This window comes from Vicia villosa, unplaced genomic scaffold, assembly GCF_029867415.1.
Source record: "Vicia villosa cultivar HV-30 ecotype Madison, WI unplaced genomic scaffold, Vvil1.0 ctg.000045F_1_1_1, whole genome shotgun sequence".
NCBI classification, from domain to species: domain Eukaryota; kingdom Viridiplantae; phylum Streptophyta; class Magnoliopsida; order Fabales; family Fabaceae; genus Vicia; species Vicia villosa.
In genome coordinates, this window is record NW_026704977.1 from 303,946 (window position 1) to 376,034 (window position 72,089).

At 32.0% G+C, this 72,089-nt stretch overlaps 6 protein-coding genes, 1 long non-coding RNA gene, 1 other non-coding gene and 1 pseudogene across 9 annotated transcripts in view; 4 read left to right on the forward strand and 5 right to left on the reverse strand.

Annotated features, from left to right (window-relative positions):
- The first annotated feature begins 4,068 nt into the window (after positions 1 to 4,068).
- Positions 4,069 to 4,150, forward strand: LOC131622941 (small nucleolar RNA R16). The gene has a single exon (XR_009290050.1). It is a non-coding gene; the product is annotated as a small nucleolar RNA R16 (small nucleolar RNA).
- An 11,392-nt stretch (positions 4,151 to 15,542) lies between these two features.
- LOC131622856 (uncharacterized) lies at positions 15,543 to 18,071 on the reverse strand. Its single transcript, XM_058893877.1, has 2 exons — positions 17,950 to 18,071; positions 15,543 to 17,763 (listed from the first exon to the last, which is right to left on the reverse strand). Exons 1-2 carry the CDS (start codon positions 18,069 to 18,071, stop codon positions 15,543 to 15,545), a joined length of 2,343 nt encoding a protein of 780 aa, XP_058749860.1.
- Positions 17,939 to 19,896, forward strand: LOC131622886 (polygalacturonase-like; annotated as a pseudogene).
- A 1,436-nt stretch (positions 19,897 to 21,332) lies between these two features.
- Positions 21,333 to 24,193, reverse strand: LOC131622887 (glutathione S-transferase L3-like). The gene is made up of 10 exons (XM_058893904.1): positions 24,038 to 24,193; positions 23,875 to 23,946; positions 23,725 to 23,785; positions 22,957 to 23,043; positions 22,766 to 22,864; positions 22,584 to 22,686; positions 22,419 to 22,495; positions 22,080 to 22,187; positions 21,758 to 21,838; positions 21,333 to 21,643 (listed from the first exon to the last, which is right to left on the reverse strand). Exons 1-10 carry the CDS (start codon positions 24,049 to 24,051, stop codon positions 21,632 to 21,634), a joined length of 714 nt encoding a protein of 237 aa, XP_058749887.1. The 5' UTR covers positions 24,052 to 24,193; the 3' UTR covers positions 21,333 to 21,631.
- An 8,292-nt stretch (positions 24,194 to 32,485) lies between these two features.
- On the reverse strand, positions 32,486 to 35,129 carry LOC131622888 (glutathione S-transferase L3-like). The gene is made up of 10 exons (XM_058893905.1): positions 35,086 to 35,129; positions 34,927 to 35,001; positions 34,767 to 34,827; positions 34,583 to 34,669; positions 33,601 to 33,699; positions 33,403 to 33,505; positions 33,235 to 33,308; positions 33,025 to 33,132; positions 32,853 to 32,936; positions 32,486 to 32,751 (listed from the first exon to the last, which is right to left on the reverse strand). Exons 1-10 carry the CDS (start codon positions 35,094 to 35,096, stop codon positions 32,740 to 32,742), a joined length of 714 nt encoding a protein of 237 aa, XP_058749888.1. The 5' UTR covers positions 35,097 to 35,129; the 3' UTR covers positions 32,486 to 32,739.
- Positions 35,130 to 40,303: 5,174 nt separating this feature from the next.
- Positions 40,304 to 42,929, forward strand: LOC131622890 (F-box/FBD/LRR-repeat protein At1g13570-like). Its single transcript, XM_058893906.1, has 4 exons — positions 40,304 to 40,491; positions 40,643 to 41,444; positions 41,662 to 41,823; positions 41,898 to 42,929. The coding sequence occupies exons 2-4, from the start codon at positions 40,653 to 40,655 to the stop codon at positions 42,186 to 42,188; spliced, it is 1,245 nt and encodes a 414-aa protein (XP_058749889.1). The 5' UTR covers positions 40,304 to 40,491; positions 40,643 to 40,652; the 3' UTR covers positions 42,189 to 42,929.
- Positions 42,930 to 46,314: 3,385 nt separating this feature from the next.
- On the reverse strand, positions 46,315 to 48,161 carry LOC131622891 (uncharacterized). Of its 2 annotated transcripts, XR_009290033.1 has the most exons (5): positions 47,779 to 48,161; positions 47,351 to 47,439; positions 46,934 to 47,224; positions 46,796 to 46,849; positions 46,315 to 46,695 (listed from the first exon to the last, which is right to left on the reverse strand). It is a non-coding gene; the product is annotated as an uncharacterized LOC131622891 (long non-coding RNA). The 2 variants fall into 2 exon arrangements; XR_009290032.1 differs by having other exon boundaries at positions 47,351 to 48,157.
- A 13,730-nt stretch (positions 48,162 to 61,891) lies between these two features.
- Positions 61,892 to 64,056, forward strand: LOC131622892 (F-box/FBD/LRR-repeat protein At1g13570-like). Its single transcript, XM_058893907.1, has 4 exons — positions 61,892 to 61,989; positions 62,360 to 63,218; positions 63,399 to 63,563; positions 63,636 to 64,056. The coding sequence occupies exons 2-4, from the start codon at positions 62,739 to 62,741 to the stop codon at positions 63,948 to 63,950; spliced, it is 960 nt and encodes a 319-aa protein (XP_058749890.1). The 5' UTR covers positions 61,892 to 61,989; positions 62,360 to 62,738; the 3' UTR covers positions 63,951 to 64,056.
- A 4,794-nt stretch (positions 64,057 to 68,850) lies between these two features.
- LOC131622924 (glycosyltransferase-like At2g41451) overlaps positions 68,851 to 72,089 on the reverse strand; it is a 6,115-nt gene continuing 2,876 nt past the window's right edge. The window contains exons 7-11 of the mRNA XM_058893937.1: positions 71,198 to 71,385; positions 70,590 to 70,731; positions 70,062 to 70,108; positions 69,604 to 69,691; positions 68,851 to 69,491 (exon numbers count right to left, since the gene is read on the reverse strand). Coding sequence (XP_058749920.1) covers positions 69,210 to 69,491; positions 69,604 to 69,691; positions 70,062 to 70,108; positions 70,590 to 70,731; positions 71,198 to 71,385 — 747 coding nt within the window. The 3' untranslated portion in view covers positions 68,851 to 69,209. The remainder of the gene's footprint in view (positions 69,492 to 69,603; positions 69,692 to 70,061; positions 70,109 to 70,589; positions 70,732 to 71,197; positions 71,386 to 72,089) is intronic.

Below are 72,089 nucleotides of genomic sequence, written 5' to 3' on the forward strand. Positions count from 1 at the left end.
GCCATTGAAACATTTTTATTAATAAGAAGTGCCATTTACAATGTAAACAAAGCCGTCTCAAATTTTTGAGAGGCCTTGTGTCATAAGTTGAAATTATCTTCAGTTGAATCGTGAAATTTTTTTAAGAGGCCCTATTTAAGCCTAAATTAGCAGTGGAATATATAATTAGAGGCCATTTTTTCCATAGCTTAAACATGAAAAAGTGTGAGGCCCTGTGCGGTAGGTTGTCTTGCACACTTTCAAAGACGGCTCTGAATGTAAACTCCAAAGCACCACCAATACAAATAGAATTAGTCTCACATATGAAAAATCTCCAAAACAAGTCATAAATGAACCTAATAGAGTCTGAAATTAAATAGACCACATCCTATTCCTACAAGCCTAACTTCCACACAAAAAAGTGCAACCCGCTCAAAATATAGCAGCCACGAGACTCTGCTATAACAGAAAGAAACACCAACAACTCAAATCCGTAGAACAACACACACCAGCATCTGAAATTAAATAGACCACATCCTATTCCTACAAGCCTAACTTCCACACAAAAAAAGTGCAACCCGCTCAAAATATAGCAGCCACGAGACTCTGCTATAACAGAAAGAAACACCAACAACTCAAATCCGTAGAACAACACACACCAGTAGCAGACAAACTAAAAGGCACTCTCCTTCAACTTGAGAAGGAACTCCAAATATTAACTGTTATCCAAAGAATCTCCCATTGTAGATAAATTACAAATAAATTACCAAACCAGACAATTCAATTAAAAGACACTCCATAGATAGTATGTGAATCACCAGATAAAATGATAAACAGAATTAGCAGCAACTTTTAACAGCGTAAGCAATCCCTTGGATTTGTAATCCATTGTTGAAGAGCGAATCTGAATTCACCCACCTTATTCTTGAGCCACTTCTAAGATGTCAACTGAACTTCGTTGATAAATGAAATTTCACCTCCTTCAAGTCTTCTAAAAAACATTCTCGTTTTGCCTCCTCTACAATGTTCAGATACACGCAATCCAAATGACACTACACCTCTCCTTAACAACCCTACCGCCACTAAACATATAGTGTGTTGTGTTTTTCCAACAATACTTTAAAATTGAGTGAGACTCAAGGAACCTTAGTCTAACATGTACTCCCTCTGCCCTTATTTATAAGCAAACGTGTTTTAATTTTTTTGGCGAAGTAAAAAAATTTAATTAAAGGTACATGCGTAATTGTGTTAGTTCTCTGAAATGAAATTCAAAATTTTAAATACACTTGACTATCTTTTTTTAATAAACATGAACATTGTCTTTTTTACTTATAAATCAGACTGAAATATTACAAAATTAATTTCTAGAGTTGCTTACTATATAAAACAATATTGTTTTTTATATTAAACAATATTATGTTTCATAAACTGCAGACAAATACGTAAAATTTTGTTACAAAAAATACATTAAAAACTCCACCTTGGTTCGAGATATATTTGTACAAAATCTCAGTTTAGTTTGGAGACTAATTGCTCGAAGTTTTGTTCGTGTTTGGAGTGAATACTAACCACTTAATTCCCCTGTTCGATGTTTGGTTGGAAGTAAACCTAAAATTTTATTTATCTTTATATAGGGAGTTTGTGAGGTTAACCTTCTTAAAGCTCTCAAGTATTATTGAAAACTCTCCAAACCAAATTCTTAAGGAGAAGGGTAAGTCACTTCATTTAGACCAAACCTCTATAAATCACTAGTGTCATCTCTTTGCCCTTATCTCTTTACTTTCAGCATATTTTCTTTACATTGCTATTCACTGCAATATTTAAACGTTTATTTGAAAATGTTTTTAAACTTTGATTTAGAAAATAAATTTATTTTAAACCAACGTTTTTAAATCCTTGCAATTCATCCCCTTTTTGTGTGTGGATTCACATGTTCTTAATCCTCTCCCAACCATTAATTCGTTTGTAGGACTTCCATTTATAAACATTAAGATTGCTGTTGTTCTCGACATTAAGAAATCCACCTTCTCCAGTTTTCATTAAATCATATTCTCTCCATCATGTAATCAAGAAATTTTCATTTGTCGAGTCATATGCCTTTTTCAAATTCAACTTTAAACAAAATTGCTTTTTTACCCTCCTATTGGCGTCGTATACTAACTCGTTCTCTATAAGAATGCAAATTGGGATTCTAATATTACCTTATGAGCTACGTTCTTTAATCTATTTTCAAGGAGCTTTGCTAACACTTTGTACATACAGCCGATTAGAGATATAGGTCAAAACTCATTTAACCTCATCGAATTCTCAATATTTGGGATTAAAGTTATTAATGAGATGTTGACTCCCCAAATCAGTTGGTCGTTCAGAAGAAATTCTGCAATGAACCTAACAAAATAATCTCTAATCACCTCCAAATATTATTTGATGAACCCAAAGCTTACCCGCTACAGACCATGGCTCTTTGAACTATTGCATTCCCAAACCACACATCTAATCTCTTCTTCTGAAAACTCAGTTGTAAGACCATTATTATCATCCAATCTGGTCTTTTACAAGTGTCTATTCACTTGGGTAAACTTGCGGTTTCCCCTGTCCAAATTTGAGGTGGAAGTGTTAAAGTTTCTGAAGGTTGCCCATTTCCAGCTTCATCTTGGTGCCTGTGATTTCATAGGTCTTAGAAACCTTCCTATTGTCTGTTCTTTCATCTGTTCACCGTAATATATACTTCCAAATATAATGTCCAAGATTAGGGATTTACCGTGTTGTCCCAACACGTTCCCTTGTTTAGCCCCTTTTGCAAAAGTTGAGGCAACTTTCGGGGAACATGTTCCCTTGTTTAGCCCTTTTTTCGAATGCCGAGGCGACTTTCGGGGACATTTTGTGCTGGTGAGGCCATGCACTCGAGAAGCTCACACTGAATTTTGTTCTAGCCTCATCGAATCTTCCCGCCCATGTATGGATAAGTTTTAGAAATAATGGGCTTGAGTCCACTTCCATCGTGAACCTCACTCGTATGTGTCCTACTGGGTTCTCTCACCCCTGGAGAAGTTATGATGAAGAAAGATTTGGAGGCTCGTTATTGGGGTCTCGACTATGAGGAGGGGTTTGGCCCTACCAAAATGAAGTCTTCCCTGCAGAGGAAACGGTTCACTGATACCCGCGCTATTGTGAGCGCAGTCTATCATCTAGAGAAAAAGGAGATTTCTGGTGAGATTGAATTCATACCATTTTTTTACTTGGGTGTTTATGTTTGTAGATAAAATGTATTCTTTGGAGAAGGTCTATGCTATTGATGCGGAGCGAGCGACTTGTGGCATTAAAATTGCTCCTCCAACCGTAGTTGTCACCCCTCCCACAAATCAGTCACATAAAGGCAAAGAGGCCCTCAAAGCCCGAAGAAATTAAAAAGATACATAAAAAACTTTTTTAAAAAAGAATCAACATAGCTTACATTGCATGGAACGAAAATAACACTAACTCCTCCGATAAATATGAAAAAGGAAAAGAAGTCAGAATATGTCTCATGACAAACCACAAAAATATTAAAACGTAAATAATATAATTTCTCTATTTACTTATTATGAACTTTTTCTTATTTATAAAAAACAAAAATATTAAATAAAATAAATTAAATATCGTTTCTATATCTAAAACAACCCTTCTTTAAAATGAAAATGAAAAACTAATAAAAAAATATTTCAAACATAGACACAACCGAATGAGATCTAAGTTTATTTATTTATTATGATTTTCCGTTTTATCCTTTTTATGTTTAATTTACATTTATAAAATTATAAAATTATTCAAGTTTCTTGTCATTTGGAATTAAAAGGAATTGGGCCCTAAAGCCCATTTAAATAGGATGCCGTTTCTCTTTTATGGGCCTTAGGGCAAGTTGAGCCTAAGAACTCTAGCTATAAATACAACGCATTGCTACTCAGGAATCACAATTAACAGTCACTACCGTTTCCGCCTAGGGTTTCAAGCTTTCTGATTACATAGAACATCAATCGATCTGTTCTTTTTTTTAATCGTTTTATTTGAAACTTTTTCGTTCGTTTGTTCTCTTCGTAGATTATTGTTTAATTTGGCATATGATGATGAAATCTTATCCTACACACCGAATTTCCAGTGGGGAATAAAATTCTCAATACTATCTGATGCCTTTTTCTTTTAGATTTAATTCATGACTGTTGATTTTGTTAGTATTTCATTTGATTTTGATGAAGTTATTTTGAGATGTGTGTATTCTGTTATGATGATTTGCATAATATGTCTGCAAATACGAGATTTATCGATGAGTTCCAAATTGTATGCTCTCGCTGAACAGAATTCACATCTTATTTTCCCTACTTTTTTTCTAAATTTATTGGTTGTGTATAATAATTTTTAACTATCAAATCCATTATGGTTCAATCTGTCTTTAGCGTTGCATTTAATAGATTCAAAACTCTGGATCAAAACTCTGCATCAACAGGTCAACATTGGACCCATATTACGGTTAGATTATTGTCGCATGAACAAATGTAGTTAAATCTTCATTATTTATTGAATCCATGTCTAATTTTAAGATTTTTAAATATGAAACAGTTTATATTATAATTACCATCTTCTTTTCTTGATTTCTGCCTGAGACTCATTTTGCTTTTCAGAAAACCTATACCTTTTCCTTATCTATATCAAACAATTTTTCAAAAAATTGTAAATTTTAGTAATTTCTTAATCATATCATAGTAAATAGTATTCATATTATGATATTGTATATATTTTTATATTTTCTATTAAATAACTTTCTAAATATAAATACATATAGCAAAGTTTATTTCAATTTTATGTTTTATTTTTAAATCTTTTAATATTTCAACCAATTTATCAGAACTAATTTAATAAAAAATGACATCTTTATAACAAATTATTTTTTGATTTTTATTTGTTGTTGTAGTAATATTTTAACCAATTTATCAATAGTTTAATGATAAATGACATTTATGTTTTGAGACAATTTTTTAAACAACCTATTTTATTTTGTGATTTTATTTTTCTTTTTTTATTAACATTTTAACCAATTAATAAATAATATTTCAATAATAAATAATGTTTATTTTGAGACAAATTTTTGAAAGAAGATTGCAAACATAAGATTATAAATTAGACTATTTGTAATAAATATAAATTTATATATTAAATGATAATATTTATTTTAAACTATGTGAAAATGAGTCAATTTGTAGATGAAATGAGGGCAAAATGAGTCAAATGTTTTTAAATTAGATGAAATGAGGGCAAAATGAGTCAAACGTTTTTAAATTCAACTTAGTTTGAATACGTAGTCTTGTGATAAATTGTGAAATATGAATTTGATTGAGTTTGTTATAATTTTTGTTCTTCCTTGGATTGATCTCATATTGTATTGTTAATTTTTTAAAATTGTGAATGTTTGTCCATTGTTTATAATGTTTATATTTTGGTTTTGTCAATTTTCATGACAATTCATGATTTAACCACAATTCTCAGTTTTGAAAACATCTTGATCTTGAAATATGGAAGAAAACGTCGCAATGATGCATCACAATAAAATCAATTGAAATCCTAATTGACATTATCGGACTTTTACCAATTAAATCTTGAAAGTTGTATTCAAACACAATTAAAGCAATAAAATCTTCTTTCAAAAAATTAAAGCAATAAAATCTTTATCTACAAATTAAATTATCTTCACTTTAATTCTTTTCATGAACATCAACCACAACTCAAACAACAATATTATTCATTATTGCCACTTAATTCTCATTATCAACATTATTCATCACCAATTGACAACAACAACAATCAATATTAAGTGTTCATTGATTAATTTCCATGTTCAAAAACATTCAATATTAAGTGTTCATCAACAAGTAAATCTCAATAACAATTAACCACAACTAGCACAATTAAGATTCATGAAGAATTACCGAATTGAAATTGAAGAGGAAGTTGGAGAAGGGAGATCTTGGTTGAATTGCGATAAGAGAGTGGAGAAGAGCAAGCGGACTAGTGGCAGAGTGAGGCGTGCTCTCTGAGTTCACGCGGTGAATGAAAACGGTCTTCGCGACGGTGTATGTGTGAACGGAGGGGGTTACTGGAGCTGGTGGTGGCCGAACAACGGAGGGATGGACTGGCGAGAGGAAGAGAGAAATTGTTTGAAGTTTGGTTGAGTTTTGAAAATTTGTTGTTGAATGTTCATGATTTGCTATGAACTTGGATGACATTATTATGAAAGTTTGATAAAAATGTGTTTTAATTTGAGAAAATGAATAGAGAGAAGAGAGAATGTGTTTGTGAAGAGAGAGGGTAAAAGTTGGTGAATCCCAAAAATGAGGGGTTTATTTTTCAAGCACTCATATATGATGTCTAAATCCCCATCAGAGTTGTCTTCAGGACCTGCAAGTGTCTTTGTATCCTCAATGGTTCAGGAGATCGTCTGCCCCATTGAGAGGTTGACAGTGTATTCTCCAAACAGTCAGATTTGAAAATTCTCCATCAGAGTCGTTAGCTATCGCTCTCGAGATTTTCATCCTAAGTACAAACGTGAAAGTGGCGCAAGAAATAGAATCGTCATCCGTGTCTATTTATCCCAAGAGAGGGAAAGTAAACACAAAATAAACCTGGGGGAAAGGATAAGCAAGGTCGAAGCAAACTAGAGAAACAGGTAAGGAGTCAGTTACACGAGGGGAAGGTGTTAGCACCTCTCATGTCCATCGTACTCGATGGGATCCACGCTTGTTGTTTAATCTATGGGTGTAAAAGTCTATGTCTAAGGCTAAGAGCTAAACTGCATGCAAAATGTAGGGAAAAAAAAGAGTTGTACTAGCACGGGCCCACCCCGCTGCCTACGTATCCTTTTTGAGGAATCAGAGTTACCGTAGCTCGTCTAACTAATTTTTGTTTGATTTGTGTTTTTTAGGTGAACAGTTACATTCGCATCCTACGACAGCTCGACTTTTGGAGACTTATACCAGGGAGGTGGGAAGGAAATAACGTGCTTTTAAGCGCTGTCGAGGCAAAAGAAAAGATAGAGTGCGGTTTGTGTTTTAAACATGCATGAAAGAAATCCTAATGCGAAGGGAAACATCTACCTAAGTTGGCATGCAAAGGGAAACTACATTAAGACTAGCAATCCTACCGGAGGAAAAACCACACAAAAGAAATAGAAAGTTTCTTTACCCACCTCCCTATGGGGGTCACCCCCAGCGAAATCCCAAAATTACCCCTGCTTCGGAGATGCATCTCCGAAGTTATTTTTTTTTAAAGATTTTTCATACATTTCGGAAATGCATCTCCGAAAACACCAAAAAAGTGGTGTTTTTAGAGATGCATTTCCGAAGTAAAAAAAAAATCAAAACCGTGAATATTTCGGAAGTTCATTTCCGAAAATATTTCTGCATATACAATTTCCCTCCTTCACTATTATATCATTTTTTCTCCAAAACTTCTCCAAACCCTCTCCAAAACTCAATCAATCTCCATCCATTTTTCGTCTCAAAATCAAGCTTTAAACTGTTGATCACGTTAAAGGGAGCATAGAAAGCTACAATTTGAGGTAAACATCTCTCATGTCACTATATTGATTCAACAAATTTATGCTGAAACCTGCGATGGTTCGGAAGTTCATTTCCGAAATATATTACCTAACAAATTTCGAAAATGAACTTCCGGAATATGCACTGGCAGTTAAAAAAAACAATTTTGGCCAATTTGGCTAATTTTTGCATATGTTAGGTATGGTGCATCCGGACAACATTGTGCAAGACGATGACGTAGTAGTTTCGGAAGTTGTCAGGGCATATTCCGGAAGTTCATTTTCGAAATTTGTTAGGTAATATATTTCGGAAATGAACTTCCGAACCATCGCAGGTTTGAGCATAAATTTCCGAATTATGCAGTAGTTTCGGTCATTTCCGAATTATGCAGAAATAAATGTAAATTTTGCATTTCGTTATTAACGTTCCAATTTCGCTTCTCGCGCGACACGCCATTTGCGGAGTTGATAACGTCGCTCAACACGCTATTGCAATATCCCGAAAATCGAAAGGTTGTCAAGCTAGAGTACCGCTCGCCATCGCTTAACGACAAGGGAGACATGGAGTTCACACCTTTTGAGATCAAGAACGACAAAGATTTAGCGGTTTTGTGGACAACGTTCGAACGATTTTGTTCGAAGGGTCCGATCGAGTTGGACGCGAAACTTCAAAGATCGGGCGCCGACGTTATTAAAATGTTGACTCATCCTCACCTACCCGTATTTAACAATATGTAACTTTAATCTTATGTAATGTGATCGATGTAATCTTCATCCGATTAAATAAAGCGAATCGTTCTTGTTTGTTATTTTTCTTCTGTCCAACCATTATTTCGGAAGTACATTTCCGAATTCCTCCAAGGGGGGTGAATTCGAAGATGAACTTCCGAATACACCAATTTTCTGAAAAACAACTTTATTTTGGAGATGCATCTCCGAAATCAATATTTTTCATAAAAAAAAATACCTTTTCGGAGATACATTTCCGAAAACACCTTTTTTTTCAATAAAAGTACGTTTTCGGAAATGAACTTCCGAAACAAGGGGTATTTTAGTAAATTCACCAGAGGTGACCAAGAAGGTTAGGAGGTGTGTAAAGAAATTTCCAAGAAATATAACACAATCGAGTGCCACTCGATAAACAAACAATTAACCACAGTCTGGGTACCGAGGTAGTGACCTAGGACCTAGGGTGCTATAGTCAACAGGAAAGATCATTCGAGGCAACCAAGAATGGGAAAAGGGGTGAGCTTAGCCAATAGGTCGTAACAACCAAGGCTGTATAAGCTATCATGGGAGGAAAGGGGGAATCAAGAAACTGCGCGTGCGTACGCAGAGCGTCAGCGTCAGTCAACGTGAGCTAGACAAGGCGTGGGGATCCGATTGCAAGATCTTTTCCACTTGTGACTCAAACAAAGATTCGGGGGACTAGTTCAGAAGCAACGACGTGTAACACACTAACTGAACCAACTCGATGAAAGATAGAGGGGTCGATTACGAACCCTCTCCGCTTGCCTACCAAAGAGAACTTAACGATATTGCCTTCGATTAGGTCTTACGACACCATTGCCACCTGCAAGCACGGAAAATAAACATACAAAAACATGGCCTTTTAATGAGGACTTCCAGAATTGCCAACCAAGTGGCACAGACTCCCAATCCTACTTCTCATGTTATTGAAAAGAAAAGGCGCGGAAAGAGTAAGAGGGATAAGAAACAATACCAAACAGATAGTAATCTGTAAATAACAACAAGAGTAATAAGAAACTCAGGGAACGTGTGCGCAAGCTAGCAACAAGCAACAAATAGTGATAGAAGTCCGGTAGACGACATAAGCATCATCAAAGCGCAATGACAACATGAAAATAAATCGCGTGTCGGAGTGTATGTCGACACGTCCGAGTAATACACTTGCAAGAGAAGTCACAATACAGACATGCAACAAACAAGTATATACGTATCGTGTCTTGATAAGTGCCAAAATGTTGTTATTTTGAGTATATAATTGTGGCACTTATCGATTCTATTCATTCCGATTTTGTAATAAAATCCCCACTTTTGTGTATATATTCACATTATTTAGTTTTCATATGTTTTATATACCGTTTAATAGTTTTTCCTTTGTTTTTATAGGTATTCATGCTTATTGGAGCCTCGAGGAATAAAGTGTCGAAGGCACGGCTCCGATTGCGCGATTTTGGATCAAATAAGCAAGTTTTTTGCAGAGAGCGCCGCTGAGCGGCGTGTAAGCGCGCTTTCCAGGGGCGAATCAAATTTCTTTGGCCGCTAAGCGGTGGGTCTGGCCGCTAAGCGGAGGCCTGTTTACTGTTGTAGATATTTTGTGAATACGTGTAGCCCGCTAAGCGAGATTTGGCCGCTAAGCGGCCGTAGCAGAAATTGTCTTTATATTCTTTCATTTGTAACATTTCTAGATGATGGTTTTGGAGAGTTTTTGGTTCCAACTCCATCATTTTCATTCTTAGATTAGGATTAGCTTAGAAAACAACACCGGGTCATGCACTTGGAAGATCGGAGGTGGATTTCTCATCAACCGGAGCTGACAACCCGCGAGATGTTTGGTTTATCTCTTTTATTCTCTGTGTATTTCTTTGTGTTGGGTTTGTTTGTATAGTTACTCGAATCTTATGTATATTTACCGATTATAATGTTATGTTTAACTTGCTTTACAAATCTGTGTTGATATTATCCTGGATTTTTGCTCTGTGCTGGAGATTTGAGTTGCTTTAGAGATAAACTGCTTGAATCTTTATCTAGGATGATAATCTGTTGGTTCTGAACTCTAGAGATAGATTTAGAGCTAGCATTCACTGTTTGTATCTGTGCTTAATGCTTTTGTGTTTGAGCGGCGCGCGAGAGATCGCCGACGCGAGAATACGAATGTTCTCGTGACTTCGCGTTAGAGATAACCTTAGTTGTGAGATGATCTCGTTTGTGCTCCAGAGATGGACGCTTATGTGAGAGATACGTGATGACATAGACGAGTATCGTAGGTTGAATATAATGGGTTGGTAAGTGTATGTTTGTGAAGAGTGAATATATTTACATTCCTGATAAGTTCTTTCTCTTCTAAGAATGTGTTTGTTATTCTTTCCTGTCTATATCTTTGTTTACTTTTTGTTCATTCAAACCCAAGCTCGAAACCGTAGAAACTGTTGAATGGCATCTCTCCATCTCTGTGGATGATAATTCCCGGATCAATATTTCCAAATCTTTTCTGTTGCTTGCCCTATGCTGCATTCAACATGTCTCAACGGCAAGACGAACGAATAGAAATCCGAAAAGTAATGTCGTGTCCCGCAAATAAAGCGGAACACAGAGCAACACGAGTCCATCAGAAATCGTCCTCAAAGTTCCTTGCACAAGCTATCACACTTTATTAGAAACAAAAGGAATTGCAATTGGAGTTGTGCAATTGTATTATGAAGCAAAAGGAAAGTGAGCGGCGGAAAAAGAAATGAAAAACGCGCGTTGGAAGCCCAAGATGGTACATAGGGCAGCAATGACATAAGCAAATAAAGAGTCATACATATCGCAAAATAAAGACAACGCAAGCATACCACATAATTGAATCGCATTTAAGGCCATACTTAGAGAACGGAGCAACATTGAAACACACCATGGAAACACACGAAAACCCACCGAAAATGCACAAGTGCGACAACAAATATCCACAAATGGAGACGTATAAACATACATGCACTAGGGGAATTTCAAAAGCACACACTTCATGTCATTAGCAAAACGGGACAACATTGCATTATCCTATTACAACTCATGAAAAGATGCGATGAAACCAAAAATTAAGCACATAATTCACAATTGGAAGCATTGTTAAAACAAGTGCATATCAAGCAAAATCGGAAGATGAAATATGGTATGAAATCCAATCCGGAACCAAAATTCAAGGAAAAATGTACTGGAACTGAAATTTAAACGCACAATTCACGATTTGGAGTATTATCAAGCATGAATGAGCATTCAACAATTTTGGAAAGTGAAACATGGAACAAAATGTGTTTTTGCATTTAGCCGGGGTTAAATTTATTTTGCATTCGAGATGAAATGTGTTTTTTTAGTAGTATTGAGAGTTTTAAACTTTTGAGAAAGAACAAACATGGGACAATCATGGATCTGGACATTCCTGCTTCTTTTAACCACCTCTAAACACAAATGGTGAAAAGTCCGCACCTGCAAGAACTTGAAATGAGAGGAGAAAGATGGAGTGATGAAGTTTAAGTCTAGCCTCAAGGGATAATGATAAAACCTAACTTTAGGAAGAGTTATGTAGGAAGTTTTGATACAAAAGGAAAGCCAATCCATGTTGTAAATAGACCTGTCAAGCCTTTTAAGGGTATGGAGTCTATAATTCTTCCATTTGACCAAGCAAAGGGAGCTCTTACTGTTGAAAGGGGAAAGAGTTGATTAAAGTTGGTTCGATAAAGGAACTCCTTCATGAATTTTTTTTAATATATCTTGATAAAAAAAATTATAATTTCAAATATGTTATAATAATCTATATTTATGTTACTAAATATAAATTAGTTTTGAATTTTATAAAAAATGAATTCAAAAGCTTTTTTAATATTTTAAAAAATGTTTTTAAAAATATAAAACAAAACTATTTTTTAAAGGTACCAAAAAGATAACTTTTATTCATAGACTCATCGAAAATTTATTCTATTTGATAAATTGAAATGATTTCAGTAGATTGGTTGCGTTAAATATCAAGCTCTTTGTGTTGGATAGATAATTTATCAAATTTCTTCAATTATTTATTATGCTAAATTACAATTTTAGTCCCTCTATTTTGTTCAATTCACGAAATTAATTCCCTTATTTTAAATTCAAAGAGTTTTGATCCATTTATTTTAAATTTAAGAAGTTTTAGCCCCCCTCTCATATTTTAACTTATATTTTCATTTATAAAGTTCAAATAATAAATTTATATACGATGATTTATCATGTTTCACATGTAATTTGTCATATAAAAAGTAAAAACATCATTAACTTTAAGTGCAAAAGTATGAAGGGGGACTAAAATTGTTTAAATCTAAAATACGGGGACCAAAACTGTTTAAATTTAAAATAGGAGATCAATTTCGTGAATTAGTAAAAATATGAGGACCGAAACTATAATTAAGCCTACTTATTACAAGGTGTGTTTGTTTTAAGATTTTAAAAAATATTTTTGAAAATATGGCAATGGGAATTGATAGAACGCAAGCGTGCAACTATATAGAAGTAGTAAAAAGAATTATTGTCCCCAGAGATTAATGATCAATTATCGTTCACTCATGGGCGGTTTCAAGGCCCGGCCAGCCTGGGCAAGTGCCCAGGCTCTGGTTCAAATTTTTACCACTTTAAAACCTAAATCAGCGACTTCGGAACCTAAATCTGCAATTTATTTCTTTGATGATTTCAAGTTTTGTCTTCCTTTTTACGGTAAGTTACTTTTTACGGTTTAGTTTTCATAATTTCGAGTAAATTTTTCGATACAATTTCGAGCCAATTTTGGCTTTGCAGTTTCGTTATTGATTCTAAATACTAGCATACAAAATTATAAAGTTAAGTGGATGAATGTCTACATGTTAAAAATGCAGAAAAATACAGCTTTTACTCTTGCTCGCAAGGTGTTCGATAGAATGCTTTAACCAATTTCTCACCTCTTTTCGCTTCAATTCTTTCACTCATGTTGAATTATTGTTGTTTTTTATGATTTTTGTTCTTGCAGGTTGTGGTTTATGAATCGGTATTGAATTGTCGTCGTTACCATCATTTTAACACTTACTTGTATCAGCAGTACTTGTGGCAAAATCAGGTCATGATATACATATTATTGCATCGCATGACAGTTGCTTTCTTAGACAAGTTGTCTGCTGCATTTTCAAATTCTTTATTGTTAGGTGCAGGCAAACAATGCACTACTTCATTGTGATGCTATAAATGATCCCGCAAGGCTGTCCAATAAACCTAAGGTGAACCCATCTTCAGTGCCAAAAAATGACTAGGATGGAAACTTAATGAGATACATTTTATTTATGTTCTTTTGGTAAGCATTTTAATATTTTTGAACTAGCTTGACTGTTTTAACTGACCAATTCATTATGTTTTTAAAATTTTTGATGTGTTTATTTGGTTTCTACTTGTTTGCATGCATATCCTATCTAATTGGTAAGTAGTACTAAGTTCTCACTTGTTTAAATGTTCAGTTGGAGTTTAATTACTACACAAGTAAAAAACAAAATGTACTTGATATGCAGTGAAGATATAATTGCTTTTTTGTTTTTTATAAGATCACAAAACCTCATATTTGGTTTAGAAAAGGAATCTTAATTAAAATTGAATAACATACAATACACAGGTAAAATTAAATTAAGTGATCTTGAGCAGACACAACAGATATTGGCACAATCAAAATTCTTTCATATATGGCAACATAGCTCATATTTACCCTTTAAAGGGTATTTCATCCTCAGCGTCTGTACTACATTTGATCTGATTTAATTCATCTTTTATTAATAAAAAGCATTGAAGATATTCCTTGTTTGCTGAAATATAATTGTTGTCTTAGTTACATTCTAATGTTTTGCTTATGTTTTCTGTCAATTTATGAACTATAGAATATCGGAAAAACAAAGTGTATAATGTGAGTACTAGTAGGTAGAAAAAGAACAGACTATTTGTGTTTGCTATCATTTTGATATGAGGTTAATGAGTTGAATTTGCAGTCTTTAAATTTTTGCCCAGGCTTTATAATTTTTCTGGCTTCGCCACTGCGTTCACTACCGTATCTATGTTTATCTAAGGCTATGTGAGAACTAGTTTGTTTGCGCGAAAAAGTAAAATATATGATTTCTTAACGATAAACATGAGAGTTCAAGACTATGATTCTTGTTCACGGGCTTAGCTCATATAAGTTGTGATATTGATTATAACGATACTTTTATCTTTTGTAAAAAATATCAAAATTGGTGAACTTTCGTCGATCCATTACCGAACTCTAAATTCGCAATCCCTTAGGGTTTGTTTGGTAAAAATAACGGTTGACTGATAAGCTAGTTGATAGCTTATAGCTTATGGCTGATGACTAATAGCTTATAGCTTGTAGCTGATGGTTGAGACTGATAGTTGATAAGCTAATTGAAGTGTTTGATAAAATTAGCTGCTCAACTACCTTATAAATATAAAATGACATAAAAGTTATTTAATACATAATTATTTTATTTTAAATTAAAATAAATTATAAAGGATAAATTATAAAGAATAAAAGTGAGTTTTTGTTAAAATAATAAGGATGAAAAATGAAGGAAAAATGTTAAGTTATAAACTAAAACGCTATTTGAAATAACATCTGAAAAATAAACTATAAGCTAGCAAAATAAGCTATAAACTCGTGATGACAAGACCGTTACCAAACAAGTCTAAATTGCCATTTGAGTTTATAAACTATAAGCCATAAGGTCAAAAACATATATTACCAAACAGACTCTTACTTTCCTAGCATGAATTGCAAATTTAAACATCCTTTATAAAATAAAACTAATTTCTCAATTAGTTTATAAATGTTTTCACAACCTAAAAATCAACCTTTGAATTTCTAAGTTGAATATCATTAATCCCCTTTGGGCATGTATCTTTGCATTCATTTTTTTTGTAGCGAACGAACATCTTTCTTTTTTTTTTAAAATAAAAATTACAAAATAAATACATTCTCATTACAATTAATATTTATGCAACAGACATGAGGTTTGTCGGTAGGACAGTCCTCGTGTCTCAAACTCGCAGAATAAAATTACTCATAATACATGGTTAATGAAAAGTCAACATAAACATATAAAACATACAAAGCATGCATTATAAAACCCAAAGGATAAAACTTAGGATGTAATGAATAACAATGATAATAAGAATGCACATCAGCAAGAATAAAAGAAAACTTGGTAACTTTTTTTTTTTTGATAGAAAGACCATTCATATATTAAGAAACGGCCAAATGAGCCAAAGATACAGAACACTCCTCATCATGAGGGATAAAACCAAGCCAAGACTGGGAACCAATCTGGCGACCTAAACCAACTAGTTTATGGGCATCAGCTACATTGTTTCTACCCACAAACATAACAGAAACAGAATGAAAACATTTAAAAAGAGTTTGGCAGTCAACAACTATGGGTTCCAAGATAGCTACACAACATACCCCATTGATACAATCTACAACCTCAAGGGCATCAGAAAGGAGCATTATGTTTTCCAATCCCGCATCCTTAGCTAAATTCAGGGCCCATCTAATGCCAAAACCTTCTGCCACATTCGGTGGAGCGACGCATGGGAGTCTATTGGTCGCAACCATCACCACCTCACCAAGAGGGTCTCTAATCACACATCCAAGGACCACAAAACCTTCTTCAAAGCAGCCCGCGTCGGTCTGTATAATCCAAGAATTGCCAAAAGAGCTTTCAACCTGCAGGGGCCGCAACACGGTAGCATCCAATCTCACACAAGCATTAAACTCCAAAACCTCTGAATTCACCTCCTGAGCTATCAAAGATGGATTTGGCACAGAGTTCCTGAAAACAAGAGCATTTCTTGCCTGCCAGACTTTCCATAAACCAAAGCAAATAACCTGCTCCAAATTTGGATCCTTCCTTCTGAAAACCTGCAACAACCAATCTCCAACATCCCCAATCTCCGGTACTCTCACCCCCAATGGGCCAGCAAAAAACATTCGCTTGACAAAATCACAATGAATAAAAAGATGGGAAGAGTTTTCAGGGCTGCAACCACACAAAGGACAGGAAGAATCAATATTAATACCTTTCTTGCAAATATTGCTCCGGGTAGGAAGGATATCTTTCACAAGCCTCCATAAAAATTCCTTGATCTTATTAGGGACAGAAGTCTTCCACAGCGGTTTCCACAACGAGTCCAACACACTGACAGAGGCACTGGGCGAATTTTTGCGCCTAGAGGAGCAGAGTTGATGGTAGGCTGTTTTTACAGAGAATTCCCCATCTTTCTCAGCATTCCAAATCAGCGTATCCTCACCCAATTCAGCCGATAGAGGGATTCCAATAACATGGGCTGCCTCGACATCTCCAATCACCTCCTTAACTTTATCCAAATCCCAACAACCCACCTCTTTGTCGATCAGAGAGCTAACCAAAGAAACACTAGACGAGGCAAGAGGACGAATTATAGGTTTGAAACCAGCCAGCGACGGTATCCAATTGTCTTCCCATATACGAACTTTCTCACCATCCCCAATTCTCCATCTAGATCCTTTCATCACAAAATCCTTAGCACTAAGGATACTCCGCCACGCATAACTTGGACTAAATCCCAATCCCGCTTCAGCCACATTACAGTTAGGATAATAACGCCCCTTGAAGAATCTCTCCATTAGAGTGCCATCTCCTTTAAGGAGTCTCCAGAATTGTTTGCCAAGCAAACTGACATTAAAATCGCGTATGCCTCTGAATCCCATACCTCCATCACCTTTTGCTATGGCCAATTTTTCCCACCTCATCCAATGGATTTTCTTCTCCCCGTTTTTCGCTCCCCACCAAAAACTGGCCAACATAGATTCAATCTCCGCGCAAACACAATCGGGAAGTTTGTAGCAACTCATTATATATGTTGGAATTGCTTGAGCTACCGCCTTTATGAGAACCTCTTTGCCCGCCTTGGATAAGAATCCCTCTTTCCATCCCTTTAATTTTTTCCAGACTCTGTCCACGACCAATGAAAAAACTGCTTTCTTTGACCTACCAAACACGATAGGCAGCCCCAAATACTTTATATGACTGGAAACAGATTTGAATCCCAGAAAACTAGTGATAGCTTCCTTCGCGACATTTCCCATATTACCGCTAAAAGAAACCTCCGACTTCTCAACATTTACCAGCTGGCCCGAAGCTCTCTGATACTTTTGCAGAATACTAAGAACTCTGATTGCTTCAGCTTCATTTGCCCTAGAAAATAACAGACTATCATCCGCGAAAAAGAGGTGAGAAATAGTAGGAGCATTCCTTGCGACTTTGATCCCATGAATATCTTTTGATAACGCAGCCTTCCTGAACAAACCTGAAAGAATATCTGCACACAAAATAAAAAGATAAGGTGACAGCGGGTCTCCTTGACGGAGACCCCTTTGCGGACAGAACCTTCTACTAGGATTGCCATTGAGGAGAATTTGGTAACTTGCATAAAATAAACCAATGGAAATATAGAGTAGTTCTAGTGCAAACAAAAACCGTTAGAACTAACCAATGAAAATCAACAGCATCGTGGAACTAAAAGTGAGAATCATGGGGTGTGGGCCCTTGACGTGTTAGGTGTGCTTTCACCTATGAATTTCTCCCAGTCCCAACTCCCACGACCACTACCTTCTTTTCTTCACCCCGTCAACCACTACATCTTCCAACTTCTTAATTCTTCTCCCAAACTCACCATCACCACCATTCCACAAATTGTCAAAACTCAATAATCCTATGGCTTTCCACCACATCTTTAATTGACGATAATATTAACTTTAGTGTAGCAGTCATGGAAGAGGTCAATGGTAGCAAATTTTACTACCTACACAAACTTGCTTGTTAATTCCTCTAATAACAATATTATAACATCTCTCAGCTTCATCATTTCACCGAAATGCTGAAGAATAGTTCTCTCCCTTTTCTCTTCCTCATGATCACACTATCTTGTTACGCAAAAGCATCATCAACATACGATGTAACCGAATTCGGAGCCAAACCAGATGGAATAACCGATTCCACAAAGGCATTCCTAACCGCATGGGCTAATGCATGCGCCTCGCCATATCCCGCTTTAATCTACGTGCCTCAAGGGAAATTCTTACTTGGAAATGTAACATTCAGTGGAACATGTACCAATAAAGCTATTTCTATAACCATTGATGGTGCTTTGGTGGCTTCATCTGATTACTATGTTACCGGTAAAGCTGAAACGTGGTTGAAGTTTCAGTCCGTCGACGGTGTTTCGATCAATGGCGGTGTGCTTGATGGCCAAGGGACTGCCTTGTGGAATTGTAAAAACTCAGCCCAAAGTAATTGCCCAACCGGATCCATGGTAATGTCACATTTCATGCACATGAATTAATACCTACATGATTATTTTCCACAATCAAGTTAAGAATGATGGTTCATTTTTTTTGGTGTGCTGTGGTTTTCAGACGTTGAAATTCAGCAGCTCCAAGAACGTTATGATCAGTGGGTTGACATCAATGAATAGTCAACAGTTCCACATAGGATTCGTCGGATGCCAAAATGTAAAAGTCCAAGGTATAAAAATCAATGCAGCCGGAAACAGCCCAAACACTGACGGCATCCATGTCCAAATGTCGTCCGACATCACCATCTTCAACTCCAAAATTCAGACCGGAGACGACTGTATCTCCATCGGTCCCGGCACCACTAATGTGTGGATTGAGAACATAGCATGCGGACCTGGTCATGGAATAAGGTACTTTTGATTATCACTATTATTTATTTAAAATATGTATTTGTTTTCACCACTGGTATCTGTTTCACTGGATCGTCTAATCTGGTTCAGGGTGTGTTCTGGCATCGAATTATTATTTTTATTACTATTATAATGATGACATTAATGATTTGTTGGATATTATATTTTGCAGCATTGGAAGCTTAGGATGGGAATTAAATGAACCAGGTGTTCAAAATGTAACAGTTAAAACAGTTAGATTTACTGATACTCAGAATGGTGTTAGAATAAAGTCTTGGGGTAGACCTAGCAATGGAATTGTTAGGAATGTTCTTTATCAAGATGTACTTATGGTAAATGTGCAAAATCCAATTGTAATTGACCAGAATTACTGCCCCTACTACATAGGCTGCCCTGGTCAGGTTGGTTTCATTTTAAGCTTATAGGCTCACATTATACATTTTCAAATACAAGAAATTGGCAATTCATATTTAGCATGAAAATAAACTGATAATAATGTCTTTTTTCTTGTTGAAATGATTATATCAGGCTTCTGGAATTAAAATCAGTGATGTAACATACCAAGACATTTATGGAACATCAGCAACAAAGGTAGCTGTGAAATTTGATTGTAGTTCAATGTATCCATGTAGTGGGATAAAGTTGAAGGATGTAAAACTTACTTACAATAATCAAGTAGCTGTAGCATCGTGTAAGAATATAATGCTGGTGGAGCTGCGTTAGGTTCAATTCAACCTGAGAGTTGCTTATAGACAACTAACTTTTTTTAAGCAAATATTGTTAATGGGATCTCTGTCTAACTTATATTATTGTGATCATAACAAATGTATACGGAAGTATTGGTTGTTTTTGTTCTTACATGAGACGGTAACATTTTCATTCCTCCTTTTAAGCTAAATGTTTTGTTTTTTGTTATGTAATTTTACTTTAACAATCACACGTGAATAAGAGTATACATTAAATATTTCTTACTAACTTAGATGTATCTAATCTTTCCTTTGGTACATAAGTTAGTCACCTATCTTGGAACAGTCTATTTCAGCAATCATGGTGTAAATGTCAATTGTTTTTGTTTACAAATTTTAATGTTTACAATTTTATGTTTACAAAATTTCTGCTATGATTCTAGTTCCCGGGTGATTTTAGATATACATATCCGGATAAACCTCATATTAATTAAAAAACACAAGTGTGCACTTACGAATGTACATAATCACTATTTTTTTCATAAAAAAATAAATAAATAGGATTTATTTGGATATGCATCTCCAAAATGTGTCGTGATGGCAAGATAAGATTTTTAAGGTCCAAAATGATTCAAGACTTGTATAAATAGGGTGTCTCTCATCCCATATTTCTACAAATCACACCACAATCAAATAATGAATGCATATCTTCATCTTGCATTTGTGTATTTCAATTGCGAGAAGTCGCCACTTCAATTTAGGGTCATCGAGATCACACCTTTCACTGATTTAATATCAAAACTAAATACTCTCCTACGATATCGAGAAAATCAAAGAGTTGTCAAGCTCGTTCACCCTCGTTTGACAGCAAAAGGAAGATACAATTCACCAACTTTGAACTGAAGACGGGTGGAGATTTAGAGATTATGTGGAGTACTTTTCGCCGTTATCCAACAAATGTCCGATTGAAATGGATGCGAAGATTGCAAGATCCGTCGTAGATATTATTAATATGTCACAACGTCCTGAACTACCCGTTCATAACGATATGTAATGTTAACTTTATGTAAACGACTATTTATGCAATGTTTAGTGTTTTAATTTAATGTCAAGTTGTTGTAGTTTTTAGATCTTGCTCATACTGTCATTATTTCTTTTTTGATGTATCAGTGCCATTTTAGGGTATACATCTCCAAAATATACCAAATACACGTTTGGAGATGCAACTCCGAACTAAAATTAAGTATAATAGAGGTGGCTCACTCGTCTGCGTTCAGTTTTATGGAAAATAAGTGCGTTTGGATATCGTCTCCGAATTCTAGAGACATTTTTGAATTTTCACAAAGGGTTTGTGAAAATGTATAGAGCTGGAAAAAGAAGTTCTTAAGTAAATGACATGAGACCCAATTTATGTACCAAATAGCCCAATTAGCACATATGAACAGTCCCTCCATGCATATCAAATTTCCTCGTCGGAAAATCTCTGTTCCTTTTCACTCCTGAGTCTAACATAGAATACAATTATTCATGTGATTATAAATACATTACTTGTATAGTCACATGACAAACATTTTATAAGGAGCACAAAACTCACAACCACGTTACCAAACATTAGCTAATTTTAGTATAGAGAGAGATGTTTCACCATTTATCACCATTGCAAACATTCATCATCACGGTGATGATCCATTATTTATACACACGGTATAGTTATTATCACAAACTGGTACATAAACTTCATCACGAGTCTCATCAAACTAGTAATATTATTAACATCACATTCAACTAGATCTGCAACTCAAGCAGACAAACAAACCAACATTTGATTGACGAAGCATCCCATAAACACAAACAATGCTTTATTGGCCGGACAGCGGTATACATCTCAAATAACCCATTTTCACTGTTGAGGCTGCAAGTTAGAATTTCATAAGTTTCAAAAGTGGCAAAGACAATAGGCAGAAACCAATCACAGTTAAATCAAAACCAATCATGGCATATGTGCGGATGTTGATTATAATGTTACCAGAAAAAGTTTCTTGAAAACATCAACAATTTCATTTGGACTAGCCCTTGTCTGCGTATAAGCATCAATCTTATTAAGCTCCTGCCAGGGAAACAATTGTTCACAACTAATCAAATATATCGGAATTAATGGTAAGGTCTTTTGTCGAAAGCAAGAGGGCCACATTCAGTGGATCATTTCTGTTACTAGTTACTACTTGCTGAACAGAAAAGGTTTTACTTTTACTCAAGTTTGGATTGATGATCATGATTTGCAATCAATTCATATATAAGAATACAATTATAAAAAGCTTCGATTTTAGAGAGAACTACTTCCACTGTACCTCAATCCATGCTGCAAGTTTAGGCCTTCCCTCTGTTATATCATACTTGAACACCTCAGAAAAGACTATCTGGAATCTTTCAACAAAAGGAATATAGGCAATATCCACCTAATAATCATCACAAGAACTAACTTATATGAGGGTAAAAATTTAGTTGTGGATGATCTTAGTTATCCGATTCATGTACTATTACACTTAGTTCATGACTACTTTGATACTTTGCTTCCAATTCATCAGATCGAAGTTCGCAGTGACTTCTTGCGTGCGAATAAGTAATAAGCTTAAAATGCAACCGACTTAAAAGAGAAAAAAAATTCAAGGCTCGTGACTTCAACTTACCCAACTGAATTGTCCTAGAAAGAATGGCCCATCATCGAATTTAGCAAGAGCATTCTCCAAGTGATCAAGGGCAGGACCTGATACAAATTACCAATTTTGAAAGTTCATTTCATGCATACATAAATAACACTCCTATCTAACAGTTTATAAACTTGAAAATCTTACTGGCTTCTTTTATAGCATCGCCTTTCAGTGAAGAGTACACGTCTTTGGTGAACGTACCGACATGAGAAATCAACTGCTCGCCAAACTCTTTCTTTGCAGGATCCTGAAAAACAAAATTTTAAAACTGCATCCACTAAAATAATAGATTTATTTTGGGGTCGGAAAGAGTGCTAAATTCTTACACTTGGAACTAGAGATGTTCCTTCAAAGTTGACATCTATGTAATTGACCAAATCAAGACTTTCTCCCAAGACCTTTCCATTATGCTCCAACGACGGAACCTATAACACAAGAAGGAAACTAAATGATCAATTTTGGTGATTAGTATCGAGTAATTTATTACTCTACATCAGCAAAGTTAAAGAGTAAACACCTTGTTTTCTGGATAAACTTTCTCCTTATACCAAGCAGGCCTATTCTGAAGATCAATAGCAACCAATTTGATCTTGTCTTGAAGTCCCTGCATTGGTTATCAATAATGAAATAAAAATTAACTATTAATAAAAATTAACTTTAAAAAAACTATGCAACAACAACAATTCAGCCTTATCTCACTAAGTGGGGTCAGCTACATGTATCAACATCCGTCATAATGTTTTATGTTTTATCTACGATCATGCTTCTTCTCTCCAAATCCGTAATTTTTAGATCTTTCTTAATAACTTCTCTTGTAGTTTTTCTAGGTCTTCCTCTACCTCTAGCTCTTTGACTCCATTCTATCTCATTTACTCTCCTTATCATAGAATCTACATCTCTTCTCTCTACATGCTCCAACCACCTAAGACAATTTTCCACAATCTTTTCTACTATAGGTGCTACCCCAACACTCTCTCTAATTTTCTCATTTTTAATTTTATCATGACCACTCTTATCACACATCCAACGCAACACCCCTCGTCTCTCGTCTCTCTAAAGTGACTTTATTTTTGTATTGATTCTTAATGTGTAATATTCTATCCCGTACAATATTGCAGATCTTACCGCAGTCATATAAAATTTGGCTTCGTGTTTATTAATAGAAACTAAGACCTAAGGTGTTCATTAGGTTGAAACAATCCAATAAAACTTGAGAAACAAATTGTACAATTAAGTTGATTAGAATTAGAATATAAAAGAATAAAGAGAGAGGATGAAGACAAACCTTATAATTTCTAGCGATCCATGGACGTTGTGCGTAGGGACAAGTATAACTGACGTACAACCTAAAAAGAAGATTCAAAATATTGATATAAAAAACTTGTTATTTACATGAAAATCGGAAGGAAGAAAAAAACAGAAGCAGAAGAAGAACCTGGTGTCTCCGTTAAAAATGGGAGGAGGATCGGAGCTGGAAGTTAACGGAGGAGTACGAATTTCTTTGACACTGTTAAATTAGGAAGAGGATAAAAAAAGTAAGCGACGAGGGAGGGATCGTGTGAATGTAAATGAGAGAAGAAATTGAAGAAGTATCCTACTCAATTGCTGCCATTGTTACCCTTGTTCAGGAGCTTTAGCTTACTAATGAGGTTTTGTTTATATGGAGAGTCGTTTCGTTAACCTTGTTTCGAATTGCGACTAGATTCAAGCGAGATTGTTTGCATTTATTTATAAGGTACCCCACCAATGCAATGAACAAGAATTATATAGCAATTACAAATTAGGTGCATCCATTTTACATGCAGCACTCACCATGGAGTACCTATGCTAATTTGACAAATTTTAAGGGTTTTTAATTTTTTTTTTAAAGTTACTCCCTCTTCTCATAATAAGTGTCTCATTTGCATTTTTTTTATGTCTCAAAATAAATATCTCTTTAGAATATCAATGTAACATTTATTATTTTTTTACACTACTATACCCCTATATATTTACTTTCACGTTTTTCAACAACTACATTGCTTATAATAAATAAGGGTACTTTAATAAATGATATTAATTTTATCATTAGAATCAATACATCTAATCATTTTCTTAGAACCGTGCAAAGCTCAAATAAGACACTTATTATAAGACGGAGAGAGTACATATTACTCACTTCTTTTATGGTTCTTTCTCTCTCCATCTATAACCCTCTCTGATCCCTCCTTATTACATGAAATTTGAGTATTTGAGGTAGTTAAAAGTAGTTAGAAGATTAGTTATAGTGGTTAGAATATGTAACTAACTTGTACATTACAGTTTATATGAGTCAAACACTTGTTAGGAGTGAATTAATGGTAAATTCATGTGTTAATATAAGTGATTTCTTCTCTAAACTAATGCAAATTGTGATAGATCCATAGGTTTTTAGTGAGAATTGAACTGAAAAGGTTCAGTTCATGTGTAAAGCAAATCGAATCACTTGTGGGTACTATTGATGCAAGTTTAGAGCTGAATTGGAGCTTTAGGAAAACATGAAGAGGAAAGGAAGCTGGAGGTCTCAAAGGCAAAGCAAAAAGATGAAGTTTGACAAGGGCGCGCCGCGGGAGTTCTAGCCAGCGCCGCGCCAAAGTTTCTGTTTGTGATCGCGCCGCGCGCATCCGTCGCCGCGGCCTCGGCGTTACAAGCCCAAAACTTATAAATAAAAGCCCTAGCTTCCAAGTGAAAAGAGAGATCTTTTGTGAGCGAAATTAGGAGAGCATTCTGAGTTTGCAGTCAAGAACAACAATTGAAGGCCAATTCTTTACCAATCGAAGACATTCCATTGATGAAGATGAATCCCTCCATTAATTCTTGTGTGTTCTTCATGTCTATGGAGAGCTAAATTCCTCTTGTTGAGTTTAAGGTAGTAGTTAACCTATGAATATACAATACCATTGATTCTTTCCTATGAACAATTGTTTGAATTTTATTATCAATAAGAAACCTTGCTTTTAATTTACATCATTGTTGAATCCTTGATCGAAAGAGAGGATTTTTACTTTTGCCCTAGGTTACTATATTGATTCAATTGCAATTTGCAGAGATGGAATTGTGATTGGGTTTTCATAATTATCATTCCTAATTACTATTATCGTTATTGATATTTGGAGAGATCGAATCTCATACCGGTAAAAGTTATCTAATTTGGTTTGCAGACATGGGATCATATTTGAGGATAAGTGAAGATAATAGTTCAAATGATTGTTCAATTGTGAATTAATCCATAAGTTGTATAGGAATAGGTTGATGAACCCTAAAAGCTCAACATATTTCCTTAATCGTTAACAAATTCTCATTATTTGCATTCTTATTATTATTTAGATTTGACAATATTAGAATCATAAAACAAATCCAATTACTTTTTCTCACTCAAAATAAACAACTATAGAACGGCAGTGATATTTACTAATCCCTGTGGATACGATATATTACCGAAAATATTTACCCACAAATACTTTCAACAACACTCATGCAATGTAAATTCAGTGAATCATAATGTCCAACAAGAATATCTTGCTCATTCTCTCAACCATTCGTTATCCCTCTCAATAAACAAATGTTCATCTTTAATATGGTATCATACGTCTAAGAAGGACCTAAATTCCGCTCCATAAACATCTTCAACACTACATTAATCATCACCATTGTTGAAGATTCAAGCTTCAAAGAAACTATGTAGAATCGTTCAAGCTTTAAAGAAGTTGTTTTCAATTTGTTCTTAGCTAAGTTATATCCACGATTGAGTTTCAGAGAAACGTCAATGGCGGATCTTGAACAATCACCAACAAACATTCATCTTGGAGTGCAATCATCGCCTCATGCAGTGCAAACTTCTCAAGTCACTACACCTCAACTTTTGTTCTCGAGAGCTAAGAACAGGTTCACACCAAAGCTATCCATCAAGTTGTAGGATAACAACTTTTTGTTATGGAATCAACATGTAGAAGGTGCTCTACTCTCAAACAATCTCCTCAAAATAGTTGTCAATCCTCAAATTCCACCAATATTCAAAACTACATGATAAGGTAGACAAACACTTCAACTCTCAGATGAAACTTCAAGTTCACCAACTAAGGTCAGAGTTGAAGACGAGTAAGAAAGATAGCAGATCTATTTATGAGTATGTTATTCACATTCGTGTTATTTTCGATTCGCTTCTTACTATAGGCAATTCAATCTCTAAGAGAGATCAATTGGTGTTATTTTCCAATGGTCACTTGAGGAGTATAGTTCGTTTATCATGATGATATACAACAAGGAGGAGCCAACGAATATCTATGATGTGAAGACACTCTTGTTAGACGATAAGGTGGGTCTAGAGGGGGGTGAATAGACCACCGTTTTCAAATTTTACCAAATTTTTGTGTTTAAAACTTTATTGCCCCGGAAACAAAAAATCGTCTAAAACAGCCTTAGTTATTGGAAGCCGGATATGCATGAACCAGTGGACAATCGATGAAATTGAATATTGCAATTTGAAGAAATTATCAATTATTAAAGTTGCACACTAGTGGTTATTACTCACAATATGCTGTTTGTTAGAAATGGTGGCAAATGTTGTGTTTGGTATTTTGTCAAACACTTGGTGAGCAGTATGTCACCAACTTTCAAATCTTCACAAAGCATAAATTTTGCCACACACAAAAGCTTAAGAAAAATGCGATAACGAAAGAGAACACGGCGTTTGTTTAGGCAGTTCCCCTTGTCGTCCTCACGTAGGGTACGTTTGCCCCTAATTCCAAATGGAATTAGGATAAATTGTATTGAATGCAAATTGTTAACAAGAGAAGAAGTTACCAATCACCAACTATAATTATGTAGTAAAATTGAAATTAAACTCTTCTCTTCTCTTGATTCAAGTAGAACCAAGTGATTGTCGACGATCTTGATGAATCTCGACCCCGATCCTTCCTTATTCTCCGGTTATTGCTAGCTTGTTGAGCGAATCACGGATCCCTCAAACCCTTAAGCACGACTGAATAATTGTGAAGCGAAGCAATCGTCAAAAACCCCCAAATCACACTTGATATTGGAGGACAAAATCCTAAGGTTTTATTCAAGAAAAACCCACGAACTCTCAACTCGAACAAGAACCGAATCTACCGTCGAACGTTATCAACTCACGTTCCTCACCTTGATTGATAAAGATTGTTATGTGTGATTATCAATCGATGAGTGAAAGGTTGAAGATGATGAGAGCTTTGTGTTAATTTTCACTTTTCTTGTTATGGTTCATATAACCACAATGAATAATATATATATACCAAGAGCAACAACATCAAAAGAAACAACAGAAAATCTGATATTTGTAGCGACAGGTCGACCTGAAGAATTTAGAGGGTCGACCTGAGCAAACCCGTGGCTCCAGCAGATTGCAAAAATCAGGTTCATGCGTCGACCTACAATATCTGTGCGTCGACCTATCACCTTTATGAGTCGACCAAAGGGTCGACCTGTGCAAACTCGTGATTTTCTCAACTGTCCATGTGTCGACCTAAACAGGTCCATGCATCGACGCATGCTGTCCTAACAAGCGTTCCATGAGGCGTCGACCTGAGTTTCTAGTAGGTCGACCTGAAGACCTCAAAATGCCAAAAACTAAGTTTTTCACCATGTGAGTCGACTCATAACTTGCGTAGGTCGACCTATGAACTTTAAATCTCCAACTTTGAGAATCTTGAAGCTTCCTACTTTGCATGGTTAACTTGAGACATATCCAGGTTTGAATAACAAGTTTTGACATCACTTAAAACACACTTTGCACTTACAACTCTCATATGTCCAAGAAGCTCGGTTTGACAAATACAAATAAGAACTTGTTATTCCGTGAGCGACTGCAAATGTAGCTCAAGGAATTTTTAACCACATTCTGCTAAAAATGCAAACCCTAATACGCGATAGAGGACCTGAAAGACATAATTATACCACAGGTAGCCGACCTACCTGTCAATTGTGCAAGAAATAATGTCTATTTTGAATTTCATTCGAACAAGTGTTTTATTAAATCTCAAGCATCTAATATGGTGCTCCTTGATGGATTCCTAAATGAAAGTGGCTTCTTGAAGGAGTTTCTTGAGTCACAACGTCACATAGCTTAAGTCCAATTGTTAATAATGCTATACTTTCTAATATGTAAACTATATGCCAGTCTCAAAATAAAAGTGTAAGCACAAGTTCTACTGATGTATGGCATGCTAGGTTGGAACACGCCAATCCTAGACTTATCCATATCATTTTTCAGTTGTGTAATATTCTTGTCAGAAATAAAAGCTTGAATGAGTTTTTAGTTCATGTTGTCTTGGCATGTCACATACTCCCTCCCTCTCAAAATATAAGAGAAAAAAAATAAAAAACACACTTATTAATAAAAGTATAAACATAATCATTTAATTTGTGGGTTTAATGAAATAAAGTGCTTAGAAAGATGTAAAAACAAATCTGATTGGTTGTTAGTTATAGAAAAGATGAGAGATAATGTAAATCAAATGCACTTTGCATCTAATTTTATCTTGAAAATATGAAAGATAATTTTTCCCTTATATTTTGGGACAAGAAAAATGCATTTTTTCTCTTATACTTTGGGATGGAGGGAGTAAGTTGTATGCTCTTTTGTCATATGCTAAATATACCAAATTATTTGAGCTTGTTCACACTGATCTATACGGACCAACACTCTCACCAAATTATTCTATATATACTTTGCTTTATTTGCTTAAACAAAAGAGTGATGCTCTCTCAGCCTTCAAACTCTTTCAAAACTATATTAACGCATAATTTCAGGTCAAAATCAAATCAGTTCAGTCTGATTTTGGTTGAGAATTTTGGCTTTTTACTAAGTTTCTTAATGAGCAAGGTATTACACATAGGCTAACATGTCCACACTCTTCACATCAGAATGACATGGTTGAAAGGAAGCACAGACAAATCGTGGAAATGAGGCTCACCTTGCTAACACATGCTTTCATGCCAACTACATATTGGGATCATAGCTTCACAACTGCAATCTACTTGATGAACTGGTTACCTACAAGTGCATTTCTTGGCTCTATATAACCATTCTCTATAGTGTATCACAAGCAACATGACTATATGTCACTAAAGATATTTGACTGTGCTTGCTACTCTCACTTGATACCATACAGCTAACACGAGTTGCAGTTTAGGAGCTCTAAATGTGTCTACCTTGGGGTGTCCCTTGCACACAAAGACCTTAAGTGCATAAATATGGAAGGCCAAATTTTTATCTCTAAAGATGTTGTTTTCAATGAAAACAATTCCCCTTTCAAGAATAATTCAAGATTGGTGGTCATTCTCAAGAGCCACAAGGCTAACAAGTACATAAATCTCTCATACATATAATCCCTTCTCAAACCATAATGTTTCTAAGGCGAGTCTCACACAGTTGTCCTATAGGCCAAAATGTATCGCACAATGTGAAAGTTCCAACAAGCCCAAGGCCTTCAGTTGATACAACTAGTCCTTAGACCATCTTCAATGGTAGTTTCTTCTATTGAGTTCTCCACTTGTACCATTAATTTAATAATTAAATATTTAAAAAATTTGCCATGTCATAATAGAGTTGCATTGCAATGCAACAACTAAAAGATTGTAGTACCCAATCAAATCAAAGTATGAGGTAAAGTTGTGGGACCCATATCAAATTTTTATTAAAGGTAAAATTAAATAAATTCTTTTAATACCATTGGAGATGCTCTTATACTTCTTTACCTACTACACCTCTTCAACACACTAATGCACAACAAATTGAAGTATTATCCAATGAACCAACTTCTATGAACTTACATGTAGAGCGGTCAAATAAGCCCAATTTTTCAAAGCCCCAATTTTTTAGCCCCACTAAAGCCCTACTTTATTAAGCCCTTTGTTAATGAGAAATTTTTTAGGCCCCAAAATTTTAGGCCCCTTAATTAATGTGTTATTTTTGGGCCCTATTGAGGAGCCTTATTTTGTTTCAAAAATTTCATTTCTAGTTCCAATATAGATTATTACTCTTGTAATCCTGCATTTATTTTGCTATGTGTTCTTTATTTATTCTCATTTGTTCAGTTTGATAGTATGGTTGCATTTATTTTACAAAATATGCAATTCAGTCTTCTGAAGTTGTAAAAAATCAGTCGATTTATTTCTTTAAATTTACAAAATATAAATTTCGTTCTTTAATTTAAAAGTATTGATTAGTTTAGTCCATCTATCTAAATAGTTTTAAAATAAACACCTATCAAAACAAAAAAGATATATATATATATTTTAACTTAAGTAATTTTTTGATGAGAATTTGTGGTGCCACCCCTCAATTTATATTGCATACTCACGAAAAATCTGATACTACAAATGAAAAATTTGATAGTGTATTTTACAAAGTTTGAAAAGAATTTTGGCCGGTTTTTTAAAAAATAAATTTAACATACCGGATTTAACTATCGAATTTTTTAAACAAGTGTTGTAATTTTTTGAATTTTTTTTAAATTAAATGCAGTTTTAGAAATTTCAAAATTTTATGAATATATTTTGAATCCAATTTAAGCCAATTTGTGAATTTAGGTCCTACACATATATGCAAATTAAATAAGTTTGATGTTTTATTTTTTACTATAAATATCACCACCCGTAAATTAAATATACAATTCATATAGTCTATAGTTGTTAATTTATATAATTAATTTATATTAGTACAATACGAAAAACTTATTACAAAAATGCAATGGTTGAATGTTGTACCAACTGTTCGTATCTATTTATGACAACCAATAAATATCAGATGAACTATTCCCACATACTTGAATTTGTATAAATTTAATATAAAATGTTTTTATATAATTAATCTATTAATAATAACTGCATGTTTGTACTAAAAATAATTATTATTTTATGATCTTTAACAAAATTTGATTTTTATCATACACACTTTAGGATAATACAAATTTGTTTTACAAGTTGCGACAACGGCCACTTTAGGATAATCTATTAGTTTTTTCTAAATAGTTGTTTTTTTAGTTTTAGAATTTCTTTAGTGCAATTTTTTAATTTTTTTTTAAAAAAAAAATTTAAAAACTTTTTATTTATTTATAATTTTTAATATATTTATTTTGTTTAAAAGTTATTATTTTTTGAATTTTTTATTATTTTTAAATTAAAATTTTAATTTTATTTGATTTGGGGCATAATGGCCCTCTTTTAAATTTTGGGGTCTTTTAAGTTTGGGCCCTATGTGTTTAAGGGCCTATTATTTTTGAATTTTTTTAGACCCCATTATTATGGGGTTGGGGCTCAAATTAATTGGCCCCATAAATTGACACCTCTACCTACATGTACCAAACAATTTTGATCAATAATCAAGAACTAAACCTTGGTCAATTGGTCCAATGCATGATAGCTCACATGTGTCTGATACTGACCTATCAAAATTGCACATGATTTGTGGGTGTAGCAAAATTAAAAAGATTTGGGCTTTAGACTCATAAAATTATTTTAAAATTTATATTAAATTATTTCAAAATATATAAATAAAAAATCATTATTAAATAAGTTAATTTAATCTCTAAAAAATTAAATAATAAAATATACACTAGATTTTATTTTATTATTTAAATTCAAATAAAAACAATTACATGTCAGCAACGTGAATGCCACCTCAGCTCTGTTAATTGACACATCAGCGTTGTAAGTGACAACTCTGCTTTTTTGGAACGGACCTTGTGAAAAAGGTTAATGTTGCAGACATTAGTTAACATAAAGGACTAACTTGCAGTGAAAAAAACATAAAAGACTGATTTGTTATAATTAAATAATTTAAAGGACCCTGTAGGTAATTTAGCCTATTTTTTTAGAGTCTGATTCGTATGGTTTGACTCAATAAACAAATGACTTAATACTCTCGCGGTCGGTTTAATGATCAGTTAAATTTTTAAAACATTATATTCATACACAAAGGGTCTCATAACTGGAATTACTATTCCTGTCATCTTTTTCTAGTCATAGTAAGACACAATAGATCCATTTGCTATCAACATCGTTACTAAATTTACATTCATAAACAAAAAGTATTAACACAAATGTTACATACATATAACATAATCAAGACGTGCATCATACATTTATTATTAATTTTAAATAAAAAGCTTACACAATACATTACACGCCTGTACTTAAACATTACAAATTCACCCCACCTGCAACTCCAAACCATTATTATAAATTTGTAGTGAAAAACTATTTCGAGCATTCCACATAATGTCACAAACATTTGCATCTGTTGTTACTTTTGTCCCTGCACAATTAACAAAGTTAATTAACAAGAAGGCACAAAAGATATAGCTTGAAAATGAAACCAAACACAGAAAATTGTTATCCATTTTTTTTATATAGTACCAAGAAGATCCTCTTGATAAAGCCAACGAATTCTTGTGGATTAGCAAGTTTTGTCTGCTTATAAGCATCATTTTTGTTCAGCTCCTGCAAAAAAGATGATTCATAATAAATAACTTTAGCATCAAAATTTAATAGATAGAATAATTTGATTAAAGGGTATTATTCCATGTACCTCAATCCATGCTGCAAATTTAGGCCTTCCATCTGTGATATCATGCTTAAACAATTCCGAGAAAACAATTTGGAACCTTTCAATGAATGGAATATACACAATATCCACCTATATTATATAATTAATCATGTCATGGTTTTTTTATAGTGTATCAAATGTCACTAGCAAATGTATCTTATTTTTTCAAAGGAGCATAAGTTTTCAACTTACCAAACTAAATTCACCAAGGAAGAATGGCCCATCAAATTTGCCAAGAGCATTCTCCAAATAGTCAAATGAAGCACCTGACTCAGTAACCAATTTTTACAACTTTACAAGCCATATTTTACAATATTTCTTATTACTATATTTCATTCAATTAAAAGCACAATCTCTTACTTGTTTGTGTCACAGGATCACCCTTGAATGAACCATACACATCTTTGGTAAAAGTATCAACATACTTTATTAACTCCTCTCCAAATTCCTTCTTGGTTGAATCCTACATAATAAAATCTTCTTAATTAACACTAATTATCTCCACTAGTTGATGTTAAAATAAGTCAGAATATATAATGACATTGCTTTTGATCTTACATTAGGCACTAGTGATGGTCCTTCAAAATTTGCCTCAACATATTTGATCAAGTCAATACTTTCACCGATAACCTTGCCATCGTGTTCGAGAGAGGGCACCTACAATATAATTAAGGAAAAATATATAAATTTTTTTTTTGAAATTGTTGATTTATAAGTATCAACAATTTTTTTTTTACATTAATATATATAAATACAGCTATGCTATTTGTACACTGCCGTACTACACCTACACCGTATGTACGGACGGCACTATTCACCGTCCGTACAGTCCGTACATGAATAGTAACTTTTTTTTTTTTAAATTTTTTTAAAAAAAAATTTTTTAATAATTTTTTTTTACGTTTTTAAAAAAAATATTTGATAATACCTGCAGATTTACCTACATTTGACATTACCTGCGGATTTACCTAAATTCGTAGGTAAATTCGCAAATAAATCCGCATGTATTGTCAAATTCGTAGTTAAATCCGCAAGTAAATCTGCAGGTACTGTCAAATCCGTAGATAAATCCGCAGGTATTGTCAAATCCGTAGGTAAATCCGCAATTAAATTCGCAAGTATTGTCAAATCCGGAGGTAAATCCGCAGGTATTGTCAAATACTTTTTAAAAAAGACATAAAAAAAATTAAATTTTTTTTTAAAAAAAAAATATTAATTTAATATTTTACTATTCATGTACGGACGGTGAATAGTACTGTCCGTACATGAATAGTACGTCCGTACGGTACGGACATACGTCCGTACCGTATGGACATACGGTGTAGTGTAACAAATTGGTGTAGGAATAGCATTTTTGATATAAATAAATAAAGGATGTTGTCAATTGAACTTAGACCGACAATTGACACATATTTTATTCAACTGGCATGTATCAGTTGAAAAAGCGTATAACATATGATCATCAATTAATCAATCAAGTGAAACAAATAGTTATGCTAGTTGATTAGATATTGTTAATATTTCTTTAAGATTACATCACCTTATTTTCTGGGTGGACTTTCTCTTTGTACCAAGCAGGCTTGTTCTGAAGATCAAGAGGAACCAATTTGATCTTGTCTTGTAGTCCCTTTTGTTCAAGAAATAAATAAACCAAACTCTCAACAATAGTTGCCTAATAATAGCAATGAAATAAATGACCATAATAAGAATCAAAATTTAATAACCTTATGGTTCCTAGTGATCCATACACGTTGTGCAAATGGGCATGTATAGCTCATGTATAACCTAATAAAATAGAAAAAAGTTAGTATAATATATGAGCATATATATGCAAATTAACCTGAAATCAAGTTCATTAAAATAAAAGTGAGAGAATGAATTAACCTGGTAGTTCCATCGAAAAGCGGTGGTGGTTCCGAAGTTGGAGAAAGAGTTGGAGGACGAATTTCTTGCACACCTCTAGATTATACAAAATATGGATTTAGATGATAAACAGAAACAAGATTTGTGAACAAGGAATATTAGAAAACAAAACATTCTTACATAGTTGCCATGTTGATCTAATGAATAATGATATAGTAATGATATGATATGTAATGTTTGAAGCCATTGTTCTGTTTTTATATCAGATTATTAGTTAGTGCAATACAACTTTTTGGTCTTTGATATTAATTAATTAACTAATATTAGTTAATTAATCAACTAATATTGGTTTTTATATATATATATATATATATATATATATATATATATATATATATATATATATATATATATATATATATATATATATATATATATATATATATATATATATATATATATATAGAGGAGGGATCAAATTATACCCTAAGAGTTACACCACGAGTTACACTCGTTCAATAACTACATTTCGAATTAATATTTTTTAAATTCAACCGTTGGATTGAAACATAATATCATATAGATCATACCTATAAAGTTTGAGCTTAATCTATAATGATTTGTTATACGATCAAGATATCCAAAGATTAACGTCAAAATGAGCTTTCATATAACGTTAATTTTGATGTAATTCAATGACATAGTAAATCATTATAGATTAAGCTCAAACTTTATAGGTATGATCTATATGATATTATGTTTTAATCCAACGGTTGAATTTAAAAAATATTAATTCCAAATGTAGTTATTGAATTAGTGTAACTCGTGGTGTAACTCTTCGGGTGTAATTTGATCCCTCCTCATATATATATATATATATATATATATATATATATATATATATATATATATATATATATATATATGGGGACGACTCAAGTGAGAACATTTGGTTATTATGAGAAATGAGAACAATGAATCACGACCATTAAATTTTGATTTTGTTGATTTTAATGGACTGGATTGGTTTCTCTTTCTATGATCCTTAATATTTATTTTAAATCAACATAGAAAAGGAAACCAATCCAGTTCATTAAAATCAACAAAATCAAAATTTAATGGTCGTAATTCATTGTTCTCATTTCTCATAATAACCAAGTGTTCTCACTTGAGTCGTCCCCATATATATATATATATATATATATATATATATATATATATATATATATATATATATATATATATATTTACATTCTTTATCTTACAAATCAATTTTGTGGTAATAAGTTAATTTTATAAGAATAAGTTAAATTAAACTTTAATTATAATATAGTATTATAATTTATGGATTAGAACATGGACTATCCACCATTTATATTGATACACCAAGTCAAATATAATGTTGAACATGAAGGGGTGTAAGATCACACGTCCCACTTAGAGAGAGATAAAGTTTGAAAAGATTATATATTGAGGAGCATCTCTCATCTTGTAAACTACTTTTATATGGATGAGTTACATCAAAATCTAATTTTAATATTTGATCTTACCGGTTGATCAAAACTAAAAAGTGGGCTAACGTCTGTGAGCACAATGTTGATGATGAAGATGAGGGGGTGTACCTGCAAGGCACTCTGACGATCGAGTAAGTAAGAGCACGTATACATTTTAGTGTTTTAGGGTTTGGAAAAATGTGTTACCGTGCTCTCTCAAATGAGAGGGTTTATATATTGCCTCCAGCGCTTGGCCATTGGTCCACGTATTGGGCTGGATCGAGCATTTAGGTCCAAAACGCGTGACTGCCAGAATTTCCGGAGTATATTTAGGAATCTTGGGAGGCTGCCCAAAACTATTCGCTGAGCGGGCATATAGGTACTTTTGGGTGGCAAAGGTGTCTGGTCGAGCAGAGGTCTGCTTGTCCCTGACAGAGGAGCAATGATGTCTTGCTACTGGCACGTATATGGTTCAGAACGGGGGCAGCAATGATATGTTGTACTCGGACCATTTGGAGGAGTGTCATTGACAGTGGGGCATAAGGAAAGGGGCTTCCTTTTCCCTAAGGTGATTGGGCCAAGGATATTGGGTCGTCCTGGGAGCAGATGTGGATTGAGCCATTCCTAGTCATTGGCCTAGTCCAAAACAATATTATTTTTTCTTAAAAATTGTTTTTTAGCAATTAATTTCAAGTATTGAAACTTGAAACATCTATATATACTTATACTTGTCAAAAAGTAAAAGAGTGTGGTATTCCTACGCGGGTAAAGGATAACCAAAGGCCTTAGTAATTGATATTGGTGTATGGCTTGCTCACGGTGGTGAGTGACCCTATTAGGTGGTATTTTGGCAATGAAGATAGCAGACTCATGTGAGGTGAAAAGCTATGTGTTTATCCGTAGTTGTGAGTAGGGGTGGCAAAACGGGCCCGACCCGCGGGGAAAGCCCATTTTACCCGCACTTTTTCGCGGGGCGGGGGGAGTTTTTAGGCCTGCTCCCTTTAGTGTGCCCGCCCCGTCCCGCCCCGTTTTTTTGCGGGCATGAGCTTTTTCTCACAATTTTACTATTTTTAGGCCTAAAAGGTTCAATACCCGCGGGCTTTTACCGCCCCGTCCTCACTTTTTTGCGGGACGGGGCAAGATTTTAGACCCGCACTCTCTAATATGCCCGCCCCGCCCCGCACCGTTTTTTCGCGGGCTTTTGCGGGGCGGACTTAAACGGGGCGGGCATGCCCGTTTGCCACCCCTAGTTGTGAGTATGTTATGATCTGTCTTTTATCCTCGAGGGATAAGGTCTTTATAAAAGCTATCAGACCTAAAGTTTAGGAAACCTCGTGAGGTGGTAACCGCTCCCGCTTAAGTGAGGGGAACTTGTTACACCCTAAAATTTGCCCTTTTATTTTTAACCCTAATTGGGTTTGATCCATACTTATTTACATATCTCAATAGGTCATGCCAATACAATCATACATATCATTGGACTTCTCAATGGCACGAGATCTAAGATCTTAGGATTAGGGTTTCTCTTCACTCAAAGAGAATGATACCACACTCAAGTTGGGGCAAAGATTTACCTCTCATCATCATGGGTATACCTTAAAGTCTTGAGGTCCTCACTAAATTCAAAGACTCCTCAAGTTCATCAAGAGAATTAGGGTTTCACTATTCAAGATTGATCACAAGCTTCTAATTCATCTAGCTCAAGATTAGGGTTTTGGTCAAAGGCAACTCGTGGTAGACTTTTTGAGCAAAACTTGGTTTTATGGTTCAATATATGATTCTAGGTGTCCACGTATACATCATTGAGCTTTGTTAAGAATCTCAAATGATCCCGAAAGATAAAAGGAATTGAATTGAGTCAATTGGTAAAAAGTCAACTGGGGCTCAAAGTCAAAGTTTGACGTTTGAGGATTTTGGTCAACCATAGACATTTCAAGTCATTTTCCATCATAATATGTGGTTTGATCAAGTTTAATCAAGAAAAATCATGAAATTCCCAAAAGTTGCAAAATTAGGGTCTTGAAAATTATTCTTACACAAATTCTATGGTCAAGTGGCTGACTTTCAAGGGTTGTACCTTTCTCATCCATGAGCTAAAATTTGAAAATAAGGGCTTGAATTAAATATCTTAGGTAATAGTACATGTTTGTAGAAGTTTTGAACTTAAAAGTTCTCTTAGATCAAAAGATATTGTTCGTTGAAGTTGATGATTCAAAGTTGTGTAAAACTCAAAACACTTAGAAATTTTTCTAAGTTTTTGGACATGTTAATGTGCATGACTTTCCCATGGGATTCTGATCAGCTCAAGCCTTCATTTTCCATACTTGGGGTCTGCTTTTGTAGAGGGCACTTGATAGTATGTTGTGGTGGAAAATTTGAGACAAAAAGTTTCCTTGAGGTTGAAGTTATTTGAAGCTAAAGATGAGACATCAATTGGTCAAATGTGGCAAAGTTATTCAAAATTTTGGCTATGTGTTTAAGTGTTTCGAGGGCCTGAATGTGAGCCATATTATCCTGATGTTCTAAGCTTCAAATCAATTTGTTTCCAACATCAAACATGTTGATCTTCCCTCCCTCTATTATTTGACATCAAAAACTCATCATTTGGTTACTTGTACATCAAGTTACATCCATGTAAAAAATCACATATGGACACGAGCTCCATCAATATGCCTACTTGACTCAATTTTGGCCATTTCTCTCCATAGTGCATTATAGGTCATTTTAGCTATGTACATCATCATACCTCAACTCAGCATTGCCTAATGCATGTTTTGCCCAAAATACCTAAACACAATCAACCCTTTTTAAGATTGGATTCGAACCTAGTCTCAGTATCATATTCTTTTTAAGGGAAAACTTTGTTATTCTTTGTGGTTCTACTCAGCTCGAAGAATCAGGGTCTGTTTGGTAAGACATGTTTTAAGCTTATAACTTATAAGTTCATATGACAATAAAAGATATGTTTGGTAATAGTCTTTTCATCACAAACTATGATTTATTTTACTAGCTTATACCTTATTTTTCATATGTTATTTTAAATAGCGTTTTAGCTTATAGTTTATAATCTATCATTTTTTCTTTTAATTTTGTTCTTATTATTTTTACTAAAACTCATTTATACTCTTTATAATTTATTTTAATTTAAAATAAAATAATTATTAATTAAGTATTTTTTATAATTTTAATTTATTAGTTAATTGAACGTTAATTTTACTAAATAATTTAATTAACTTATCAACTATAAATCACCAGTCATCAACTATCAATAATAAACTATAAAGTATCTGCTAACTTATCAGTTAACCATTATTTTTAACAAACAAACTCTTAGTGATATTGAATTTCTAAAAAATAATCCTCTAAAAATAACTATTCATTTATTTTTATTTATTTAATGTAAACTCTTTTACCAAAATATTTTTTATTAATATATATTTATTATTTATTAAAATATTATTTTGACTTAATAATTTTTTTCATTAACCCTCTAATACGCATTTCTTTTAATTTTAAATTCATGTTTTTACCCTTTTTTTTCTTTTTCTGAACTCGCATTTTTTGTAAGTTAACTATTCAATTTTATTTATTTACTTATTTATTTATTTATCTTTTATTTATAATTATAACAATAACATTTTTTTAATCAAAAAATATATATTAATTAAAAAAACCAGCAATATAAAGCAAGATGATCAAATGATCGAACCTATCCAAGTTGACAAAAAAATCCAAGTAAATTATAACAATAACATTAATTTGAAGTTTTTATATGATTATAAATTAATTATCATTTTTTTTTAATTAATGAATATCTTATATAAAAATTGATCTAAACATGTAATTAATCATTATATATAATATTATAAATAAATGTTTAGGGTCCAAATAATAGAAAGGGGAAAATGGATGTGCTGCTCCCCCATCACTCATTCACTGTAGCGACATTTCGGTGATTCTTACAAGCCACCGCCGTCTCGATCTTTGACTGTATAGACTTTCTGTGAACATTTCGGCGACTCCTACGATCCACCGCCGTCACACTCTGTCAACTGCAAGAATCATCAAAATCGTTACTCTTTCCATTCTTTAGGTTTTCATCGTATTATTTAGACATGATTCATAATTATCATGCTTTCAGATCCATTCATTTCTCATCCTTTTCAGTTTTTCAAAGTATCATATGAATAAGGATGCATATACTTAATTGTTTTTGCTATTTACACTTGTTCTTGAATTTGTAGGTCTGTCATTATGACTTTGCTCAGCAAGAAGAAGGCCAATGAAAATGATCGAATCAGTGACTTACCGTGTAATGTTATTGATGGCATCCTAGTAAACTTGAAACTCCGAGACCAAGTTAGAACTAGTATTTTGTCAAGAAAGTGGAGGTATATGTGGACTTCAGCCCCACATATTTGTTTTGACGAAGAGTTTTTTAAATGTTTTCAGCCTGATGGTAGCCCTCATCCTGACCCTGTAGTTTGTAAAACCATCACGGATGTTCTTAAGCTTCACAATGGGCCGATACACAAGTTTTCTATTGACAAACGTCCATTTTGGATCGAATTGGAAGATCTCAATACATGGATCCCCTTTATGTCAAAGGACATTAAACATCTCGAGCTTTTGACCTTCCGTAGTTCTGAAAATCTGGATATTCTCCTCTCTTGTAAGGAATTGACTTGCTTCAAATTAGGCTCATTTAACTTGTCAATTCCACCTAATTTCTGCGGCTTTAAAAAATTGCTTGAACTTCATTTTGTTCATATTGAATTCGAGTCTGGTGCATTCGAGATTTTTATGTCTGGCTGTCCGTGTCTTGAAAAGCTCAGCATTGAAGACTGTGAGGGTCCTGGTTGTGATTATCTTGTTATATCTTCTCCTTCTCTGAAAGTCTTAGTGTTAAAATTGTCCTATACAAACTCGATTTGTCTCAAGGAAGCAAAAAATCTAATCGATTTTACACTCAAGGGATATCTGGCCAAGGGTTTTATTAAAATTTTGCCAAAAATTAAGAGGTTTTCTCTAGACAGATGGGAAAAGGTTAGAAAATCACTAATTGTAGTATTTTCATTATTGTTCAGTTGGCCTCGCGGATAGATAATTTAAAGACTATCTTACATTACTCTTTCATTATATATAAGAGAAGTGATGTTGAATTTTGATTGATAGTCTAATCCGATATTTATTTTGAAAGTTTTGTTATTGCTACATCTAAGTGTTGTACAAATAATCTCATAGATTTGTTGTTTGTATGCAGATCATAGATGCAGATGTCATTCCTTCAATGCTGCTAACACGCTCATTCAGCTCTTTAGAGTATTTGAAATTGGATGACTTGAATTTGAATGAGAAAGAAGAAGTTTTTTATTTTGTCAGTCTTCTCGAAAGTGCTCCTAATTTGACTGAACTTGTTATAAAGGTGAATATGAAAACCTATGCTTCTTAGCTTGTTTCTTATTGTTGTATTTTGACTCTTTAATTTTTATACTTCAGAATTACGAATACATTGGTGCTACCAGAAAAGTGTTGGGTCATTTAGAGGAGTTAGAAAGCCGTAGCTGTTGCCTTAAACTTCAGACGGTGAAAATCTACATTGCAGCTAACTCTCATCACGTAATGAGTTTGATAAAGTTTATACTTGCAAATTCTCCTTTGTTGAAGACTCTTACTTTGTATTGTATTTATTATGAAGTGGATGTGCCTATGTTGTTAAATTTTTTTCAAGACTTGTTACGTTTGAAACGGGCATCACCAAGAGCACAGGTTAATTTTTACAAGACTTGAGAAACGGGCATCACCAGGAGCACGGGTTAATTTTTACAAGACTTGAGAAAGGTGTATTGAAAAGAAATCAATGGTGAAGATTGCTGCTTGAAAAACTGCATGAGAGAAATAAAAGGAGATAATCTGGTTTGCTAATGAAAAGGGAACGAGAGTATTTGGGGAAGTGGTGACAGTGGATGTATTGTATGATGTAGTCAAATGGTTTGTAATAGTTTATGATCAGGCTGATTTTAGAATTTTGGATGATCAGTGGCGGAGCCAGGAATTTTAGATAGCCTGGGCAAAAAAATTAACTGCAAATTACATGTGACATAATATATAAATAGTCATAAAGTGTGTTACATAAGAGAGATGAAACCTAACATGCGAATATTGTGCTAAATAAAATTAGGAGGTAAGTGCCCTCTCTAAGACCTCTTTGTGGTGAATGTTCGAATAATATCAACATCTTTAATTGACTTGAATATCTCCCGCTCGGTGTAACTATCATCAAGTCATTGAACCACAAATTGTTGATTTTGTTGAGCAAATTAGACTTGATAATCCTCATTGCTGAAAAAACTCTTTCAACGAATGTTGTCGACACCGGTAATATCAAAGTCAACTCAATAAATTTGTAAACTAATATATTACTTAAGGAGAGACTGATGCAGTTGGAATGCATGTGAACCTGAACTCTTAGAAAATTCTGAGTTATTTAATTTATGAATGAATTTAATTGTCTTAAATTTAATAATAAACTTAACTAAGAAAGAACTTGAGGAGAGCTTACAAACTTTATCTTAATGGACTGTTTAACTTAGGAGGAGCTTACAAACCTCATATCCTTAGTAGACTGTTCTATCAATTAATTTATATAGGGAATATAAAACTATTAGAAATTAAGTAATTAAAAAAAAAAGAAACAAACAGTTGCAAAACAAAATTAAATAAAAAATTTATTGAATAATAAAAACCTAATCAAATAAAATTACATGTTTTCTATTTTTTTTAATAAAATAAATAATCTAATAATAATAAAAGAAAACATTTTTTTGTGTTTTTTAAAATATTTTTTAACACTAGAATAAATTAAGTAAATTAGATAAAAGATTAAATAAATTAATTCTAATAAACTAAAAGGAACTTGTTTTTGCTTTTATTTATTTTGATTTAAGTATATGCATTAAATATTTTTTTGGCTTTTTTTTTTATATATGTTTTAACAAAGCAATACATTCATGTTATAGAATTATCATATATGTTTATTTTTATGATAGTCATGACTAATAATAAAAAATAATACTGACGTAGGAATATATAAGAAATATATAAGACAAATACTATATATTAGGGGAATGTTAACCAGTGCTTCAAGAGCACTCTTTAAGTAATTAAAATGGTAAGTTTTTTTTAAAAATGTGTGTATTTAATCTATTAAAAATGTATTAGAAATTAAAATATTAACTTTTATAAAAAAAAAAATTATTGAGTATCTTAACGAGTGCCCTGAGGACACTCGTTAGAAAGAACATTTGTTGTAATCATTGTTTAGTTTTAAGGGAGTTTTTTTTTTAATTTTTGTTTTGATTCATAAATAATTAATTGGGTTGGGTCTGGACCATTGGTTATTCATCTGTTTTAATTTTCACACTCTATTTTTATTAATTTTGTCCCTGATTTTATCTAAAAATTGATCATTAAATTGAGAAGAGTACAAAGAACACAGGGTTGAGCTCGGGCGCATGCCCGGACTGGCTGGGCCATAGAACCGCCAGTGTGGATGATGAATGATGAATGTTTAAATGACACTTTGCATGTTTTTTAATTACTAATTTAGTGAAGTTTTCTTGAGTGGTCTTTTATTTACATTTTCAGGTGACAAAAATAAATTACTGAATGTTGAAAGAGATGTGGTAAAACAATGATTCTGGCTTTTTAGACACGTGGGAGCCTTTTAACCTGCTAATGTGTAGCACTCAACTCACTAGTTTTATTTTTATTGAAACTAGTAACAAACTGGTACGCGCATTTATTTACATAATATATTTATATTAAATAAAAGATTAAAGAAGAAAAAAAATATTTAAATTAATAATAAATTTTTTCGTATATAAAAATATTTAAATTAATAATAGATTTTTTTTCGTATACCACTTTTGGATCATAAATACCATATTTTGTATATAAAAATATTTTGATCAATAATAATTTTTTTTCCGTATACAAATATTATTTATGTTTAAGTATCATTTATAAAAATATCTAGATTAATAGTAAATTTTCGTATATAAAAATATTTAAATCAATAATAGATTTTTTCCCGTATACTTACCATCTTTCATATATAAAAATATTTAGATCAATAATAATGTTTTTCCTGTATACAAATATTATCTATGTTTATGTATCATTTACAAAAATATTTGGATCAATTGTAAATTTTTGTATATAAAAATATTTAGACACAAAATGCCCCAAAAATGATGAGGTGGCAGACAAAAACAAAAAGTTAAAATAATATTTTTCAGAACATTTAATTTTCGTATATTATAGATTTAATTTCGATAATATTTAATCTATGTATGTATCGAATACGCATTCATTCTCTATTTTATTGAGACTAAGGTTTTAATATATTAATTATATTTCTAATATCATATATATCCGTGGTTAATATATTATTTTTTAAAATAACACCATAATAATCAAAATTGATTAATACAATTATTTTATATTCCTTTTTTAAAAAAAGAGATTTTTTCTTATACGCTAACATAATAACTTTGTCAAGCTAATTAGATAAGACAATATAGTGAAAATAAAGTTTAAAAAATTGTTATATGGTGTTTATGTTTACAAAATAATATGTTATGATTTGATAAAGTTTTAATTTATAAAGTTAATGCATAAAAAATAAAATCATTCTATAAATATTTTATTATAATAATAATAATAATTCTTAAATAGTAAAATTATTATTATCTCAACTTTGATTTGAAATAGATAACTCATCTTAAATTTTTATTCGAAAGAGTTTTTTTTTTTGGTACATATTCGAAAGAGTTATTAAATCTCTTTTTTCTTATATCATTTAATATAATTTAATATAAGATTGGAAAATAATGTTATTGAATCTCTTTTTTCTTATATCATTTAATATAATTTAATATAAGATTGGAAAATAATGTTATTGATTCTCTTTTTTTTAATCATAGATTGTTTTCCCGTATTTTGACATCATTTATAAAAATATTTTGACATCATTTGACTACATTTTTTTTCAAGAGCAACTCTCTCATGTTATTTGATACCATATTGTCTAAATCAACACCAACTTCCTTAAGTTCTTTTATGTGTTTAATATTCATTTGTCCCCGTGTCACTGTAGTTTCAATGGCAGCTGCCATTTTGGTTGGTAGTGATTATACTTTTGATTATCTTCTGCATATTCTTAGTAAGACTACTTCTGCAGATTATTAAGTTGCTCCACCTTGGCTTTTGTCAACTATCCATCCGCTAAAATTATCTCAGTTTGTTTTAAGCTTTCTCTTCGATAGCAGATGCAAATGTTACCAATGTTAAAACCAAAGCCTCATAGATTTTTTTTTTGAAATAAACCTCTAGGACAATATTAATCACATAACCAAAAGTTGATTGATTAATCATATCTTATACTATTCAAAGCAAGTATGTGCATATCATACATGTTTACAAAATCAAAACATAAAAACTCTCTTATAAGTATGATATTTCATCATGATCTAAGAAATCAAATATTGAATATCAAAGCCCAAGACAGTAAGCAAAACATGCATTTCCAAACAATATATGTCTGAGCAGTGAACCGTGTAACAGAAAACCATCATTTTGTGTCCTCTTAATATTTAAATGTTAAAAAAAAGGAAGTTATTTTGTGAAGAAAAAACAAGGAAAAGAAGAAAAAAGGAATATATATATATATATATATATATATATATATATATATATATATATATATATATATATATATATATATATATATATATATATATGCAGAATACTTCCACTAAGTTTGTTCAACAATGAAAAGAAGAACTAAATTTTAATATAATGGTAGTTTCATAACACAATTCTCATTCAATACATATTAGAATATGTTATCTTGAAATATGCAGAGGTTGTTCCAAAAAGCCGTTAGGCAAAACCGAAATACGACAGGAAATTAGCAATACATCTTAAAATAATTATCCATGGTTGTTAAGCACAAAAGTGAATCACATAGATAGTACAATAATAATGGTTAAGCATTGGTTGAGGACTATTCTCCAACTTGATAATTTTCCTCAATTTTGTTGAAGAATCTTGTTCTTCACAAAAGTCAGTTGAAAGTGTGTCTTTAGTAGAAACTTGAGGTGTAAATCTCTTAGTGGCGGTGGATGGCGTTGTCGGCAGTAGGGAGTCGTCGGTAGACTTTGGGGGAAGCAATTATCGAGGCAGCAGATGGGGTAGCAGGCAGAGGGATATGGCCGGAGGTTATGTCGTAGGCCTGCAATAAGCAAGGATAAAAATATACCAGACTAAGAGCGGGGTAATAAACATGTTATATGGGAGGAAAAGAGTTTGTAAATTGCAGCTGTAAATGTTACCTCAACAACATTCCAATCTTCAATTGTCAATGCATCATCTACGCTTTCATTATTCTAAAATAAAATAAATAAAAGTGTTGGTAATATGTGTTTCATTTTGCTGGTTTCAATATAACAGAATAGATACCTGAATTATACCAGTTCCATGACAATCATCACATTTCAAGGAAGCCCCGAATTTAGAACCTTTGCTTGTACATTAGAAGTAGCTGCTGCAGTAATTAACAGCATATGAAACTACATATGCCAGTGACATCTAGGCAATTTCTGAAACTGCAGTCTCTCGAACAACAGGAGCATCACTGACCAAGTCTCATAAGCTGCTTCAAAAGCTTCTAACCAAAATTGAGGTAATCCAACGAAGTTGCTATGACTGCGATTGTACATATCCCACATATGTCTCACCACCTTTTCTTTCTCCTTCACTTCCTATTTCTCAATTGAAAACCAAAACAGAAACAAAATGCTTTGTTAGTTTATGATATGTGAAGAAGACTTCTATATCTATATGAATGACTAAATGTAAAATTATGTCTTGTTTGTTGGGTACCATACCAAAACATCTAGATCTTCAAGAACTTCAAAATCACATAGTGCTTATACACATACAAATTTGAGTTCAAACCAGGACCAAATGATTGAACCTGAAAATAATAGAAAAAATCCAATAAATATTCAACCCAAATGATATATATTACAAACAATGTAAGTTCAAAACAAAAACAGAACACTGATTATAGGTACAACATCAATCTCAGTTAAAAAATTATTTGTAACAACAATTAATTCTTCAATTCAAAACCAGTACATACTTTTAGAGATGTAGGTGTTATAAACATGATACCTAGAAAATCATATATCATCACTCAAATCATCAAACCAATTTTCTATTCTAAAAAAAGTACCCACAAATTATCCCCTGTTCATTATCAACACCAACAAAATCAAAACCCTAACATTCCCGTTCTTGAACCCTAACATACCTTTTTTCACATTTTTCTACAAAACATTGAAACCCATAAACTTATCTTCATTAAGATTCCTAGAAACCTTCATATCTTCAGTTGACGAAGAACTCAGCTAGAAAGCAAAAGACGACCCTTGAATAACCTAACAAACAGAAGTATGATTCGTTAAAATCAAACACGTAATGTCCAATCTAAAAAAAAAAGCAAGGTGTTTGAGAATCAAAAGTAGAAGATGAATAGATCTGAAGAATGAGGAATGAGAAGAGAGAGATCGGTTGTTCTGATGAGAGAGAATAAGGCTTGTGTGTGTTTGTATTTGTTTCTAGCATAAAAGTGAAGTCTTGGGGGCAGCGATGTGAAAAGTGAAGAAAGAGAATAGGAAAGAAAGAAAGAGAAGAGAAAAGAAAGATTACAATCTGCAAACAGTGTGGTTATTGGGAAGACCATCACTAAGCACCTGTTCTGCAGAGACACTTTTTTTTTGCATTTTTCGGTTCAAATGTAACTGATAAGTATAAGAATAATATTAAATAATGGCTGCAGCGAATGAATAGGGTAAAAGATAACAATTATGTAACTAAAACCAGCTAATGGGCTGACAAATGATTACTTTGGACCCAAATTGCCCCCATAAGTGAGATTTGTCACATAATTAAGCCAGGGTTATATTGTCTTAACCAGCACATTTTCCTTTCATATATTATAGACTAGTAACAAACCCGTGCGTTCGCACGGGTTCTGGTATGGGACGCACATTTGTTTCAGATGTATATTTTTTAATAGAAAAATATTTAGTACATGTGAAAAATAATAATTAAATTTAGAGAAAAATGTCTGGTACCCGTGAAAAAATAATAATTGAATGTATAGAAAAATATCTGGTACCTGTGAAAAAAATAATAATTGAATGAATAGAAAAAATTTCGGTACCTGTGAAAAATAATAATTGAATGTTTAGAAAAATGTCTAGTACCCGTGAAAAAGTAATAATTGAATATTTAAAAAAATGTCTGGTACCCGTGAAAAAATAATAATTGAATGTATAGAAAAATGTCTAGTACCGTGAAAAAAATAATAATTGAATGTTTAGAAAAATGTCTGGTACCCATGAAAAATAATAATTGAATATATAGAAAAATATTCGGTACCCGTGAAAAAATAATAATTGAATGTTTATAAAAATGTCTGGTACCCGTGAAAAAATAATAATCTAAATATATAGAAAAATGTTTGATACACATAAAAAATAATAATTAAATGTATAGAAAAATGTCTGGTACTCGTAAATACATTTAAATCAATAAGATTTTTTAATATAAAATACAATTTTATTATAAAATACGTGAATAATAGAAGCTAAAGAAATGTAATAAAAAAATAGAAGAAAGCAAATATTAGAAGCAAATAGAAACTAAATATTTGTCTTTTTATGATGGAAGATTTTTAATATTTTAGATTATATTTGTCTTTCCAAGAAAAGAATAAAAAAATATTTGGCAACTATTGATATTATCTTTTCAAACATTCAGACTTTATCGTCATACTACCATTTTTATTTATTTCTATTAATTAAAAAGAAGTTTTGAAAATATTATTGAAATTATTGTATTTCTTTTAAAAATTTATCAAATTAGAAAGAAGTTTTGTTAATGACCATTATTAACATTTATAATAGTTTAGAATAAATATAATAGTTTAGTATTGATGATTAGTTATTTAAATGTATCATATTATTCTATGTGTAAAGAGATTTTACGTTGGGAATTTGATACTAAGTAGTATTAGTAATATACATTTTTTTTTAGCTCAGCATTGCATAATATATCAAAATACTATAATTTCAAGTTTTAAGTGGGGGCAGGTGCCTACATAAACTTATATGTAGCTCCGTCCCTGCTTATCCTTTCCCACCTAAACTCATATTTCAATTCTATCTTTATCTCATTATTTCATATTTTCTTTCTCTCTCTTCCCTTTTTTTCTCTCTACCCTCAAATTTTCTTACGCTACATTCATTCCCATTCTCAAAATTTTTCTGAAACATCAAGAACAACAACCAAAATTTCAATCACGTTTCTAACACATTCATCTACAAACTCAGATAAATCAAGAACTTCAACCAAAATTCTGAACACAATCATCTTTCTTAACAAATTCCTTCAACATATAATTAACAAAATCAAAAAATCAAACCCAAAACTCCAACTCTTCAAGAATCTCATCCTCAACCTCTATCCAATAGTCTCTGCTACAAAGTAAGAAAGCAAAAATTATCATGTCAATGGGGATAAGATTGTTAGGACAATCACAAAATCGAAATATACAATTTTTATAAAAAAAATCTTACCTGAATTCGGATGAAGAAGACGAACACTTACTTCCTCAACAAACCTATTTAAAAAATTAATCAAGAAAATAATGAGTCAAACCAATCATTAACCATGCATCAATAAAAATATTTTTTCTTCTTATGACGGCAAGTTTGCAAGAATTTTTGGAAGAAATAATTTTTGTTAACCATTTCTGAAAAAATAGAAATAAGAAGAAGAAATAATAATCAAAATATTTATAAATCATTTTCATAAACAATTTTTTCGTAAACCATTTTTGTAAAAGAGAGAAAATATAATAAAAAGATGATGAAGAAAGAAGAAGAAATGGAATAAAGAAAATAGGAAGAAGGAAATAAAGTGGGTCAGTAGTAGTGGTAGAAAGAAATGAAAAGGTAGTGGGAGAGAGAAATGAAAAGATAGTGGGAGAGAGAAATGAAAAAAAAGATTTTGAAATAAAATGCATTGATCATGAAAACAGTATGCAGAGTAATGATGATACTTTATTCAGACTGATTTTGAAAAATATTTTGTCTTTCCAAAACATGCAATGAAATGTGGTGATAGAAACAGAAGTTAGAATAGGGAAAGATGGTGAAGGTGTCCACGTGGAGCAATGTGGAAGCAAAGGGACATTTAGGTATTTTTCACAACAACTTCTTTTCTTATATTGTAGATTATTATTTTTAGTTACAAGTTTGGGAGGAAAATTACAATGATTCTGGCTTTTTAGAATAAGAAGGTAACGTACTAACCTTCTTTGAGAAAGAAAAAAACACTACCACCTAAGAGTTGGGAGAAATATTTGGAGGGTCAAATCTTTGAGTGGTTTTGAGAAGAAATGATTCTAACTTAAAATATAGTGATTTCTATAACAAAATATATTAGTCAATTCACTTCTTTAAGACTTGTTTAAACATAAATTAATATATTTTCAACTTCACTTTTAAACAAAATCAAAATTTTAAAACTAGTTTAATGAAAATTAATTTTTATAACACAAGAGAAGGACCCTGGAAAAGAGTTAGCAAGCAGTATCTGTAGTTGTCCATTGTTCGTTATCCGCTTTCTTTTTAATTAGGCGAACTTCTCTCACAGCGTGACAACACTCATTATGCAAAAACAGAAAATGATGATAAGTTAGGAAGGGAGTAATAAGTCTTAAAAATGCCATAAGGTCAAAATGCACAAATGTCATAATTACAATGTCTTCTTTCCTGTCTTAAGACTTCTCCTCAATTCCAATTTCTTTGAAACTTTAATTTTGGTACTCTTCTTCTGCAACAATTAGAATATTTAGATGTTTAGTACTCAACTTAGAATAATATAAATCATTGGAATAAGATCCTTGAAACTTTAGTACTCAAGTGGTTTAAGACATGTAGGAGTAGAAGAACTAGGTTCAACAGGTACTTTATCTGTTGTTGGGACAGGAGCAGATAAAAGATAATCAAGTTCAAGAGCATTCTGAGTTGATGCAGTAGACACAATTTGAGTTGATGCAGCAAGGACACTTTGAAATGATGTAGCAGGACACTCTGAGATGATGCAACAAGATTTGGTTGAATTTGAGTAGCCTCAAATGCTGCTGCAAGAGTTGCAACTAGTATTTCAAACTCAATGTCAACATCTGTTTGAGGTGCATTTGCTTCAAGATGTTCAGTAGGATGACTTTCTTGGGTTTGTTCTTGAGTTGTTTCACTTTGTTCTTCAGTTGGTTGGGTTTGAGGATGACTTGCTTGAGTTTGTTCTTGAATTGCTTGACTTGTATTTGTAGATGGTTGTCCAGCAGCAACTTTCTTTGGCTTTCTGAGTAATGTCTTTCACTATATCAGTTGCCTCAAATAAGCTTTATCTATCAGGATCAATCTTTACTAAATGCTCATAACCACCTGTGTAGTATACTACATAGTCCCTTAAAAAATCACCCCCGTAATGGAATACTAAATTGAAACTCATGACCTGCGATATGAATATATGAAAGAACACAGATAAAGGCAACGAAGACGAAAATGCAACACAAGAATGAAAGGTAAATGCAAAATACCACATATGAGACTATCAACCAGAACGGCTCCGTCGTTGTATCGTGGTTGTTGCCTCACATTCGCCTCCACCGTTCTTCAATGATCACCACACTTCTCCTCCCAAATATGTAAACTCTTAATTTGCAGGGACTTATGCCAAAATTATTTTTCTAAATATATTCTTTTTATAAGAATATATGCCATTTTTACTTTAAAAAAATAATATATATCATTAATAATTTCTTATAAACTAAAATAAATATTTTAAAAATATGTGTCATATATTTATCAATCAATTCCAAATATGTTAGTTTCAATAATTTATAATTATTAGTTTTAAATTTAAATTTAAATTTTTAATATTTATATTAGTAATATAGTCCAAAACAACAAAAAAAAACAATAAGTCCAAGTAGTTTTACAAATAACATAATTCTTTTTTATGATTTTTTTTAGTGTTAATCCAAATACTTTTATAAATGGTGTCAAAACAAACATAAAAAGTGTATTGTTGATCAAATATCTATATTTTCTCTGTATTTTCTTTTTTTTCTTTTACTTCATGTATTTTCTGTGTATTTTTTTTTCTTATAGTGTCATTAAACATATATTTTATTTTGAAACATTTGATGTTGTTTTAAAGAAAATGAACTATAGGTTAGATATGTTACAAGAATCGTGTTGCTAACTCTGAATTTTGAAATATATATTTTGTAAATTGTATTGCTCTCTGTTACAAGAATTGTAGGTAGTAGAAAGAACAACATGTATAGTTTCTACAACAACATACTTTGTAAATTCATGTTCTTGATTACCCATGTATAGTTTCTACAACAACATACTTTCTAAATTCATGTTATTGATTACCTATATTGTAAAAATAATGGTTTCATCATCTTTATTGAAACTACAATGCTTAAGACTTGTGGTGCACATTTTTATTGTGATTATGTATTATTCAAATTTACAATAGTTTTGATATGTACTATTAAAACTACTCAGACTTGTGGTGTACATTTACTGAAATATTTCTAATAAGTACTATAATATTAAATAAAAATAGTATTTAAAACAAAACAAAAAGTAAATAATAATTGCTTTGAACAATTTATAAATTATAAATCGATAAAAATTGTATATATAATTTAAACTTTAAATACAATTTTGTTCCATTTAATTTAATTAGAATAAAAAAATTTGTCCAATAATTTTTTGAATTTACTTTTTAAACTTCATATTAAAAGAAAATTGGTATTTCTTTTTTATGTAGGCATAATACTATTATATTTTTTTCCTTCTAATTTTTAATATTATCATTTTTTTAATTATCGTCATGATAAGCCTTCGTGACGATCATGGTGATTTTGTTGTTGCTGGTTCTACTTGGGATGGTGGTACTTTATCTATCCTAGAAGCGGAGGCTTTAGCCCTCAAGGAGGCTATTCATGGTATTAGTTCACTTCACTTTGATCATGTCTTGTTTGAAAGCGATTCTCAGATGGTTGTTCAAGGATTAAGTTCAACCGCTTGTGGCAATTCAGAGTTTAATTGTATTCTTTCTTCTATTAAGTTGATGTTATTAGATTTTCTCCACTTTGAGGTTAAGTTTGTAAAGCGTCAAGCGAATATGGTTGCTCATACTTTAGCTAGGGCGGCCAATTCCTGGACTCGACGCATGTTATTTGATGAAATTCCTCCTTGTATTTCCTCTTTTTTGATTAATGAAAGAAATTAAGTTTGCTTTTGTCAAAAAAAAAAAAAAAACATGTGAAAAAATATTTACAACGTGAATCATCTCTCTACAATTTTTTGCATTAATAATTGCTCATAATGGAATGAATGTCTACCAAATTAAATATAAATATATAAGGGTAATGCTAACGAGTGCCCCAGGGGCACTGGTTAAGAGTTTAAAATAGTATATTTTGTTTATTAAATACTTGTATTAAATGTACTGAAAATTAAAATAATTGACTTTTTTAAGAAATAAAAGGTATGTTTTTTTTGAAAATACTTGTATTCAATGCATTGGAAGTTTAAATTACTGATTCATTTAAAGAATATTTTCTATATTTAGAATGCTTAACCAGTGCCCCTGGGGCACTCGTTAGCATGACCCAATATATAATAGCAATAATATGAAATAATAACATTACATTATTACATTCGGTGTAGGTCTTTTAAATTTCATTTATTATTATTAATTTCTTATTTATGCATTAATTATTATAATAAAATATAACAATAATAACGTTCACTCTCGGTTAAAAAACATTAATGTGAGATATGAATGCAATTTTTTTCAATTACTCTTTTTTATGTGCATTTAAAATATTGATTGAATTATTATGTTACTTAAATCATTGTTAGTGTAAAAAAAAACAAAAACACGAAAGATTGATGATTGGTTAATAAATCATCGTCACCCATCAAATAATTTAAGATAATTTTTATATGTTTATAGTAATTTTTATTTATAATAATTTAAATTAATTTATTATTTCATTTATAAATTTGTAAGTAAATTAATAGATTCATTTATAATTATTGTAATTGAAAAGTGAAATGTTATTATGATAATTATAACGCTTTATATATATTCATGAGAAAGGAGATGAATACATAATTCTCCTCTAATTAAAATAAACACCACTATTTTTGTTTTAAATTTTTTATTAAGTTTTTTTTTATCTATTCCGGTTTTTAATTCATGTTTTTACCTTTATTTTTGAAAATAATTTGGTATATAATTTTAATTAAATCTCCTGTATTTAATTATTTTACTAATTTAACTTTTAAGATATAATATATTTAAATATTATATATAGCAATTTTTTTTTAACATTTCATGAAATATATATTAAAATCTTATTTGATAATTATAAATTCAAATTCAATTTTGATTCAAATTAGTCAAACTATATTAAATGTTCATAATTTAAACAAGATAAACAATTTTATTCAATTTCAATTTAATACTTTCAACTTTTGTAGTGATTTATTTAAGAAGAGATATTCTGTTGACATATTTTTTGGTGTAATAAAGTTGCATATAGGGATGGCAAACAGACCCAAACCCGCGGGGCCCACCCGCATCCGAACCCGAGTCAACGGGTGAAACTCGAGTTGATTGGGTTTGGGTTCGGGTGCCACCCGATATTTCGGGTCCTGGTTTGGGTAGTGTGAAACCCGCGCCCGAAACCCGAAATCACACCCGAATATATATATATATATATATATATATATATATATATATATATATATATATATATATATATATTATAATATATATATATATATATATATATATATATATATATATATTTAATATTTATATATATTATATTATAATATATATATATATATATATATAATATAATATATTATATATAAATATTAAATATATATATATATATATATATATATATATATATATATATATATATATATATATATATATATATATATATATATATTAAATATTTCGTGAAGTTTGTATTTTGAATATGAAAATAGGCAACACTTCGTGAAGTGTTGCAATAGGCTGTTTGTAGTTTGAATCAGAAATATGTAACACTTCGTGAAGTGTTGCCGAATGAAAACATGCAACTCTTGGTAAATGTTGCAATAGGCCAAACATTGTAACTTTTGGAAAAGGAACTGTTTCACGAAGAGTCGCTACCTTATGAAACAATACTAAAGTGGCCTATAAAAACCTCATTCTTGATTCATAAATTAATAACAAAAAATGTACATTTGATAAGCCTATCATCTTCACTAAAATTCCAGACACTCTTCACTACATCCAAATTTTCGTCGGTCTTACGCAAACTCGATAAAAGGCTGAATTATTCTGGGTATTCCTGCGTTCCAACTCTAAGACATATTAAGAGTGCTTGAAATACTTATAAGAAAAGTGATTCCGTTCGCGATTCTAGGCTCGATACATTCGGTTTAAATTGATTTTCTAACAATCTTATAAGTAATTTGTTCAATGGCAACGAGGCTTTCTTTCAAGCATCAAAGGATGAACTGTTATGCTGTGGACGCATTCTAAACACAAGAATTTGCATCATAACTTCGGGTACGTTTTCGTTGATTCTCATAAAAAAAAAAGAATTAGAGCAGTGGAAAATTATAATATCAAGGATATGAAGAACTTTTCTATAAATTGGTAGATTATGTTTATAACTATTATAATTCTCCAACAATCACTATTTGATTTAATAGTAATTTAAGTTTGATTCAATGAATTGTATATGTTACTCCCTCCGTTCCTTTTTAAGTGTCGTTTTAGAAGAATTTTTTTGTTCCTATTTAAGTGTCGTTTTATAATTTAATGTTATAATTTGTCATTTATACCCTTATTTTCTTAATAACTCCACCTCAAAATTTTCAATTAGTCATTGGAAAAAGAGAGTGTATGATTGAATTTATTTGGAAAGAGAAAAATAAATAAGGGTATATTAGGAAAATTAACTCTAATAATCCACTATCTTGGTTGGAGAGCTTTTTGCTAAAACGACACTTAAAAAGGAACGGAGGGAGTAATATGTTAATGTAACGTATAAAATGCTGTTGACGGAACGAGTTCCTTTCAAGTTTTATTTCATTCATATACACTGCATCTATGTTGCCAACACATAAACAAAACCAATATATGTTATTAAAGCATGAACAGTATAAATTATATATTTGAGATATGTATGATGTAGATATCATGTGGTAGATATATGAATATTAATGTTACTGACATTGAAAGTTCCTGCAAATCATATAAAAATGTTTTAAATTAATTAGTAAGTGTGTATAGCATGAATTAAACTCATGTCAAAGAACTTAAATACACCGTTAATATTTTATGGTGTGTACTCTAATATATGTATATATTATATTGAAATAATGAATTCAATTTATCAGTATGTCTGTAACGGTATACTTCGAAACGAAGCATCGGACACTATAGTGGTGATGACAATTAATTTTATTCATTGTTAATAACAGTACAATTTGAAACTTTCGAATTGAAAATAAAAGTTTTAATTTAAATACTTCAGTATTTTTACTTATATACTACATTCAAATACTTCAATTCTCAGTATGTTATTTGTATTATGGATCAAAGAATTATATATAATAAATTCTTACTGCATATGTATTTGTTCATTATTAAAAGTAGTCAAATCTATGTTTCAATGAAATTTATTATTAAAAGATATATAAATATCATATGACTTATAAAGACCTATGAATTTAGAGTCTAATACTGATATGTGGAATTTTGAGAATCTTATCAAGAAGGATAAGGAATTCAAAGAACCTTGTGAGGAAGGTTCTCTGCGGATTGTTAAAAACAAAATCGAAAGTTCGTCAATGACTGTTGGAAAACAACTCGAACTTAGAATAAGCAGTGAGTCTGAAAGACTAAGGATCTAGGACCGAACAAAATCGATTATCGACATAATTCTTTTATCTAGTAAAACAAAATAGTGAGAATTTAATTTGTTCAAAAAATTCCTATTATTCTTCGAGTGGAAGATGATCCTGAGATTTACAATGAAGAAGTAAATTCAAGGGACTTCTCTTGAAATGATGTTTTCCAGGACGAAATAAATTCAATAATGTCAAACCACACTTGGAAATTTGTCAATCTACCTAAAGGATAAAAATCCATTCGATGAAAATGGATGTTTAGAAGAAAGTATCATAGTGATGGTACATTAAACATCTACAAGGATTGATTAGTAACCAAGGGTTTTAGACAAAAGAAAGATGTTGATTATTTCTGCACATATGCACTAGAAGCAAGCACAATGAAAATTATAGTTTCGTTTGCATTAGCTTCATCAAATAAATGTCAAAAATATTCTTAAATAGAAGATCTCGATGAGGAGATTTACATGGAGAAACTATAAGGTTATATGCTTCATGGTAGTGATCAAATAGTGTGCAAGCTTGTCAAATCCTTGTATGGATTAAAATAAGCACTGAAACAATGACTTCAAAAGGTTTGACTTTGTCAGTGCAAGATTAAAAATAAATAAAAGGGGAGATACACAATATAAGGGGAGACTTTTGAATCTTATCAAAACATGAATTCAAACAGTTTGTCATCATCAAAAAGGGGGAGATTGTGAAGAATATATTTTATATTTAGTTTTGATGAAGACAAAAGTTGTCAAAGAAGAAAGGGATCAAAAGTGTCATGCACATCAATGATGTAGTTGATCAAGAAGGTTGAACATAGAAGTTCAAGAGAAGATTTGAGAGAAGTGAACATAACTAAGGTACTCATTGAAATTCATACTATTTATTTTAAATTGCTCATGATTTTATCTCTCACTTCATCTAAAAACCTTCTTGCATCATCATGCATAATTATCTAAAAACATTCTTCATCTAATTCTTGTGATAAGTGTTTGTACACAAAGTTGTGTAAGAATATTGTGATATCCCTTTGTCTCTCTATATTGATTACATGTTGATAATAATCAAAGAGATGAATGGAATCTTAGAAACGAAGAGGTTTCTAACTTCCACAACCAAGATGAAAATCTTGAAATAGTGGACACTCTTTTCGATCATAGTAAAGCGAAAGAGCGAGGGTTTAAAACATAGTCAAACACACTATATTGAAAAAACTTCCACATTCAAGATGAAAGATCTTGGACTAATTGACACTCTTTTGGGAATCAAGGTAATGCGAAAATAGTGGGGGTTATGAACTTAATCAAATACACTTTGTTGAGAAAGTTCTTGGTAAGTTCAAATTGTCACGTTTCAAAAAGTGAATATTCAATTTGATCTTAGTGTCAAAATGATGATGGAAGAGTTATGGATATATTAGAATACACAAGTGAAATTGGTTTTCAAAATGCAATGTACTATATGCAATATAACAGTTGCAAATAGTAAATGAGTAGATTTACTAGAAATCAAAACGGTGAGCATTCGAAGGACATCACAAGGATTTTGATTATCTTTTAAAACCAAATATTGACCTCCATTATGGTAGTTTTCTTGCCATAGTAGAAGGACATACCAATATGAGTTGGATATCGAGTGTTGGAGATCATAAATTTATAACTGAGTTGATATTTACACTAGTTGGAGGTGAGATTTCTTGGAAGAGCAAGAAACAAACATGCATCACTCTTTTGACCATGGAGCCATGGTGTGTGGATCTCGCTTCCACTGGTCAAAGAAGTTAAATGGTTGAGGGACCTTCTATCGGAAGTTCCATTGGCTAAATACAGTGTTTCAAAGATGTTAACACAATGTGTTAGTCAAGCCAATTTAGCAAGAGAATTCAGATAAGTGTAAAATGGAAGTCTGGGCACTTAGGCCTTAGACATTCGTGAGAAAATTGATTAAAGATGTAATCATTTACTCGCATATATACGATCGATCTATAATTTGGGAAATTCATTTACTAAGCCACTGGCCAGAGACTTAGTAAAAACAACCTCGAGATGTAGGAGGTTGAAACTCCTTGAGTAAGAGTTCCGACAATGGCGGCAACTCAATCTTACGTTAACAGAACATTAACCTCAAGATTTTCAATGGGTAACAACAAGTTGTTGATTTGGATAATTGTCAAACATTTCGTGGTAATGTTGACCTTAAAACGAGGGTTGAGTTTTATTTCAAACTCTTAATGAAGTTCAATACCGAGGGTACGTGTCTCATGGAAAAAGACACAATATGAACTTCACCTATGTGAATTTCGAGATGGTGCCGTCTCAAAGTGAGAGTTGGAGTTTCTCTCATGAAAAATTCATGAAACAGGATAGCACATGGCCATAAATAAGTGTTAGGCGAGAAATGTAGGCGAAGAACCCTTAAAGAATGTGTGTAACGTAATGCCGGTATAATCATATGGATTAATGGTTTAAAAGCATTGCTACCTAATATTCCGATTAGACTTTGCGTTATCCTTACTAAGATTAAGTTTAAAATCGAAAGATACTTAATTGTATTAACATTCTTTGTTTTCCTTTTTTCTGGAATTGTTCTTGTCATTATTAGAACAAGTGGGGGATTGTTGGAAATTATTAATATTTAATAATATTTAATCACCATAGGTGTGTTCCAAAATGACAAGAAAATATCTATGTGAAGTTTGTATTTTGAATATGAAAATAGGCAACACTTCGTGAAGTGTTGCAATAGACTGTTTGTAGTTTGAATCAGAAATATGTAACACTTCGTGAAGTGTTGCAGAATGAAAACATGCAACTCTTGGTAAATGTTGCAATAGGCCAAACATTGTAACTTTTGGAAAAGGAACTGTTTCACGAAGGGTCGCTACCTTATGAAACAATACTAAAGTGGCCTATAAAAACCTCATTCTTGATTCATAAATTAATAACAAAAAATGTACATTTGATAAGCCTATCATCTTCACTAAAATTCCAGACACTCTTCGCTACATCCGAGTTTTCGTCGGTCTTACGCAAACTCGATAAAAGGCTGAATTATCCTGGGTATTCCTGCGTTCCAACTCTAAGACATATTAAGAGTGCTTGAAATACTTATAAGGAAAGTGATTCCGTTCGCGATTCTAGCCTCGATACATTCGGTTTAAATTGATTTTCTAACAACGGGTGTGGGCGTGGGTGTTATTTTGTCACCCGAATAGCTTTTGGGTTTGGGTTCGGGTTCGGGTGGTAATTTCGGGTGCGGGTTTGGGTAGTATAAAACCCGCACCCGCGGGCACCCGTTGCCATCCCTAGTTGCATAAAAGAAACAATCAGACAAATTTGTTGACATAATTGTTGACATATTTGTTGTTGACATATTTGTTGACATAGTACTTTTTTAGAATTTAAATTTTTTATGGATATGTTTTATTAGTTGAAATTTTCGATATCTGTTGAAATAAAAAATTAAAATTTAAACTAATATTGGTTTAGTCTTCATGTAATATATGATTGTTGATAATAATATATTGGTTTAGTCTTCGGGTAATCATATTGCACGAATTTTAACATTTTTTGTATAATTAAAAAAAAAAGTAAAAGTAAAACTTAAGAGTTATACTAATAACATTTCATTTTTTAAAATATTTTAAACTATAGTCCAAATTTTAATAAATACAACATTATACTTAATTCTTTTATATCATTCTCTTTTTAGATTTTTAAGTAAAATTATGTTTATTTTCAACTAATTTTAATTTTGGATATTTATTTGTTTCACTTATTAAACTTTATAAATCATTTTATTATTTCAACCCTATCAATCTTTAAATTTTTTTATTTTTTTATTTTTCACAATTGTTTTTTACAAATTATATGTTTAACAGTTTTTCTTAGTAATATAAGATGATAAAAACATATACAATTATCTTGCAGTCTATTTTATTTTAATAATTATTTGATTTTTTTCTAATTTATTTAAATTTTTATGACAAACTCGTGATATATCAGCAGTCCACATCAGAACACGTGCAGACGCGGGTTTCCCACCAGTTATTATACTAGTTTTGGATATCCAACTATCACACCACATAACAAAATATGCTCCATCCACATTAAGCAACGGGTGCAGTTACCGTGCATAGATAAAAATGTATGCACCATGCATAGATTATTATGAACCCTTGGATCATTGGATTAAATTCTAGACATCAATTGTTATTACTCAATATTCAATACTCACCACTCAATACTCAATACTCAATACTCAATACTGGATTAAAAACATGATCCAACCGCTTATGTAGGCTTATGCATGGTGCATAAGTAAAATCCTTATGCATATTAGCGGGACCTTTGTGTGAACATTTCGTCGACTCCCAGTAGCCACCGCCGACTCCCAGCCGCCACCGCCGACTCCCAGCTGCCACCGCCGACTCCCGCTCAACTGTAAGGATCGCTATGCTCTTTCATTTATTTACTGTCATCATAATCCATTATTATTTAGCTTCCGTTGTAGTCATCGTATTGTTAAAGATTCATAACAGTGATTTATTAGGGCATTTAACTTTCAGATCTATTCATTTCTCAACCTTTTGAGCATTTCGAAGTCACTCTCACATCTGATTTTTGTAGTGTGATATGGTTCCCTTTGAAATCAGATGCCAATTCATTCCCTTTTTTAAATTTGTTTTTTTAGTTTCTGAATTTTTAAGAAAAATATAGATTAACAATGCAGATGCTTTACAACTCTATGCAAAAAGAGAAAAATAAACATAAAAAATGGTTATATTATTTACACTTCATCTCGAATGCGTAGGTCTGTGATGATGAACAAGAAGGCCAATAAAAATGATCGAATTAGTAACTTACCAAGTAATGTCATTGATGGTATCCTAGCAAACTTGAAAATCCGAGACCAAGTTAGAACTAGTATTTTGTCAAGAAAGTGGAGGTATATGTGGACTTCATCCCCACATCTTTGTTTTGACAGAGACTTTTTTGAAAGATTTCTGCATCATGAAGACGGCTTTGAACATCTTTGTTTTGACAGAGACTTTTTTGAAAGATTTCCGCATCATGAAGAAGACTTTGTACCTGTAGTCTCTAAAATCATCACGGATGTTCTTATGATCCATGATGGGCCAATACACAAGTTTTTGATTGACATAACTCCGGGCTACACATTTTGGATCTGAATGGAAAATCTCAATATGTGGATTCCCTTTATGTCAAAGGACATTAAACATCTTGAGCTTTTGACCTTAGGTGCTCCCGAATGTGAAACTCAAACACCGGATATTCTCTTCTCTTGTAAGGAATTGACTTTCCTCAAATTTAGTTCATTTTACTTGTCAATTCCACCTAATTTCCACGGCTTTAAAAAATTGCTTGAGCTTCACTTGTATCATATTGAATTTGAGTCCAGTGCAATTGAGAGTCTTATGTCCGGTTGTCCTTTTCTTGAAAAGCTCAACATTGATTGTGATGGTTGTGATTATCTTGTTATATCTTCTACTTCTCTCAAAGTCTTAGTGCTACAATTGTTTGCAACAAAATCAATTTGTCTCAAGAAAGCAAAGAATCTGATCGATTTTACACTCAGAGTACATCCGACTAAAGGTTTCATCAAAAGTTTGCCAAAAATTAAGAAGTTTTCACTGGCCAATTGGATAAAGGTTAGAAAACAACACAAATTGTAGCATTTTCATTATTGGTTAGTCTGTCTCGCGGTTAGATATTTTAGAGATGTAGTACTAAATTTTGACTGCAATCCAATGTTGATAATGAAAGCTGTGTTATTGCTACTTCTAAGCGTTGTGCAAATAATCTCATGAGTTTGTTGTTTGTATGTATAGGAATCATATGCAGGTATCATTCCTCCCAGGGTGCTAACAAGATCATTCAGCTCTTTGGAGTATCTGAAATGGGATGCCTTATGTTTGAATGATAAAGGAGACTTTTTGTATTTTGTCAGTGTTCTCAAAAGTTGTCCTAGGTTGATTGAACTTGTTATTAATCAGGTGAACATGAAAACCTATGCTTCTTAGTTTGTTTCTTATTGTTGTATTTTGACTCTAATTTTTATATTCCAGAGATACAAAGATGTTGATGCCACACAAGTGTCGGACCATTTCAAGGAGTTAGAATGCCAAAATTGTTGCCTTAAGCTTCAGACAGTGGATATCCACCTTAGCGTTAGCTCTCAGAATGCAATAAGTTTGATACAATTCATACTTGAAAATTCTCCTTCATTAGAGACTCTTAATTTTTGGTGTATTTATGCTGAATTAGATGCACCTATGTTGTTAAACATGTCAAAAGACTTGTTACGGATGGAACGAGCATCACCAAAAGCTGAGGTTAATTTCGATCATCATCCTTACCCCACACCCATGTTTACTCGATAAGTTCCATTTCCTTATCATACAACACATTCCCAAATACTCTTTAACTTTGGTATTATGTGGCCATTGTTTGTAATAGTTTGTGAATCAGGAGAACTTGTTTACCTTCTATTTTGCCTGTTTGTTGGCTGCTATTACAATTTTGCATGATGAATTCGCGATTGTTTAAACGTCTGTTTTCATGTTTTTTAATTACTATTTAGTTAAATTTTCTTGAATGGTATTTTATTTACATTTGTCAGGTGGAAAAAAATTAGGTAGAAAATTTGTTGTTAAATCTTCAGTGTCTCTTCTCTCTCACTGATTTAATCCCCCATAACTCTAGATGGCATGCTTTATTTAGGTTGAGTTAATGGAGAGGCAAACTAGTCCATTTTGTCTTATGCTAGTAGTGATAACACTGGGTGGGATGCAACAAAACAATGGTTCAATGTAGGGGTATTCGATGTTCATGAATTGAACTGAGCCATTTCTAACAACTTAAAAGTTCCAAGAATAACCAGTTATGGTTCTATTGGACAATATAATTCAAAATGTTGTACAACTTTTGTCCAAAGTCTAAACTACATAATATGGAGTTATTCAACTCCACCAGCTTAGTAGTCCAATCTTCAGTGTCTCTTCTGTCTCACTGATTTAAACACTCCAAATCGAATCGAAATGTAAGTCAAATATAAAGAGACATACTTTGATAATTTAATCCAAGCAATCATAAAAATTGTAATGACAAAATGTTTGTTTATGTTTCTTTGAATTTCTTGAACCTAAATTACGTAAAATGAGTTCTCTGATCCATTTGTCACACTTTGCTTGATGGCTCAAACAATTAGACAATTGTGATAGAGTAAAATAACTAAACAATTTCTAATCATCAATTTGAAAATTAGAAAATTATTAAACATTAGAAAATTATTAAACAATGGTGCAAGAGGATGGTTGAATTTTAGAATGAATTTTTTAAAATTATCATTAAACATTTATGACAATAAATGTTTGCTTGTAAAAACATGTTTTTGAAGAACTAGGGTTTAAATATAAACAAGGGGATTACTGTGATTTTGACGTTTCAACATTACATTAATGATAGCACGGGTAATAAACTCTTCAACACTCTCTTCTATTCTATTCGGGTCGGTGCATTAATTTTTTGAGCGACCATTTAATCACTTTGTCAAACATTAACCCTTAATTTGTAGATAATGACCAATAAGAGCAAAAGTTAATCTGGACTCAACCAGAGTATATTGTTTTCTTAGGTGGGAACAATACTTGGTCAGTGTCCATACCTCTCGGCACAAGTTCTGGATTACTAGGGCTCTTTTTCCCTAGGAACCAGAGTGCGAAAGCAAAAAAAAAATATTAAAGATAATTATTTATGATAATATTTATTTATTTATTTATAATAAAGTGTTAATAATACAAATATCTTTTTATTTTTTAATTAAGTCGATACAATAAAATATAATATATAATATTCGTTCATGTATATACTGAAGAATTAGTATAAGACTGAAATATTATCTTAAATACGTAAAAAATATTCACATCTGATATAAATTTATTTATAATTTTTTGAACAATTTAACTAAAATTTTTTATTTTTATTTTTATTTGAAATTATTAATAGAATTTGCAAAATCGAATTAAAATTTGTTGTGGTTAGTTAAAGTTTTTAATAAAAACATATTGAAATTTAAATTTATATAAGCCTAAATTATTTTATATCATTTAAGATATTTTAAAATTATATTTATTTTGTATGCTTATTTTCAAATTTTAGAAAATTCAATAAATAGATAACAAAATAAAAACATAAATTAAGTCTTCTAGGCAACTTATAAATAAATAGACAATTTTATAGTGATAATTGAAATTTATAAACACTCAACGAAAAATTTGAAAAATTTAAAATAATAAGTGTTAATGATTTAATTGTATGCAAATATAATGATATTTTATTACATGACTTTTGAATTTTTTTTCCTCTTATTAATTTATTTGTGAAATTTTTTTCATACTATTTTATTACTCTCTCAATCGCACATTATTAATTTATAGTAAATTTAAATTATTAAAGTTGTTTGTTATTGATATGGGAGACTAAGAATACTCCCGTTTTTTAATTTTATATCTATAAAAATAGAAATTTATCTTTAAAAAAATGCAAATCTAAATTTGAAATCAAACATAGCATTGTAAATTTAAGTTTTAGAACAAAATTAAAACGTAAATTTAACTCTTTTAGTCAACTTACAATTAAATAGATACTTTAATAATTATAATTAACATTTATAAACATTAAACAAAAAATTAAAATAATAGTTATTAATGATTTAAGTGTCTAAAAATATAACTATGTTTTAAACTAAGATAAAATTATATAAGAATAATATTAGTAGAAGTTATCTTTTTAAAAAAAAAAGGTAAATTTTAGTTAAAAATGTAATATTTTAGTATTTTTTATCAAAAAAATTCTTAAAATTAATATTAAAATTATGTTATTATATTAATAAAATTCTTAACTAGATATTTGAAAACCTTGAGAAAATTCCCGACTTCAATTACCATTTCAGGTGTGAGAGACTAAAGATTACAAGTCTTAGCTTTGCGGATGACCTCCTCATGTTTACTCGTGGGATAGCAAATCAGTGGAGCTTATGATGGATTGTTTTTGCAGGTTCTCTAAATCCACTGGCTTAAGAGTGAATGCACACAAATGCTCCATTTATTTTGGAGCATTGGAGGAGAGTGTTAAAACTGAAATTCCGCAGCAGATTGGGTTCAAGGAAGGCAATATACCCTTCAGATATCTTGGCATCCCCATCACTAATAAAAAGCTTGTTATCAAATATTACCTTCCTTTGATAGATAGAATTGTGAATAGAATTACTCATTGGAGTGCCAAGCTCCTCACGTATGCTGGCAGACTCCAATTGGTCCAGAGTGTTATCTTTGCGACGATTAACTTTTGGATGCAATGTCTCCCCTACCAAAAGATGTCATTCAGAAGATAGATGCAGTGTGCAGAAGTTTCATTTGGTCAGGTAGCAGCATAGTCACTAGAAAGTCTCTTGTAGCTTGACATAAACTGTGCAACCCCAAGAAGTATGGAGGTATGAACTTGATTGATTTAACTGTCTGGAATAAGGTTCAGTTGCTGAAAATGTTATGGAACATCCATAGGAAAACGGATAATCTTTGGATCAAGTGGATCCATGCTTATTATATCAAAAATGCCAATGTGATGCAGATGGATAGCAGGCCCAGCTTTTCTTGGGTTATGAAAAGAATCCTCAAGCAAAGAGAGGAATACAATCAGGTGATAGCTGGTATGCAAGTTGATAAGTTCAAATCGAAGGATGTGTATATGGCCATCAAAATGTTGAGCCGGTTGTACCATGGTGCAAACTGTTATGGAAAAATCTTGCAAGACTGCGTGCTCAATTCATTCTTTGGCTAGCAAGCCATGATAGGCTGGCTACAAAAGAGAGATTACATAGATTCCAATTAATTGACAACCCTCTGTGTGCATTCTGCAGCAAGGTCGAAACTGTCCAACACTTGTTCTTTGACTTTCCAGGCACTAAGGAGATTTGGTGCCAAATTATCAAGTGGATGCAGGTGGTGCATCAGCCATCTAACTGGCAAGAGGAACTTGCTTGGCTGATAAATAATTGCAAGGGTAGAGGTTGGAGAAGCACAGTGCTCAAATGTGCTACTGCGGAAACGGTTTACCATATGTGAAAGTATATAAATGCTAAGGTCTTTGGAAAGGATAGCCACAACATCAATATAGTAAAAGATATTACAGATGCCCTTGTGTATAGAATGCAGGAAAATAGAAAAATTAGAAAACATTTAGCCATGCTTATGGTGTAGTTTCTGTTTTGTCTTTGTTGTTAGTTTGGTCTTTGTGGCTGGATCGAGAATCATCGCCTTCTGTAAATAGTTTTTTGAATTGATATATCTTTTTTATTCAAAAAAATATTATGAATAATTTAATTTTTATGTTAAATAAAAGATAAACTTATATAAGAGAGTAATATTAGAAGAAAATATCTTAATATGATGATGTAATTGTTATTAGTTAACATTAATACAATAATTTAATATGTTAAAAACAAAATAAATATCAGTATTATAATTTTCAATTTTAAAAGACCTGTGAACAATCTAGTACATTTAAAACAAAATACTACATAAATAATCGTTAATGTAAACCTAACAACACATTTCATCGTCAAGCACAACGTTTCAACATCTTTAGAATTTCTTCAGAAAAAATAAAAGTATGTCTCATTAAGAATGTATTTTGGTGTAAAATGGATCCATCAGAAATATATTTTAAGATCCGTAAGAGCATTTTTTGAATTTTTATAGGGTATTTCTCTACCATTTAGAGTGGGAAAAGAAATTCCCTCTTACAAATACTCCATAAATCTACTTTTTATATTCATTGAATAATCAATGTAGTTAGACACTATATAAACTAGATACATTGATTATCTAATAAATCTAAAAACAAAATCAAAAATTTTCTTATAAATAGAAGCCAAGCTGAAGGAGTATTCATTAATGTGTTAACTGACTGGTCTGATCATTTCAAATATTGTAAGGACAGGGGAAATTTTTTATCGAATAAAACTAAATTTGTTGATTTAAGTTGGATGAGAATTTTTTTGAAGAGAACACTATCTTATTAGCTGAAATTTAAACGGACTCGCACCACTTATGCTTTAATACATTAAAATCCAGATCTGTAACCATCTTTTCATTGACCTCACTACTCTCACACTATTCTTAAAACTATTCCACTCCCCTTTGTATGCAGGGCATTAAAGTAATGAAGTCTAATTCAATGTCTGCAAGAACTGGCAAAATATCATTTCCAATGTATAAATCATTTCTCCTTTCTCCAACTGGGGGAGATAATCTCAACCTGTATGTATAACATGCCTCTCTCAATGTGTGTGAACAAAAATAGAACAGGCCTCTAGTTTCCGTTACAATCGCAGCCAATCTGCCCAGTAGAAATAAGAAAAGAATAACGAACAGATAGAAAAGTCTGCCCTGTATGATGATACCTACACTAAGCCTACACTCTATACCTGAAATTTACATAAGCGCTTGGGTAATGATCGGGAAAACCCCATGAATCCTAAAACTGATATGCCCATCATGATAGATTGACGTGCTTCTATCATTGCCTTTCGTAAAAAAAATCTCTAGAATTTATGGCCATGGCAACGAGTCAGTCGAAATCTAGGACGTAAGGAAGTCAGCATCGTCATAGCTGGGTGGAGATAATGGTGGAATTGCAGAGGGAATTGAATCATCTATAACCTCCAAGATTCTTCTTGCAATTGCTTGGGATACTCCACCAGCATCAATTTTTCTAGAAGATATCATTTCTGATCTGCCATTCCTACTTGAATTGCTACTCTCAACAGATTTTAAAAATTTGTCTTTTGATATTGTTGTCTGAGCAGCTTTCGCAATCACCGAGCTAAACACACCAGATTCTTTCAAACTTTGAATAATGACCTGCAAAAGCAATGTTTTGGAAGAAAAGTTAGGACATTCTCTAAGAGCGGTAAGATAACAGTATTAATTGCGAGTAGAAACCAGAAAGCAAATTTGAGGAAATGAACTTTACCATGGGAGCATAAATGCGAGATAAGATGCCTTTTCTAATAAGTTTCATCTTTAGTGCTTTGTCTGTCCACACAATGTGTTCACGGTACCTAAATGGGAAGAAAAAAAATTAATGTTATTTCTAGTCTTCATTTATGCATCAAATATTATTTTCAATTTATATTGAAAGATATTAGTGTTCCAACATAATCTTTATTCCAGGAGCCAAATCCACCAAATTATCACTTGGCACAATATCTGCTAGCAAATCATCTAAGAACAACAGGAGCTCCTCGACGCAGATTTGCAATTCATTCCCACGCAGTTCATGTTTTATAATACAACTAACAGAAAATGTACAATCCCATACAGCATAAGATTATGAGTGTATGGACAAACGAAAAATGTCGATTACTGACATATATAACTATTCCCACCAGGAAAACAATATAGCATTAATTTAAGTATTCCCAAACTTACCATTGAAGCATTTCTTCCTCAGTAGCAGTTGAAGCAATTATGAACGCCTACATCAGACACAGAACAGAGTAGTCAGATTATAAATATATATACATGGGCAATCCAAAAATGTAGACTTGCACAACTTCACAGCCAAATGTGCTAGAAAGTAAAGAACAAAAACTCAATCAATAAATAAACACCAATTACTTTAGGTTAGTCATCAAGGGAAATAGAGGCAATGGTGCTAAATGAAATAGTAAACTTGGAACAACTAATTTTTAATAATTACAATGTTAAGAAATGAAAAATATTCTGAGGGAATGTCATATAGCCAACCATGCACAGAAAATAACAACAAAACATAGCCTGAATGCTGGGCCTTAAAGAAACATCAAGATGCAAAAACTGACGATGGATATAAATATTTGAAAAAGAAGAATGTAACTGCAGATAACAATGTACTCAACGCACTTCAAGAAGCTATTAGTAATTACATTAATTAGAACTAGAAGATAGGAGAGCATGTAATGGGATACTAAAACTTACAGCTCTGTCAAAGTCTAACATGAAACATCTTTTTACATCATCTTTTGTAGGCTTGCAGCCACACCGATCACGTCTTGAAGTCAAATCAGAAAATTTGGTGTAAGTGTAATGCAGAACAGCAGCTTCGTCCAACTTGATCTCACTATTAAAAGATAGGGTACAAATTAGTGTAAAATATGGGCAGAAAAAAATGCATTCTTCACTATTAATAATTATATTATGGATTTAAACATTTTACTTAAAATGGTATGGAATTAAACTAACATTAATTAGTTACTACTACATCAGAAAAATGTCCACGCCTAAAAATAAAGACAGCTGACTGAAGACAGCATAAATCGCCGTCAAATTCAAAAAACCTTTTAATATAAGATCAACAGTTGGCAGAAAAAAAAAATAAAAACACTTGCATGATATGAAACCAACATTCCCATAATTTTTTTATGGTTAGCCTTGGTCTTCTAGACCTAGTCATAAACTCCAAAATACATGCAGATTCAATAATATCTCCCTTTAACTATAAACTAACGTTGTTGTAAATGTACATAGATACATACATAATTGTCAAATGCATGCTCATTAATTAACGATGTGCAGAACCAACTTACTTGGGTGTCTTCATATAGTTGTGCCATCTATGTGCACCATTAGGACGAAGATGATCCTGAACCCTGGCAGCTGCTTTCCCATTTCCATAAGTTAGAAAATAGTTTGGATTGCCACGAGTTGCTTCTTTGTAATTTCCAAAATACACATCCTTTGGAAGGTGATCATAGTTCTTCTTGAACATTGAAACCTATGACAACATTGCAAGTTAAATATGTTGCTGAATAAACTTATTTTCCAAAAGAAAAAAAGTTGGAACAACAAAAACAACAATGAAACACACTAAGAATTGGATTCGCACCATTGGCTTTTACCAAAATAGACACTTCCAAATTATGGTTTAAATAAATGATTAAAAAAAACTTAGAAACTACAACAGCCACATTACAAGGTTGTCAACAATATAGCTGTATGTATCCAAACAAATGCCTGCAATTCAGATGAAAATGTGTATGAAGAGGATTAGTTTATGTGTATATTCTTTTTATTAGCACATTCCAATGACTTTTTTTTCTTTTTGAAATATCCAATGAGTTGTTTGTTCCTGAATGGCTGAATCACATAATTCTAACCAGCTAACTTCCAATTCATTTCTCTTCCATAGACATTATCAAAAAGGCTCTTGTAATGAAGCATAAATACTAAACAATGCATAAAGTCAGCCAAAAACACTCTTTTTCTGCACTGTATATATTGCTTAAAAGGTTAATTGGAAAACACAGACAGAACTCTTGAGTGAGAATGCCTTTGCAGATATATTATGTCAATATAAAATTTGTGCACAATTTTGATTATATAATTTCTCAATGAGTCAGCCTTTTAACATATTCAGTAATTCATCTTCAATTTTCGGTACATATTTTATTTTTCCAAACAAAATATGAGGAAAAACAA

Bases quoted from the DNA above. Each gene is read 5' to 3' on its own strand.
- LOC131622856 (XM_058893877.1), bottom strand. From the start codon at position 18,071: ATGTGGTGGAAAGCCATAGGATTATTGAGTTTTGACAATTTGTGGAAT. The intron at 17,764-17,949 runs GTAGTGGTCGTG...ATTTTATGCAAG, and splicing joins GACGGGGTGAAGAAAAGAAG to TTACCAAATTCTCCTCAATG.
- LOC131622887 (XM_058893904.1), bottom strand. The intron at 22,687-22,765 runs GTAAGAATTTAG...TTTGTTTTTCAG, and splicing joins GAACATCTCTAGTTCCAAGT to GATCCTGCAAAGAAAGAGTT. The intron at 21,839-22,079 runs GTACAGTGGAAG...TTTCCCTGGCAG, and splicing joins AACTTGCAGCATGGATTGAG to GAGCTTAATAAGATTGATGC.
- LOC131622888 (XM_058893905.1), bottom strand. The intron at 33,506-33,600 runs GTAAGATCAAAA...TTTATTATGTAG, and splicing joins GACCATCACTAGTGCCTAAT to GATTCAACCAAGAAGGAATT. The intron at 33,133-33,234 runs GTAAGTTGAAAA...TATATAATATAG, and splicing joins TCCTTGGTGAATTTAGTTTG to GTGGATATTGTGTATATTCC.
- LOC131622890 (XM_058893906.1), top strand. From the start codon at position 40,653: ATGACTTTGCTCAGCAAGAAGAAGGCCAATGAAAATGATCGAATCAGT. The intron at 41,445-41,661 runs GTTAGAAAATCA...GTTTGTATGCAG, and splicing joins CTCTAGACAGATGGGAAAAG to ATCATAGATGCAGATGTCAT. The intron at 41,824-41,897 runs GTGAATATGAAA...TTTATACTTCAG, and splicing joins TGACTGAACTTGTTATAAAG to AATTACGAATACATTGGTGC.
- LOC131622892 (XM_058893907.1), top strand. From the start codon at position 62,739: ATGGAAAATCTCAATATGTGGATTCCCTTTATGTCAAAGGACATTAAA. The intron at 63,219-63,398 runs GTTAGAAAACAA...TTGTATGTATAG, and splicing joins CACTGGCCAATTGGATAAAG to GAATCATATGCAGGTATCAT. The intron at 63,564-63,635 runs GTGAACATGAAA...TTTATATTCCAG, and splicing joins TTGAACTTGTTATTAATCAG to AGATACAAAGATGTTGATGC.